This window comes from Anastrepha obliqua, chromosome 6, assembly GCF_027943255.1.
Source record: "Anastrepha obliqua isolate idAnaObli1 chromosome 6, idAnaObli1_1.0, whole genome shotgun sequence".
NCBI classification, from domain to species: domain Eukaryota; kingdom Metazoa; phylum Arthropoda; class Insecta; order Diptera; family Tephritidae; genus Anastrepha; species Anastrepha obliqua.
The window spans coordinates 20,773,949-20,834,896 of record NC_072897.1 but is presented as its reverse complement, the minus strand read 5'-3'; the positions used below and the strand labels follow the sequence as shown (position 1 = coordinate 20,834,896).

At 36.3% G+C, this 60,948-nt stretch overlaps 1 protein-coding gene across 3 annotated transcripts; it reads left to right on the top strand.

Moving 5' to 3' along the window:
* Positions 1-6,246: 6,246 nt before the first annotated feature.
* Positions 6,247-46,293, top strand: LOC129249930 (uncharacterized). Of its 3 annotated transcripts, none has more exons than XR_008582747.1 (3): positions 6,247-6,344; positions 7,177-7,278; positions 9,397-9,549. XR_008582747.1 is itself a non-coding variant. In XM_054889596.1 (3 exons), exons 2-3 carry the CDS (start codon positions 7,238-7,240, stop codon positions 46,064-46,066), a joined length of 486 nt encoding a protein of 161 aa, XP_054745571.1. In that variant the 5' UTR covers positions 6,247-6,344; positions 7,177-7,237; the 3' UTR covers positions 46,067-46,293. The 3 variants fall into 3 exon arrangements, 2 of the variants coding, with proteins under 2 accessions (XP_054745571.1, XP_054745573.1); XM_054889596.1 differs by lacking the exon at positions 9,397-9,549 and adding an exon at positions 45,622-46,293; XM_054889598.1 differs by lacking the exons at positions 7,177-7,278; positions 9,397-9,549 and adding an exon at positions 45,622-46,293.
* Positions 46,294-60,948: the final 14,655 nt, after the last annotated feature.

Below are 60,948 nucleotides of genomic sequence, written 5' to 3'. Positions count from 1 at the left end.
GTCCACGTTTTGGTCTCTATCTCGAGACCCTAGTCACGGAGCGGATGGAAATATTCTGAACTAAAGCATTCACCAACAGCTTCCATTTGATACCCATATTGTACATACACATCCGAAGGTTACCCGGGTCCACGTTTTGACCTATATCTCGAGACCCTATCTACCAATAGGTATCCAAACTATACGGAAACCATCTTCAATACCTCCTTAACAATGTGTGTAAGTTTGGTTTAATTCGGTTCAAAGACACGGCGGGTCCACGTTTTGGCATATATTTCCAGACCCTAGTCATCAATAGGTATGAAAATTACCCCGTACTAAAGCACTTATCAACAGCTTCCATTTGATACCCATATTGTACATACACAACCAAAGGTTACCCGGGTCCACGTTTTGTTCTATATCTCGAGACCCCAGTCACGGAGCGGCATGAAAAATACTCTGTACTAAAGCATTCACCAACAGCTTCAATTTGATCTGCATATTGTACAAACACATTCTAGGGTCCACGTTTTGGTCTCTATCTCGAGACCCTAGTCACGGAGCGGCATGAAAAATACTCTGGACTAAAGCATTCACCAACAGCTTCCATTTGATACCCATATTGTACATACACATCCGAAGGTTACCCGGGTCCACGTTTTGACCTATATCTCGAGCCCTATTTCCAAAATAAAATATAATCCATGTTACTCGTGGATGATGTAGCTTTCGAATGGTGAAAGAATTTTTAAAATCGGTCCAGTAGTTTTGAGCCTATTCATTACAAACAAACAAAGTTTTCCTCTTTATAATATTAATATAGTATAGACAACATATCTTATAAGGTATATGGTAAATATTAAAATACATTTTTTCCTTCATATATAATAAAAAAATTAATAATTATAACATTAAAACAACAGGTATTATTAACAAACTTGGTTTTATTTTAAATTCTTCAAGTGAATCAAATTAATAATAACACTGGATCACAAATTTCAACTTTTTTTCTGCACCAGAGACGCCGTTATGAAATTCCTATGTAAAATCACCGTCTGATTCCGAAAATCAAGGTTATTTTTTATTCTATGGTAACGTTTTTGAGATATTTACGAATTACCGTTATTTCAAAAAAACAAAAAATTGGGCCCACTTAATCATATATATCTCGAAAACGAATTGAGCGATTCCAAAACCGTTTAAAGCTTTTAAAAGGTAATAAAATTTCCTATAAATTGTGTGTAAAACACTTTTTGCTAGGCCCTGCAGATTCAAAGATAACGAACTATCATAACGGATTTTTTAAATTTTTTTAGTAAAAATATAAAAAAATTTGTACTTTGAGAGAAAGGATCTCGAAAACTTTTTACTTTTTCGTGTATTTTTTGTTTTTACTCTAAGCTCTGTTTTATTACAAAAAAAATAAACTTTGATTAAACAAAATCGATGAACTAATACAAAAGTTACAAGCATTCAAGTAAATATATCCATATAGTAAAACTTAAGTACCCTACAAATAGTAGCATATGTACATATGATTCTGTCATATGTACATATGATTCTTAAACTATCTATTTAGGCGACATATGAAATTTATTACACCAATGAAGAGGAGGGAACCAACTTGCCATTCAACGGACTGCTATATTTGTACTACAAAAGTATTTGGGGTTGGAAAGTCAAGAAAAGTAACCTATGCGAGCGTATCTACAGTGTCATTACCAGAACTAAATTCAACGGAAGCTACATTGCCAGAATCAAATTTAACTTTAGTTTCGGCTCCAGTTTCATTGTCAACAGCAGTATCTGATTACGCGGCATCATGTTGTACTGAATTGCAAACGGAAAACGAAAGAAACCCTTTGTCACAAGCACAACTCAATGATTGGATAAGGGATTTGGAATTGTCAAAAGAAAAGGCCAAACTACACGCCTCTCGTATGCAACAATTTAAATTTGTTTCATCCGGTGTTAAGGTAACATATTATATGACTCGTCACGAACAATTCTCCCAGTACTATACGAAGAAGGACAGTGTTTGTTATTGCAAAAACATTGCTGGTCTATTTAAACAGTTTGGTGAACCATATGATTCAAAAGAGTGGCGATTGTTCATAGACGGCAATTAATTAAGTTTAAAGGCCGTATTATTGCATATTGGCAACCAAAAGCCATCTATCCCGATCGCGCATGCAGTAAATGCGAAGGAAACATATGAGACAATGCAAAAATTGCTTGAATTAATTAAATACGAAGAACATGATTGAAAAATATGTACCGATCTAAAAGTCGTTGGAAAGCTATGTGGTCTACAACCTGGATACACAAAATACTGTTGCTTTCTATGCAAATGAGATAGCCGAGCACGTCAAGACCACTACATCATAAAGGATTGGCCAGAACGAATCGCGTTTCAAGTTGGGGTGGATAACATAAAATACTCATACTCCGCTCCACATCAAGATCGGCCTTATCAAAAACTTTGTCAAGGCTTTGGACAAAGAAGGCGAAGCTTTTCATTATTTGAAAACAATCTTTCCACAGATTTCAGAAGCAAAAATAAAGGAAGGGATTTTTGTGGGGCCGCAAATAAGGAAAATAATGGTCAATACCCATTTCAAAGAACTATTGTCACCAGTGGAGGCAGCGGCGTGGGACTCTTTTGAAAAGGTCGTTACTTCTTTTTTAGGCAAACACAAAAGTCCTTCGAGCTGATAGAGAACGATTTAATCAAAAACAATGCGGAAATGGGTAAATAAAAAACACATATAAGACCGTTATATATACAATATATATATATATGTATATAAGACCGTTTTCTCAGTTAACTTTAAAACTAAACAAAAAATGTTAAAGCAAATTTTTAAATTTACATGAGAATATATAGCTCTTAATCTAAATTTATTGCCCTGCTCCAAACAAACAAGAACGACCAAAATTTGTTCTGAATTGGAAGATTAACCCAGCCTAAGAAAATTATATGCTAATGTGTCACTTACGTATTTATCTAATTCCTTTTTTAATTTTCTTTCAGGAGTAAATATGTCTTTAAAAATTCATTTTATGCACTCCCATTTAAATTTTTTCCCGCAAAATCTTGGCGACGAAAGTGACGAGCATGGCGAAAGGTTTCACCAGCAAATGAAAATGATTGAAAGTCGGTATCAAGGATTCTGGGATGTCGCTATGATGGGTGACTACTGTTGGTTTCTCATAAGAGAAACCGATCCTTATATAAATAAGCGTCAAAACAAGACACATAACTTTTTCAATTATAAAATAAGATCATAGAGTTAAGACAGAATACATACAGTACATATGCTATTATTTGTAGGATACTTAAGTTTTACTATATGGATATATTTACTTGAATGCTTGTAACTTTTGTATTAGTTCATCGATTTTGTTTAATCAAAGTTTATTTTTTTTGTAATAAAACAGAGCTTAGAGTGAAAACAAAAAATACACGAAAAAGTAAAAAGTTTTCGAGATCCTTTCTCTCAAAGTACAATTTTTTTTATATTTTTACTAAAAAAATTTAAAAAATCCGTTATGATAGTTCGTTATCTTTGAATCTGCAGGGCCTAGCAAAAAGTGTTTTACACACAGTTTATAGGAAATTTTATTACCTTTTAAAAGCTTTAAACGGTTTTGGAATCGCTCAATTCGTTTTCGAGATATATATGATTAAGTGGGCCCAATTTTTTGTTTTTTTGAAATAACGGTAATTCGTAAATATCTCAAAAACGTTACCATAGAATAAAAAATAACCTTGATTTTCGGAATCAGACGGTGATTTTACATAGGAATTTCATAACGGCGTCTCTGGTGCATTTTGGCTGTAAACCAGTGTAATCAATAAGAAGGCATATGCAAATACAAATACGTGAATTTATATACAGGGTTGGCCATATTAAACTGACCCATGTGATTATTAAAAAAATATGGAAAAAGAAACATTTTTTTGTGTTTGATTGTGAAAAACATTTAATTTAGTTCAAGGAGATTCGTTTACATCACTTTTTGAATATGATATCGCGCAAGTGGTCGCCCTTAGCTCGTATAGCGTAATGTGCCCGTTTTTCGGCGTTTTCCATAGTTTTGGCCAGCGTCTCGGCCGATATGGCGGCTATTTCCCGTCGGATATTGGCCTTAAGTGCGCCTAGTGTCTTTGGCTTGTTGACGTAAACCTTAGATTTCAAATAGCCCCAAAGAAAAAAGTCCGGTGGCGTCAAATCCGGTGATCGTGGCGGCCAGTCAAAATCGCCGCTTTTTGATATCAAACGGCCAGGGAACAAAGTCTTCAATAAGTTGACGGTGGCTCGTGCTGTGTGTGGTGGTGCGCCATCTTGCTGAAACCAGAAGTGCTCCATACTATTTTCGCGAACAATCGGCATCACAAAATCGGTTATAATGGCCCGATAACGCTCTTGATTGACGGTCAATGGTTGGTGTTGACCATTTTCAAAGAAGAACGGCCCAATGACCATATCAGCGCAAATGCCACACCAGACTGTAACTTTTTGGTCGTGGAGAGGTACCTCTTCAATAATTTGAGGGTTTTCAGTGGCGTAGAAACGGCAATTTTGCTTATTTACGGTTCCGTTCAAGGAGAAATGGGCCTGATCACTCATAATGATTTGATGCCAAAAATTCTCATCAGTTTGGGCCATTCGGACGACAAAATTGGCATATTCCAAGCGACGAGGCTTGTCGGCCGGCAACAGTTGTTGATTTAGTTGTATTTTGTACGGGAATATCCCCAAATCCAAACGAATGATACGTCGTAGAGTGGTCCGAGGGATGTCCAACTGAGCAGAACGACGATTACCTGACGTTCGCGGCGATGACACGATACTGGCTCGTACGGCCGCGATATTTTCGTTAGATCGTCTTGGCCGCTTTTTATTTCGACGTCGGGTATTAGCCACAGTGCCGGAAGACAAAAATCTGTTGTGCATTTGCTTGATTGCGTTCTTTGACGGCGCACTTTTCACTTTATTTTTTTTTCTCCACGCACGTTGCGTTTTTACAATCGAGAAGGAATTTTGAATGTACAGTTGAACAATTTCAGCGCGTTCTATTGGGGTGTACTGTTTCATGGTATAAATCTCCTTCGACTGACGCTTCCAACGCGGTATGTCATTAGCTGATCTGAAATTACAGTAAAAAGTTATAGGGTTACTCAATGGGTCAGTTTAATATGGCCAACCCTGTATGTACATATGCGCATATACATACATATATACGCTCACTTAAGTAGGAGAGAGCAAGATGTCGAACGTTGCCGTTCGGTTGCTTTGTTTGCTTTGTCGTTCGTTCCGCGCTTTCGCTTGCAGTTCATGCAATGCAATGAGCAAGGTAACGACAAATGAGCAAGGTAACACTAAATAGCAAGGTAACACTAATGAGCAAGGTAACACTAAATAGCAAGATAACACTAATGAGCAAGGTAACACTAAAGAGCAAGGTAACACTAAATAGCAAGGTAACACTAATGAGCAAGGTAACACTAAAGAGCAAGGTAACTACATATGAGCAAGGTAACACTAAAGAGCAAGGTAACACTAATGAGCAAGGTAACTACATATGAGCAAGGTAACACTAAAGAGCAAGGTAACACTAATGAGCAAGGTAACGACACATTTTTTCGTGCGTGCAGCCTGTTAAATCGAATTATAAGACGTTATCACGTCAAAAATACGCCAGTATGGATGCGCTGAAAAAAGCGATTATACGAGAATGGGCCAAAATACCTCAAGATCACATTCGTGCAGCATGCAACTAAGTTTTTGACCGTTTGAAGGCTATAGTCAAGCTAAAAGGTGGTCATATTGAGCTAGAGTGAATATATGTTAAAATTGTAATCATTGAACAATTTTGTCTTTGAAATCAATAAAAACAAATTTCACACAAAAACGTTATGGTGTTTTGAATAGGTAACACTTCATATCGTTCACCCTGTATATATATGTATGGATATATGTATATATATATGTATATATAATATATATGCGAAGGGAATATATATAATTGGCGCGTACACTCTTTGTTTCACGGAGATTCGAACCTACGTTCCCCGAGTTCCGGCCGCTATACATTTAACTGCAGAGGGTTAAAAGCGACGTGTAAGCTTTTCTTCATATACCTGAATATTCACTGACATTGTTTCATTGCAATTGAAGCCGTACAATATTGAGTTATTTTCAGCCCAATATGCTTAGCTGCGACCGTTCATTGATTTAAATGTATGGAATAGTTTTTAAGTTTACTTATCTCTAAGTGTTGGTGTTTTCAAGATTGGAACCTTTATTTTACACGTAAACTCATTTCACAGTAACTTTGTGAAAATTCTCGAATACGTAAGTGGAAGATAGATTAAGGGGTTATATACCTTGTGTTTTTCAAAAAAATCAAAATAAATTGTATTTCTTTATCGTAAAGTACAATCCCTTGAGAACTTTTTTCAAAAATTTCATAGAGATCTGAGCAATAGATCGAAAGTTACAGCGTTTTAAATTGTGCGTCGTCACGTCCTGAGCGTACGGCCTCATGCGGCGCTTGAAACTTTAAACGCGATTATCTCAAAAACGTGTTTTTCCAAAAATGCTTTTGCGGTGGACGCGATTGCAAAAAAAGTATTCAACCGATTTTTATAATTTTTTTTTTAAATTGTTCGTAATTGATGTCGCCTCTTAGTGAACGATCAACTTTTTATGTATAAATTTTTATTTTGCAGATATGAATTTTTTAATGCCAATTTTAGGACTGTAGAAGTGGAGTTTTTTAAAAACATGTTCCTATTTTCACAAAAATCAAAATATTTTATATATTGATCGTTCACTAGGAAGATATAACCCTATACTAATGAAATCTTTTCGATTTTTTGATTTCAGTTGACTTGGTGGACTTGAATCGCGTCCACCGCAAGCCTCTTTCAAAAAAAGGGTCTTGGGGGAAAACGCCATAACTCCGCCATTTTTAAATATTTTTACACAAACAAAGCCTTTTTTTTCTTTAAACATTGTAATATCCAATAATAAAAACTTGTATACAATAAAATTATTGCTACATATCTTTAAAAAAAAACCCAACTTTCGCTAATTTCACCGGACCACAAGGTATATAACCCCTTAACGCATACCTTAAGCCAAAGTAAAATATTTAAACAGTGACCTACTGCATTTTTTTTAGCAATTATACATAATCGTGTGATTAGAAAGCGCAAGTTTATATATTTCTCAAGAAAGCAAGGATGCTGCTAAATGGTTTTATTACATCATTGAACAATACAAAGTAAAGTATTTCAATTTGTATGATTATTGATTTCATTTTATTTCCTTCGTATCTAGAAAATTATTAATCATTTAAAGTATTAAATGCGTTGTTTTCAGAGGTGTACGATTATATATTTAAATAAACAAAAGACGTTTTACGGAATAGATAATTTTTCAATCAGTATTTGTAGTGAATAAATAAATAATCTCATATAAATGAAGATGTATGCTCATGGCGTATGCATGGCCTAGTCAGCGGATCCAATCTTTATTCGCTGTATTATGTCTATGTCACGTAAAGCTGATATAGCTAATTTTTCCATCGTCCGCGATGTTTGCCGTCGCCAACGAGCAAAATATCTTCCACAGTCCTTCTCCCGAACATTCCAAGGTATATTGCCATCGTTCAAGCTTATACTCCATACAATAAGATGGGAATGAAGAGTGTCATAGAAATTGTGATTTTTGTTAGTCGGGAGAGAACTTAATTACTCAATTGTTTACTTAGCCCAAAGTAGCATTTGTTGTCAAGAGAGATTCTCCGTTGGATTTCAAAACTGACACTAGTATCGGTGTTAATGCTGGTTCTTAATGACATTAAATCTCTTCCTAATTCAAAATTAGAATTGTCAACAGTGGCGTGCATTTTTTTCAGAATGACGCCCGTGAAAAGAATATTCTGCAAAAAAAGAACTGTAACACAGGTTTACAGGTACACCTACACCTTATAAACTCCTCTTCACTCCCCCTGCAGAACTGCCAAAAAGGTATATCCTCAGGTAGCTGGTTGGTTCGTAGGCTACTACCTATTTTTGGAGTCATTATGAATATGTCTTACAGGCGCACAATGAATGACCTTACGACGCCTTTTTCTGCTATAATATACTTATACATATATACATATATTTTGTGCTCTTTCGACGTGTTCGGATAGGCTTTTATATATTTTCTGCATTTCTTTTGCCATAATGTTTACCGGTATTAGTCCCGCAATGACGAAGGAATGCCGTCAGGAACTGTACGGGTGCTGCAATAACAAAGCATTTAATGCAATGAGAAGGAGCAAATGTTAAATGAGCTTTTTTCGAGTACTAATTTGTAGATTCATACTAAGGTAATTTCAAACTCAACTTTGCTCACTAGTGGGGAATTGCAGATATTTACCACGCGAGTGACGCGAGTGGAGGGTTTCTATATTTACTTACCACGCTAGGACAGCAATTCAGATTTTTTCTGCGTTTACCAAACTACTGAGGAAGTTCATAAGATTTTTCGGCACACTACTAAGGAAATCGACTTATTTCATGCCCACAGCGAAGCGAATAAATTTGCGATTAAGAAGGCCGCGCGGCAGTTAATTTCTGGTGCAGAAGTTAAAGTCGACGGAATTATTCGTTTTGTTTTTTGGCACGTATTTAATTCAGGTTCAAGTCCTGAAGTCATATTTTTTTTTCCTGCACATTTTTTTTTTTACAATTCAAACCAGGAAAGTTTGGTAAAATTTTTGAGTTTATTTTAATTAAAATTTCCTTAAAATACTTTTTTTATTGTATTTCATAAATGGAAATTTCTTTTCGGTATAAAATAGTTCATACTGGATATGACCTGATTTTTATATAAATCAATCAAAACAGCAAATATGTACATATGTATATAATCCATTTCATCAAATCCAAATTATATTGATGAGAAAATATCATTCTAATATCCGTCCAGAAAGCCAAACGCGCATACACAGATAAATATGCATATAATTACGCATACAAACTTTCAACTAACGCAGAATATGTGTATATAAAACTGTGAATAGAATAAATGAGTGATTTAGAAAATTTCATTAGTAATTATAGTTTAGCGCAATCGTGAAAGACGTGTTGTATATGCAGTACATCGTTCCATATTTGACTCAGGTTCAAGTCCTGTACACAGTTTTCTTTGTTCGATATTTTTATTTAACTTTTTGTATTTGGTTTAATTAGAATTGATTTAAAATAGTGTATTCAGCTTTTCTAATACCTGTTATTTAGAAATTTATTTTCTATATAACATTATTCATACTTCTTTTGAATTGATTTATATGTAAAACAGCCATAAAGGCAATCATATGAATATGCATTCCTATATTTAATCTCTTCAGTCAAATCTGAACTACTTACATACACATATTGATGAGAAAATATTCTAATATCCATGGATGCATACAGAAAGCCAAACGCGCATACACGCATATGTATATAAATATATACAAACCTTCAACGAACGCAAAATGTATGCATATAACGGCCGGAAATGTGAGCAAACAATTCTTGGATTTTGCATGATGGTAACGCGCCATTGCACTGATCAAAGAGAATACGACGAAGGAGCTGAAGGCCATGTCGGCCGGGGGTGTTTGGAGGACTGGGTTAAACGTTGGCACATGTGTGTTGCTTCAGACGGGTCATATTTTGAAGGAGATAATATAAATTTGCCTTAAATTTAACTCTGTTTTGTTTAATTTAAACATTCCCGGTACTTTTTGATCGTAGGGTACATATATGCGGCTTTGCGAACAGAAATGTGTGATTCGCTGGATTTGTTCAAGGAATCTAATAGCCCCTGGTGACCATCCAGCATGCTTGACTGCGCTTTGTATGTGTTAGTGCAGTCGGGTGGCGTCGTGACACACGTATTTGTTGTCGGCTACACGTACGATGCTTGATGAAAATCAAAAATTTTTGATATTTTCGTTTGACGCTTACTTTTTTGATCGTGTCGGTGTCTGATGGAAAAAAGAGCAGGGTTGTATTTAGCATTGAGGTTAGTATTTAGTGTGCGGTTGCCCAATAGTATATTACTCGTAAACACCTACATATACTAAAAATAAGTACAATCCGTATGAAATATGTACATAAATAAGCAAAAAATTTAAAAATTTATATGTAAATGAAATTATTTAAAACTGATATACATAAGTAATTTAATAATAATAAAGTTATGAGCCCGAAAAACATAAGTTATAATTAAAAACATGACTTATTGAGATTTTTTAATATAACACAAAAAGTGGGTAACAAAAAAACAAATTCTCAAACAACGAATAGAATAAGTTAAAGCAGATTACCTTTAATTTTTGTAAAATACCCCGAACTCAAATTTAATTCCCTTACTTACGCTTTTCAGCCGTAGAATAATTATGTATATACAAATTTACATAAATAAAAATTCATCATCCGATGACGACATATTTACTTCTAAATACAACTGTGGATTGATCGCTTTTTGTTTTGAACGTTAGCGGGCAAACGACAAGCAGAGAACGTTAATGATATTAACGTTCTCTGCGACAAGCACCCGACACACACACATATAAATGCAATGCTTGACTGTGATCAGAGGCTAATTAGAAGTCGCATTAACTAGCGACTGTCGAACAGTTAGAAGACATATTTACATACATATAAGGGTGCGTACATACATACGGAGCCGCGGCCACTCGACATGACAAAAATTCAAGATTTATCAAATATTGGCAAATAATTCCACGCGAAATATTCCAATATTGACTATTTTCGAATGGTCGCGAAAATTGGCATATGGGCGGCTCGTTTTATGAATGAAATTGAAATATGAGCTCGAACTTATGAATTAAATTTTTTGTATTTTGTTTTTGTAGTCGCTAGGCTTAGATTTTAGCTTCGGGCGACATGCGCATGTGAGGTATGTGTTTTTGTTGTGTTCTAGAACATTTTAGAATGTGTGATGGCAAAGCGGCCATCGCGTTGCGGTTGCTGTTGCACTTGCGTCTATCAAAGTATTGTGCTTTTAAGTACAATATTAGGAATATCGACTGGTGAAAGACAAAAGTACACGGAATCAAGAAGGGAGCGCTGTGCTCGCGCATATATGTATGGATGCATGAATGTACGAACGTGCATGGATGTAGTAACATATGAATACAATTTGTGGGAAGTTTAGAAGGCAAGTAGGTATATATGTACGTATATATGCTAGGACATAAAGTGGGTATATATACATACATACATAGAGAAGAATTGTTTTTGCACTTGTTAGAAAGAAACTCGTTCACTAGTGCGTATGTGTATTTGATTTCTTGTAAGAATGTGATGTGCTGTGACATGTGTACATATGTACATAAGTCAAGGTTATTGGGTATACATGCATATGTACATATGTATGAAAGGAAGATGATGTTCTTACGGTTGTGCATTATTGTTTTTCATATACAAATGTACATACATACATACGTATGTAAATGCTGTCGAATACATAAACTATAAATTGACATACAATATAAAATAAGTGTTGATTTATCTTAAACCGTTTTATTTTCTGAATCAAAATACCTCCTATCGACATGTACATACATGCATATTATGTATATTGTCATATACCATCATTTATGTACATATAGAGTATACGTTCAATTATGAATGTATGTAATGAAAAACGTCACGAATTACTTTCAGAATTTATTAAAACTTATTCGCGTCGCGCGCATACATACATATGTATCTACGTAGACATCACAAACCTTTTGTTCACAACGCAGGCGCAGAAATAAACGCTCTGCGTATTTATCCTCCCCACGTGACTCGCCATCAATTCTCGGCGCAAATTTTTTTTTTCGTTTAAAATTTTTTTATTTTTTTAATGTAATCGTAAAAAAAATTGTAATATCATTTCAAAAGTAACAAAATGGTAAGAAAATAAGCAGTCGAAGAAATAAACGCACCGCCTATTTTTCCTCGCCACATGTTAGACTCGATTTCAATTCCCGGCGCAAACTTATTTTTATTAATTTTTTTCTTTTATTTCGTTTTTTTTTTAATGTAATTGAAAAAAAAAAATTATGTAATAAATTTTACGTATTCGCTTATTATTTCAAAAATACGAAAATAGTAAAAATTTACTTGGTTTAATGTCGAGGTGAGAAATGTGTTGTGTGTTGAGATAATAGATGTGTGGTGTTTCTAATTTTTGTGTGGACAAAAGTCTGTGAGGTGTCTATAAACTCGGTGTGCTAAATTCCCTTATTACAAATCTTTCAAATCTCACTTGTATTAAAAAAAGCTCACAGTAACATTTGCACCTTCTCATTGTATTAACATTCTCTGCTGTTAGTACTCGAAAAAAGCTCATTTAATATTTGCGCCTTCTCATCTCATTAACATTCTCTGGTATTAGGGAGTATAGAAAAAGTGCGAAAATTTCGTTTACAAAAAATACATCTGATGATAACGAAAACCTCAATTTCTTTTTTTTGTAATATATTTAATATATGTTTATGAATTATTTCATTAAAGTTATTGTTTCATAGCTCTTTATTGCATTAAATCATTTATAGGACATTCAATTTGAAAAAAGCAATATTTTCGTAGGAGATTCACACAAAATATCATATTGATATAAAATTTCCATTAATCAAGACTAAAAAAATTATCAATTAAAATGTATCAATATACAAATATTTTTTAACTCATTCAAATGCATTTCATTAAATATTTTGAAACAAGAAATATATGACTTACACCACTTTCATAATTATGGACACGTATTGTAAATTTGGAGATATGTTCTTTAAATATTTTGAAAAACCCGAGCAAAAGATTTATTCAAAATATTTATAAATTCGTAAAAGGTTGTAATAAAATATAATTTTTAAATAGGACATAATGATGACCCTATATACAGCTGTGTAATCCCAAAGAAGCAACGAGCTGTTTTGAAGAAAAGGGTCACACGTTGTACGCCTTTCCTCGAATAGGCTCGAAAGAGTTGGGCCCTGGCTTGCAACGTACAACCTGCAGACACAGATAGGCTATATGTTTGTAAGCAAGTATCTAGATTTAAAGTTTTAGATGGGGCTATTCCTTCCTTAAGATTAGAGTCAGTTAATAGAAGTCGCTCCCCCAGTACTGGCTTTTTTATAGGAGCAAACAAATTAAATTAAACAAAAGAATTGAAGACCTAGAAGCAGAAAATGAGCAACTGCAGCAAAAATATAAATACTTGTGTGTTTTGTTTTTGGTTTTTTTGTCGGAACAACTAGCAAATGCAGCCTTCAGACATTAATTAAGTCCATTGTACTCCACTTGGGTTTCCTTTAAACTTTCTTTAAATCTACCCGATCTCCGAAGGAATCTGAGTATATCTTGTGGTGCCAAGGAGCCAAGATGGTCGTTTCTTAACACATCAGTGCCAAAGACCTCAAACCTGATTCGAGCGAGGGCGGGGCAGACGCACAGGAACTGGTCCGCCGTCTCATCCTTCTCTTCACAAGCTGGGCAGAGTACACTATCTGAGATGTCCAACCTTTCCATGTGCTTCGCCCACAGAAAGTGGCCCGTCATCAGTCCAACAAGCCGTCTGCACTCCTTTCTGCTTAATGACAGAAGGGTTTGCGACAGTCGATCGGACATGACAGGTAACATCCATTTAGTCCATCTGCAGCCTCTCTCAGCCTGCCAAGCTCGCTTTTGGGCGGTAGTTACACATTTGCTAACCGTGGCCGTGATGGCCGCTGAAGGAAGTGCCGAAACGCCCATCTTACCTAAGGAGTCAGAGGTCTCGTTACCCGCGATACCCACGTGTCCCGGAACCGATGTTGGGATCAGGCTATTATATCTACCGAATAGTTCAGCCTGAATTTACAGGAATCGGCTACCCCTGATGTGGTTAGGGGCTGTCTAAGGCCATAAGAGCAGCTTGGCTGTCGTTGCAGACGCATATAGATCTGTCTTACCATTGGTTTTCCACAACAAAGTTCATCGCTTCTTGAACTGCATACACCTCCGCTTGAAACACAGATGCATGCATTCCAAGAGCAAAGTGCAGTTTTGTCCCGCTGGATTCCACGTAGACCCCAGAGCCGGAGCCATGCTCGGTCCTGGAGCCATCCGTAAAAATGCGAAAACAGTGTTTGAAAGGCTAAATATCTGAGTCTCCCCACAACTGAGCCTCTGGTAGCACTACACTGTATCTCTTTTCAAGTACGACTCTTGATGGCAGGGAGTTAAGCATCAAGCGGTGGCAAACCAATCAGAGCATCTAATGCCGGGCCTGAAGTAGTCGGAAAAGCTCCGGCGCAACAGATGGCCACAGTGCGTTGTAGTCTCGATAAGGTCCTCCTGACTCCCACGATAGAGAGTCTACTCTTCCAGACCACTGATGCATAGGTGGTAATAGGTCTTATCACAGCCGTGTAGATCCATAGGACCTTGATAGGAGAAAGACCTCACGTTTCCCAAAGACGCCTTTGCACTGCCAGAAAGCTGTCAGTGCTTTGGATGTCTTTGTTTCAACGTGTGATTTCCATAGGAGCTTACTATCGTGGACTACTCCAAGATATTTAATTTCCTTGAATAGCTGGATTGTGACTCCTTTAAGCTTAGGCAAAACGAGTCCATCAAGCTTCCTCTTTCTGGTGAAGAGGACAATACCTGTCTTGGCGGGATTTGCCGATAGCCCGTTCGCACAGCACCAAGTGTCAATCCGATCCAGAGTTTTCTGCACTTTCCTGCAGATGTTCATAAGCGAATGGCCATTAGCAAGCTGAGTCTCTCACTTTGCCGCTCCGTGCAGAAGCCATCAGATTTCCTAAGTGACCCCAGCTTTGCAGTTGGGTCCCTTGTGAGGACCCTAACCAATCTCACCGTGTCACTCAGAGATTCAATACCGCTGCAGAATCCCCTCTATGAGACTCTTTTCGATTCCCGAATAAGCCTCTTGTAGTTCTTCTGAACATCACGGTATCGCTTCCAGTCCTCAGCAAGGTTAGTCTTGAGGGCCCGATTTAGAAGCTTTCTCGACTCACGGCTCAACATTTGGAGCTCTCGATTCCACCAAGGAACGGGAGTCCGGTTAGGGAGAGGCCGTATTGGACAGGCTGACTAAAAACATTCAGTTAGGGCAGCGTTGAGTTTCTCAACCGCCACCTCAATGGCCTGTTCTTTTCGTAGTCCTAGTGGCGTGGGACCAGCTGCAGGGCAGGGAGGTGTACTGCTCTCAGCCACCGTCCTTCTCCGCTTACCTCGAGAGCGAGACAGCTTGGGAGCGTCCGTGCCTACCGAGGATTCGGTAGCTTCCGTGGGTGTCACTTCCGGTTTTTTGTTCGGAACTCCTCCCTTACCAATTTGGTTTACGGATGGCACCCTCATTCTATGCCAACTTTGAGTCCTCATACGAGTGTAGAACCCACCCCATCAGGGAAGGCCACTCAGGGCTTCCCTATCCACCACCTGGGACGCGCCAGAGGGGAGATCAGGCAACTCCACACGGGTATTATAACGTTTGTCCCCACGCAGGTGCAGCATACATTACAATGGATAGGGTAACTTTTGCCAGTAGTAGCATTCTATTCTGACTGGGCTCGCCTATGTTAGCCATTATTCGAGATAGGGCCGTATTTACCCGTGCTGCTCTCTCACAAGATTTTTCAATGTGCACTTTAAAGTCTAAGCGTGCATCAATCATGACTCCCAAGTATTTCAAGTACGGTTGGGTGTTGATGGTATGCCCGTCTATGCTTAGTGGGATGTTCCCAATTTTTTTTCTATCATACTTGTGATCAAAACTGCTTCAGTTTTTTGGCTGGCAAGCTGTAGGTTTGACGATGTAAGCCAGTTTTTTAGTTTGCAAACTGCCGCACTACATAAAGTCTTCATTTACGGAAACTCTTTTGCCACTATTGCCAACGCAATATCATCCGCGTAACCGATTAATTGGACTGCTTTTGGTATTGGGATGCGGGGGATTCCGTCGTAAAGCACATTCCACGATAGGGGGCCCAGCACGGAGCCTTGTGGTACTCCCCCCAATTACTCTATATTGCTTTACTCCTTCTTCTGTGTCATAGAGTAGTATTCTATCTGACAGGTAGCTTTTTATCAAACGCAGTAGGTATGGCGGCGTTTCCAGGCTCCCTAAAGCTTGCATAATGTGGGACCAGCATGCGGAATTAAATGCACTTTTTACCTCCAATGTTATGACGGTGTAATACTCCTTGGTACCATGTTCCTTCTTGGTTCTTGTTCCTTCAATGGAATTTTCCGCTATTGATGTAAGCTTTTTTATTGCATCAATAGTGGAGCGTCCCCTTTGGGATGCTATTGAGGGACGTCTATCGAGTACGGTCGTCAGACACCTCATAGACAAAAAAGTGCCAGCACCTCTCTTCGACTCGGGTGAAATCTGTCGAGGCTGTAGGGTTATAAAATGTGCCAATCAGTACTCGAAAGAATTTCTGGAGAAGAGCCTTGCTACGGTTAGCAACGCCTGGGAAGGGCTTTCGCTAAAGCTCATCGCTGCCTCAGAAATTCCCAGGCGACCACGAGCTAGAATCTGGTTGCCGAAAATGGAGCTGGACAGTTCGGAAATTGTCCAGTGTCTCAAGCTACAGAACCCTGAGGTTCCTATAGATGACTGGTCTGTCATCAAAGTAGAAGAACCTCAGCAGCATAGCTCAGCCGTATTACTGCTGATTAACAACGAGTGGCTGGAGGCGCTCGGAAAACAGCAGTTCAAACTTCGCTTTGGCCTCAGGTTGGCCAAAGTGAAGGTCTTCCCCGCCTCTATCGCCCTTGACGATGAGTTGGAGAAATTGGGGGATGACACTAAGAAGCGATGACGATCTGCGGTTGTCTGGGACGGACGCAGAGTCTGAACTGGGGGAGCAGTCGTAAAGGTAAGTAACACTTTTGAACAGTTTGTTAAGAGTAGCACAAATTAGCCTTCGTCATTCCAAACTAGCCACCGATAACCTACGAGTCAACCTCCGTGAGGACGACATCGATGTCTGCCTGATACAGGAGCCTTGGATCTGGCAGCAAAAAATCATGGGACTGAGGGACAGATCCTATGACCTTTTTTATGTCCAAACTGATGGTAAGCCTAGGGCCTGTATCCTAGTTAGGAACACATTTAATGCCTTTTTGCTATCTAATTTCAGTTCACCGGATGTGACTGCGGTCAGGGTGGAACCATCCAGTGGCAGTTGCTTCTGCTTGGTGTCTGCCTACATGGCCGACGACAGATCGGCGCCTTCAGAGGAGTTGCAACATTTAGTGGATACTCTCCCGCCCAAGAAAGAGAACATCCTGATCGGATGCGATGCGAATGCCAAACACACCATTTGGGGCAGCAGCGAGATCAATGAACGGGGTGAGTCTCTGTCTGATTTTATACTAAGCCGTAATTTACTTATCTGGAACAAGGGCAACTACCCAACTTTTGTCTTCCCGGCATCGGGAACATCAAGAGGTTGGGAGGAAGTTCTTGATATCTCTCTTTCGACAAACTCATCTGCTGTTAGGGTTGAAAATTGGACGGTCTCCCAGAGGAACTCTTTTTCGGACCACAGGATGATCCTCTACGAAATCGATTTCGTTCGGGAGAACTTGCTACCCCGCAGGAGCCCTAAACGACAGGGTTTTTTGCAAGAAGCTGAACAAGAGTAAGTTCTTGACTACCAATAGGGAACAATTGGACATACAAGTTAGACACTTATAGGGGTCCTATCAGACTGCCTTCAAAGTGGCCTGTCCAGTATCCTTTAGCAAGAAAGACTTTCCTCACTGGTGGAGCAAGACGCTGACCGACTTGAAAGAGAAGGTTAGGAGAGTCTTCAACAAATGTTACCAAATAAGGAACTTTCAAGATTACCGGGAAATTTTGAAAGATTATAAGAAAGCCATTAGAGATGTGAAGCGCAACTCTTGGAAAGAGTACTGCGAATCCATCGAATCAGTAAAAGACTTGGCCAGACTCAGCAGGATCCTATCCAAGGACCACTCCTGTAAAACTCTTGTCAAAAGAGAGAACGGGGAGTGAGCTGAATCTGCAGGCGAATCCTTAAAAATCCTTATTGATGCCCATTTCCCGGAAAACTCTATTGCTCCAGTCTGTAACGAAGACGCTAACAGGCAGGAGGGGTTACCTGCTATGTCCCTGACACCGGTCCTGTCCGTCAACAGAATAAACTGGGCAATCGAAAGTTTTTCCCCTTTCAAATCTCCAGGCATCGATGGTATCATGCCAGTAATGCTTCAGAAGACTAAAACCGTGGTGCTTCCCGTTCTTCGAAAGATCATCTCGGCGTGTATCTCGCTGAACCACGTTCCTGCTAGCTGGAAGAAAACCAAAGTGGTCTTCATTCCTAAGGCAGGAAGGAGGGGCCACGTCCTGGCCAAGGACTTCAGGCCTATAAGTCTCACCTCCTTTATTCTCAAGGTGTTTGAAAGAGTGATCGACTGTCACATCCGAGAGCACTGTGAAACCAGACTTTCTTCAGCCCAACACGCTTACCTGAAAGGGAAATCTACCGAGTCAGCCTTACATGAGGTAGTAGGGACTGTAGAGAAATCTCTGGAGGGGAAAAAATTCACTTGGCGGCCTTTATAGACATAGAGGGCGCCTTTAATAATATTACGGCGGAGTCAATTGTCACGGCTCTAAATAGGCTAGGGGTGGAAAGACCCATCTACCTCTGGATCTCGTCCCTGCTTGGTTGTAGGGAAATAAATGCGGTGGCAGGAGGGGCTAGAATCACCAGATTCGCACATAGGGGCACACCGCAGGGCGGCGTCCTCTCGCCTCTTCTTTGGCTAGTAGCTGTAGATGAAGCCTTAACTCGCTTAAACAGGGGTGGGGTAAAGGTGGTAGCATATGCCGATGACTTGGTCCTAATGGTCTCAGGTCCCTTCCCATCAGTAATGGCTGAAATTTTGGAAGGTGCACTGGCTACACTCAGCAGATGGGCCACCAGTAGCGGTCTCAGAGTCAACTCCGACAAAACGGAGTTGATGCTATTCACCAGAAAATTCAAGCCTCCACCTTTTAAGCTTGCTAGACTTAACAACCAGTGTTTTACACTTTCATCGGAAGTCAATTATCTTGGTGTAATACTTTACCCCAAGCTCCAATGGAAGCTGCACATAGAAAATTGAGTTAAGAAGGCCAATATAGCCTTCTGTAAATCTGTGTTCGGCAAAAAATGGGGTCTCAAGCCACGTGTCGTACATTGAAGGTACAACTTAGTGGTTCTGCCAATTTTGACATATGGTTGCCTAGTTTGGTGGGTAGCTCTTCAGAAGGGCTACAACTCCACTAAATTAGAGAGAGTGGAGAAAACTGCATGTGTGGGCATCACTGGTGCCTGTAGAACATGTTCCACCGCTGCGCTCAACGTTATTCTCCACTTAATTCCTGTGGATCTGCAGGTTAAATCCATTGCTGCTCAGATTGCTATTAGGCTGAAGGAGTTTGGCCTTTGGAGACAACTTCCTGTAGGACATAGCAACATCTGGAAGCAGATCTCCCCTTCCTTTTCTGATATTCGCACCGAGCTCTCCATCCGCAAACTGTGCTTTGAGGGTTGTGTTAGGGCTATCTTTCCGAGCAGGCAAGATTGGAAAGAGGAGAGAGTTGGTGCGGAAATAGATGCCTCTGTTTTCACTGACAGATCCAAAATGGAGTCTGGAGTGGGAGCGGGGGTCTACTCTTAATCAGCCAGCATTTCGGTCTCCTTTAAACTGCCGGAGACAAGCAGCGTCTTTCAAGCAGAGGTGTTCGCGATCCAGCAGGCATGCAAAATGCTTCGGGATCGCTGTTGAGAGGGAGACATTAATATTTTTTCCGATAGCCAAGCTGCAATCAAGGCACTGTCGTCGCCGTATTGCAGCTCTCTTCTCGTGAACTCCTGTAAGGAGGAACTTAAAGGTCTCGAACGTGCAGGAAACGTTTCCCTCATCTGGGTTCCTGGGCACAGGAATATAGAGGGAAATGAAATTGCCGATGGGCTTGCCAGGAAGGGGGCGGCAGACCCGGATCCAGCTGCCCCCCTCTCAGACATCGGTATCCCCTTGACCGTCGTTAAGGGGAAACTACACAACTTCATTCTAAGAAAAGCGCAAGACAGATGGAGGTCTGTCTCATCGTGTGCCATTTCAAAAGCACTATGGCCTCAATACGATATAAGCAGAACGCTTAAGGTGATGGGAACCCCCCGCCATTCAATTTCCAAACTCATTGCGGTGATCACTGGTCACTGGGTGATCGGCACTCATGCGGAGAAGCTTGGAATTCCGTACAACCCCCATTGCAGAAGCTGTGGGGATCCTGCAGAGAAAGAGACTGTGGAAAACTTTCCCTGCAAATGTCCGGCTCTGGCGTCTAGGCGCTTGAGATTCCTCAGCGTCCCCTTTGGGGATGATTTGATGAAATTCTCTAGCCTAGATCCCTTTTCTCTCCTCCGCTACATCAACAGCACTGGATGGCTGTAGACGGTTTTATCTCCTCCCTTAATCCTTTCACAGGTAGTGGTCCACATTATGGTATCACAACGGCACATAAGTGCTACTTGTAGTGTACCTGGGGTTCTCTGGCCATCTTACCTACCTACCTACCTTTCACACCACATTTCATCATACTCCTGTCTTCAGAATTTGTACATTTAGTTGCAGTATGTACGTATTCTAGGCATCTATAACACTTCGTGAGGTTCAATTTTTCACGAATTCTGCAGACAACCCATCCAACCTTAATCTTTTCTGCGCTCAATAAGTACCCTGCTTCTAGCGCTGGCAGGCTTATAGCGGTCGTTTGGGTATCTGCATATGCCGGTCTTAAATTTTTAATTGAGCTTTCGCAGAAGTTACTTAGTTCCTTGACTTGTGACCGGATGGCATCGACTATATCACCCTTCGAAGTTATATCGTCAAGGTCCCGTATTTCTAGTGACAGCTCATGTGTTAGCGCGTTTATTTCCGCCCAGTAACTTAGCAATCCCTTCTTTATAATCTGGGGCACGCCCTGTCTGTGCTGTTATAAGTTGCAGCAGTATCTCTCCTTTGGCTGTCTTTCTGATTCTTAACACGTTTTCACTAAGCTGCTGGAGACCATCATCTTTTTTGACCGCTTTCAATATGTTGCTATATGACATGTTGCCAGTTTTCGTGATAGCTATGGCATCAGGTCGCGGAGTGGGTTTCGTTTTCTTCTCGTTTTTCTTTTTGCTCTGCATGATTATTAGTATACATATGTATATGCATGTAAATAATATACAATTTTTTTTATATTATTGACATTTCTTTTTATTATGATAATATTGGTATGGCCAAATTACGTATGGAACAAAGTATCGGCCAAATGGCCGCCGCCTCCATCCGATGGTCCAAATTTTCGATGACGCTGATGCAACCTTTAGTTCTTGAATTTTTGCTGGCTTATCGACGTACACCTTTCCTTTCAAATAACCCCAAAGAAAGAAGTCCAACGGTGTCAAATCACATGATCTTGGCAGCCAATTGACATCGCCAAGACGTGAAATTATTCGGTCATCAAATTTTTCGCGCAAAAGAGTCATTGTTTTGTTAGCTGTGTGACAAGTGGCACCGTCATGTTGAAACCACATATCGTCCACATCCATATCTTCCAATTCGGGCCATAAAAAGTTCGTTATCATCTCATGATAGCGAACACTATTCACAGTAACTGCCTGACCGGCCTCATTTTGGAAAAAATACGACCCAATAATGCCGCCGGCCCATAAACCGCACCAAACAGTCAATCTTTGTGGGTCCATTGGTTTTTCGGTAATCACTCTTGGATTATCATTCGCCCAAATGCGGCAATTCTGCTTATTGACGAATCCACAGAGGTAAAAATGTGCCTCATCACTGAAGATGATTTTCTTCACGAAGTGCGCGATATGCATTTTGATTTGAACGCCCGTTTTCATAATAAGCCTGAATAGCTTTAACGCGTTGCTCGAGTATGTATCTTTCCATGGTTCAAATTGAATTAGTCTGAATTAAAAAATCTTAAATGAAATGCAGAAAAAACTGGACGTTAAGGTGTGGTTTACATTCAACATCGGCCTTTGAAATTTAACCACTCTTTACATATAACCGTATACGCTGGGCACTCACTTTATTCACATGCCGCTGAACAGTTTCAAAAACAAATGATAAGTTCGAGCTCATATTTCTATGAGCAAAGTACTTTTATTCAAATATTTCTCAACGATGCCAGTTTTTCTTAACGATGACAAAAATTTTCTTCTTAGATTGAAGAAATCAAATTAAAATAGCCAAACTGGAATAATAGGTATATACCTAGGTATATACAGAAATATTTGCCAATATTTGGTAAATCGTGAATTTGTATCATATCGAATGTTCGCGGCTCCGTATACATGTTTGCTCCCATACATGTAAATATGTCTTCTAAATGCTCGACAGTCGCACTTGCTGTGCGTCTAGTGCGCGCTTGAGCGTACAGTAAAATGCTGAATGCAGCAACAAGTAGCTTGTAAAAAAGTTCTGTCCAAGCCATTTCGATGCTAGAAGAAAATTTCAAAACAATTATTTAATGTCCTCTGATAGTAGGTAAATAATTAATTAGTAAGTTACTTTGCGTATGTAGTTCCCCAATTGATAAAATGTGCACAAAAACATATGCAAGTTAATACCCTACTCTGGTAAGCCGCATAACGGCAAATATATACAAAAAGTTAGAGTAAACAATACTTTTTAAAGCTAGCATAAGCACTAATTGGATGATGAAATAAGCTCATCCAATAGTGAAATATTTACTGTAAACATAAACAATTATTTGTCAAGTACTTTTTAAAGCTAGCATAAGCACAAATTAGACGATGATGAAATAAGCTCATCCAGTAGTGAAAGATTTATTGTAAACATAAACAATTATTTGTTAAGGATAGAGTAAGCAAAAATTTTGTATAAAAGAACTAAAGTAAGAATAAAATAACCACTTCAAGTTTGACTTTGGAAGCAAGCGTTTTATTTTTTTTTAACGGTCACCCGCGTTAGAACTTTAATTGGCGATCCTGCCAGGATAATCAACCGTAAGCAAATACCTCGTGCGAGAGGGCATACGGTCGGTGATAATAAAATAAGTACCCCACGAATCGGGCGAAAAAACAAATAACACAATATATTTTGAAAAAAAGTACCCCATGAATTGGGCGAAAAAAATAAATTTTCGAAACAATTTTTTTTAAAAGCAAAGTTAAAGCAGTAGAAAATTCTCGCTGTACCACGAAGCAGTAGAAAATTCTCGCAGGACCACAAAGCAGTAGAAAAATCTCGCAGGACCACAAAGCAGTAGAAAAATCTCGCAGGACCACAAAGCAGTAGAAAATTCTCACAGGACTACAAAGCAGTAAGAAAGGAAACGGCAGTGAAAAAGCTGTGAAAGAAACAGAAAACAACAATCAAAGAATCTAAGTGCCAGCAAAGGACGACACCAGAATCAGGAGTATATTAATGTAAGTTAATTTATCATAATAATAAGAAAAAAACCCGTAGAAATAAGGTAAATGGGAAATAGTTAAAGTACCCCTAAATACGTGCGTCTGTATTATTACAGTTACTGTGGCAATAATCACAAAGAGTCTAAGTGCCCATATTTAAATAAGAAGATAGTGAAAAAGTGTAATTGAGTGAAAGATTTATCAAGAGAATAAGTGCAAAAGGTGAGGAAACGACCTTGAAAAAATTTTTTATACACTGGACGATATAATAGCTAGATTTGCAAGAATGGCAGTGAATAATTTATCTGCGGAAGATATAGGTAGATTAATAGCTACTCACACCGCAAACTTACGTATTGAAATAGGTCAGTTGAATAACCAAATTAGGGCTCTGACCACAGCTTCTCAGGTAACTGAGTATCGGACTCAGACTATTGACGATGCATTAATGTGTTATGAAAGCTTGGATATAATTCGATCTTTGCCCGTGTTTTCAGGTAAATCATATGTGAGTTGGAGAGAGGCTGCAAAAAATTCTATGAGTTTGCATATTGAAGGTAGCAGAAGATACTTTGGCGCACTAACTATATTAAGAAATAAAATTGTAGGAGACAAAAAGTAAAAGAAGATAGGGGAAATAAAATAATAATTCAGAAACGCGACAGAATAATTCACAAGGATAATATTAAATCTTAATATTTACAGAATGATAAGTAAGCGTAGAAATAGTTATATCATTAATGAATTACAGAATTTAATACAAACTATAACTTTGGCAAAGGTAGGAATTTTGAATCCAGCTATTCTGCACATTGATGAGATAAGAAATATAACACGACATGAACACGGACGAATAACGATTACAGATTTAATAGATGATTCACAGTTTAAAGTAATTCAAAATAAAGAATTAATTGTAAAATATATAAAATATCCAAAGGTATTGTATGATTGTAAATTTTATGAAGTTCGGGCTATAGCGCAGAGAGATGGTAAATTGATAATTGAGGATAAAATAGCGAAGTGTGGAAATGATTATGTAAATGTAAAAGAATGTAAAGAAGAAATAAAAAATACATACTGTAAAATTGAAGAAAGGAAATCTTATTTGTCGAAAATTTTGAATAAAGCAAGAACCAAATGCAAAAAATTAAAAGAGAAAAATAAAGAAATAGAAGAAATAAAACAGGGGGCCATATTAGTTTCTGGAACGCATGTAATTGATGAACGCACATTAGATGGAGTTTATTTAATAGTTTTTAAGAATTATACTATAATTGATAATGTTACATATGAAAATATTGATGAAAAAATTTGGAATTATGTAAAAATTAATTATATTAATAACTTTGAAATAACTGAGTATGTTGAATCTACAAATGAATACTTAAAAATTTAAAAATTCGAATGTATTAAATAAAATAAAACAGGAAATTCAAGAAAAACCGATTTGGTGGTCACTTACCACAGTATTGATAGTGTCATTGTCTTTTTATACAGTTTATAAATTAATAAAAAAAATATATGTGAAAAAAGCATTAAGAAGTAAAAATATAAAAGAAATGTTAATGAGTGATATTGATTTGACGATTCAGAATATCACCGATATATATTTGAAGACGGAACGTTTCGATTTAGAGGAGGGGGAGTTAATACCCTACTCTGGTAAGCCGCATAACGGCAAATATATACAAAAAGTTAGAGTAAACAATACTTTTTAAAGCTAGCATAAGCACTAATTGGATGATGAAATAAGCTCATCCAATAGTGAAATATTTACTGTAAACATAAACAATTATTTGTCAAGTACTTTTTAAAGCTAGCATAAGCACAAATTAGAGGATGATGAAATAAGCTCATCCAGTAGTGAAATATTTACTGTAAACATAAACAATTATTAGTCAAGAACTTTTTAAAGCTAGCATAAGCACAAATTAGAGGATGATGAAATAAGCTCATCCAGTAGTGAAAGATTTATTGTAAACATAAACAATTATTTGTTAAGGATAGAGTAAGCAAAAATTTTGTATAAAAGAACTAACGTAAGAATAAAATAACCACTTTAAGTTTGACTTTGGAAACAAGCGTTTTATTTTTTTTTAACGCTCACCCGCGTTAGAACTTTAATTTGCATATATCCGCAAGGTTAGAAACTTACAATACTATGAAACAAGAGTGCGGCTTATTTGGACGTTACTTTACATACATTCAGTGAGAAGGCGCAAATGTGAAACGAGCTTTTTTTTTGAGTTGAGAATTGAAGATTCGTTGTAAGGGATTTCAGATTTTTACTTTCCACACTAGTGGAGGATTTCAGATATTTACCACGCTTGTAGAGGATTTCAGATTTTTTACTGTTTTCACAACTCTAGTAGTGGAAGGAGATTTCAGCACACTAGTAAGAGATTTCGTCGTATTTCATGCTCATAGCGAAGCGAATGAATTTGCGATTGAGAAAGGCTCGCAAGCAGTTGATTTGCGGCGCAGATGCTAAAGTCGACGGGATGATTCGAATGGTTTTTATGGCGCGAATTTTATATTTTACTCAGGCAGGAGAATTTTTAAAAAAGAATAGAATGAATAACTTTTGCCTTGAAGGGCTTCTCAACAACTGATTTATTATTTGTTCAATCATTACATTCAGACTCAAACTAATGTACCTACATATGTAATTGCTTATTTGGCATTTAATATTTAATTTTACAAAATTATTGTTAATGTCTTATTCAGCATTTCCTTTCCCACACCTTGTCAAGTAAGTAAAATTGTTGTAAAACAGGAAATGCGTTTAAAATTACTTTTATTTGTTGTTTATAATTTTAGTTACAAATTCATCAATTTCGTCTGTCTTAAAATATGAGCTTGTCTTTGGAATTGAATATGTAACTTCTCCCCCCTTTAGAGTAGAATTCTCCTGAATTCTTTTGTGTAGTTTTATCTTGATATATTTATTTTTTATGATTACGATAATTAAAGTGATAACTACAGTTATTGTTAATATAAAAATACATCCATAGGATATGTTACTATGATATTTCAATTTATCTGTTTTTATAACATTATATTTGTTTTCTTCTATGATATCGCTGAATGTTAATTTTTTTGTAAAGTTTTTTTTATTTTCATATTTAATTGTTTGAATCTTTGTTTCATCTTTCTCAATTTTATTAGAAAAATAGTAATCTTTTATTTTTAATGAGCAATTATTAAATTGAATTATATAATTTCCATTCACTATGGTTTGATTTTCATTACAGGTATGTTGGACTGTTACATTTATTGCATTCTTAATAACTATTGTTTTTATGTCTATTGATATTATTTCAAATTCTATGTTTTTTATTAGTTTACAATTTTCTTCTATTACACAGTGTGTGCTAAGCTTTAATTGTCCAAATGATTTGGTTTCTTCAAATCTATAGTTAATATTTTCATAGCTAAATATTTTTTCTATTTTGGAATAAATTTCATTATGTTCATTATTGGGTATTGGTATTATATTTCTTATATTTACATGTATAAATGATTTAGGCATTTTTATACCAAATATTAAGTATGTATTATTGAAAATTGCTGTGCCTAGTTTAATATGTTTTAACTTATTGTAGTCTATTTCATATTTTAAGATTTCTTTACTCGTTAAAATATTTAGATGAATTAATCCATATTTAGCTGAAACAATATTATCTTGAATATTTTCAATTTTACTTTTTAACAATTGTATTTTCATTAGTTGCTGTAAATACATATTTTCTTCGTGCTCTTTATCAATATATTTATTTATAGAGTTCAGGCCTTTCTCTATTTCGTTCCTATCACTCTTTACAATTAGATCTAAACGTCCTTCCTGAACGTCTTTTGGTGCACATTTAATACTTGAATGATACCTTTCGTTTTAATTTCTGATTGTTCGTTGAATTAATTGTTGGATAAGTAAATTTTTATTAGTTTGGTACAAAATCCTAAACTTTTCTGCCATCGTATTATGAAATCTTTCTATATCGGCATTTCCTGTATGGCTGTTGGGCTTAGATAAATGTAATTCGATTCCTTGTTCTGTTAGAAATTCCCTTATCCTTATTGTCTTAAATTCATTGTCTGCTATTATTTTATCTGGTTTTCCTATTTTAGTGATATGTTCTTCTAGTTTTTCTATTATAGTCATGTGATTTCTGTCATTCAGTGGATACGCTGCGCCAAATTTTGAAAATTTATCTATAGTGGTTAAAAAGGTAAATCCTTTGATTACGTATGTATCCATGTGTATGATTTGGTTTTTATCTGAAGGAGTTTCTGTGTAATGAAATTTATTTTTAATCGGATGTCGTTCATACTTTACTTGTTGGCAAATGTCACGTTGATTAATTACCACTTGGATGAGTTCCATGAGTTTTGGAAAATATATTATATTTTTGATTTTATTATAAGTTTCTTGTATGCCAGAGTGCATACTCTCTCTTACATGGTACAATGATATTTGTCTTACTGCTTCCACTTCAGTTTCAATGTTCTGTGCTCTCATGGTGCACTTAGTAAAATTAATTTGGCTATTGTATATTGTATTATAGTTGTTTTCGGATAGTTCCGAAAGTAGCCCTATTTTCCCTTTTGAAATGTATCTTCTAAAAATGTCTCCCATTAGGTTAAAGTCACTTTCTGCAATAAAAATAATTATTTTCCTATGTACTTCTTTAAATTCTTCCGTTTTATTATTTGTTCATATTATTTGGGTTTTGTACTTATTCACAGTTTCTTCTTTTATAAAAAAATGATCACCCAATTCTTCCTCGGCTGAATGTACTGTTGCCATTGTAACATCATCTTCTACATTGTTGACTGAAAAAAAATTTAAAATATTGGTATTTTCAACAATAGTATTTTCACTCCCCGCTTTTTCTGAAATAGTGTCCTCACTATTTTCTAGTCTACTTAAAAAAGCTGCCACTTTATTTTCTTTTCCTTTTAGGTATTCTATCTCAAATTGGTATTCCCCTAATTTTAATAGCCATCGCTGGTGCCTGGGTGACATGTCTTTTCCTTTGTATTTGGAATGGAGATATTTAATTGGCTGGTGATCAGTAAGGATTTTAAATTTTTTGCCATAGATGTAAGGCCTAAAATAATTTACACTCCACATTATTGCTAGGAATTCTTTATCCGTTGCAGAATAGTTTTTCTCATGGTTATTTAATGTTCTTGAAGCGTAGCACACTGGGTGACCTTCTTGCGATAGTACCGCACCAATCGCATAGTTAGATGCATCCGTTGTCAATGTGAATTGTCTATTGAAATCGGGATAACGTAAAATAGAATGTGTACTTATTAATGTTTTTAACTTTTCGAAAGCTTCAATGTATGTTGGCTCTTTTACATTAATTTTTTTACCTTTCTTTAAGTATTTTGTTATCGGTTGGGCTACTTTCGCATAATCTTTTATGAACTTGCGATAATAACCTGTTATGCCCAAAAAACTTTTTATCTGTTTTTCGGTTTTGGGTAAATCTAAATTTTGGATAATTGTAATTTTATTTGGGTTTGGTTTCATGCCATCCTTTGTTAAAATTTTCCCTAAAAATTCTGTTTCTTTTTTTAGAAAATTGCATTTGTCAACTTGTATCTTCAAATTTTTACTTTCGAGAATTTTGAAAATGTCTCTTATTGCTTTAATAATCAGTTAAAGAAGTACTAAATATTAGTATATCGTCTAAGTATACCACACAGGTTTTGTTAATATGATCTCTCAAGATTGCATTCATCAGCCGTTGGAATGTGGCTGGCGCATTTTTAAGACCAAATTCATATAGACCATGAGGAGTTACGAATGCAGTTTTTTCTCTATCTTCCTCGTTTACTAAAATCTGATGATAGCCTTTCGCTAAGTCTAATGTCGAAAAATATTGCGCTCTACCTAGTTTGTCTAGAATTGAGTCTATATATGGTAAAGGATATTTGTCGTCTAAGGTTATTTCATTAAGCTTTCTATAGTCAACAACTATTCTATATTTTTTTTCGCCTGAATTATCCGTTTTTTTGGGTACGACTATAAGTGGGCTTGCATATCTTGAATGGCTTTTTCTAATTATACCTTGATTCTATCTATATCTGTTTCTTTACTTCTGCTTCGTGTTGAGGTGGGTATCTATGTAGCTTTGAATAGATTTGCTATTGTGTAATGGTTTTTATCTCATGCTGAATTTCTGTTGTATTAGTTAATACATCGCCTTCTCTAAACAATAATTTGTTATATCGACTTAGTAATTTTATAATTTCACTACGTTCTTCATTATTTAAATGATTTAATTGAAGCCTTTCGAATTTAGGATCACCAGTTTCAAGCATGTAAATTTGATTAAATTTATATGGGTTATTAATAAAATAAGATATTTTTCCATTTAGTGTTATTTGTCCTTTTTCTATATTTATTTGGGCATTTAAAAAGTTTAATATATCGATACCTATAATGAAATCATGAGTTCTCCCTTTTAATGGGGTGATCTTCCAACGAATCCTGGCATTGTTAGGTAAATTAATTGCTCCGGGCTTTTTGTGTGTACTTCATAATTTATTGTATCTTTATTTGTTAATATACTAAATGTTATGGGATATTTTAATTTATATATAATATATCAAAATCATATATTTCCTTATTAATTAAACTAAGACTGGCACCTGTATCTATTAGTGCTACGTATTCTTTATTTACGATCTTTAATGTTATCTTTGGCAGGCATTCAGTGGCTGCCTCGTAAAAAAAATGGTATTATTAATTTTAGGTCCTTCTGGGCTTTGCCTACCCAAGTTTAAGCGATCTTGGCCAAACTTGTGATTAGGGTGTCCTGCCACTCGAGGATTGCTATAACACCTTTCAATATTGCCCACTTCCATGGGTTCCGTGCGGTTTTGTCTAGGCGGTTGCCAGCGAACTTCGTTGGAATACGGCCTAGCGTGTCCCACTTGTGGCACACGTTGGAAATGTCTTGGGGTGTTATTATTTCTTGTATCATTTTGGAATCTGTATCTTCCCGAATTATTTAAAGGATTATTAAAAGCGTTTTGCTCTTCGCGCCTATAAAAATCATTAGTCCACTTATTTGGTTCTTGAAATTGTCGGTTATTTCTTTCATCCCTATTTTGATTACTATATGTCCTATTCTGATCATTATAAGATGTTTTATTATGAAATTGTCCTTTATGTTTTTCTTCTCTTCCGAATCTCTTGTATTCGGGTCTTATGCACGTGTCTTCAAACCTTCTTTGATTCATTATAAACAAAATATCTTTTAATTGTCTTTGTTCGTAAATTTTGTCGAGTAATGTCCCTTGGGTCATCTCTTTTATAGTATTCACTAACAACCTGTCTATGTTTGTCAAGTCTATGCCAAGTTCACCACTATAATATACTATTAACTCGTCAGTTTTATACTTAATATTCTGAATTACAGTAATTAACTCGCTTACCGTATTGACTCGTAAATTGGCAACTCGCTTGTAAATTTCATGAGGCTCTGTGTCTGGTTTGTACCTCAATTTTAGTGTATCTTTAATGAGTTTCCAATTGTTCGGTTCCGGGATGTTGATGATTGCGTTTTTAGCTTCTCCTTGTATTGTTTTGTAGTATATGGTTCTCACTGCTTCTTTTTTTGTCCTTCATCTTCGGGCGTTGATATTTAGTATTCTACGCTTCTAAAAAATGAGTCTATGGTTATATCTCCGTGTCCTGTGAATGCTGGAAGGTGGTTGATGTTTTTCAATATTCTTTCTAGTCTGTTTTGATCCTGTTGCTGTCTTTGTTGTAAAACTATGTAGGCCAATCTTAATTGCTCGAGTTGCTGCTCCCTTCTTGCAAGCTGCTCTCCCAGATCTACAGGAGCAATTTCTTGCTGGGCCTGCTCCATTCTTCTCTTATCAAATTCTCTCTTCATGGCTTGCCGAATTTTAGTGTTTTTTTTTTTTGTGGCCGTTTACAAGAAATTTTTCACTTTCCTTTGTGGCTTTCACTCAGATTTTCACTTGAGTGTTTGCTGCACCTTTTCAATTCCTTATCGCTTAGTGGTTAGTACACGGATTTTCTTTTTCTGTGTATTCACTGCACTTTATCTTTTGTGGTGTTCAATTTTCTTTGTACTGAATAAATGTTCACTGCACTTTTCTGTTAAGTTATACGTTACGTATGTTAAGTTATACCCTGGAGGGTCCGGTCAACTCCTGAGTTGGCTACGGATTCGCAGGATTAGTTTTGGGTGTTATAAAATTTTTAGTTTTTTCACTGCCCGTATTTTCGTATCACTGGATCCTTTTATGTCTTAAAGGATCCTACCGACTGCGGTATTTTACTCAGGCAGGAGAATTTTTTAAAAAAGAATAGAATGAATAACTTTTGCCTTGAAGGGCTTCTCAACAACTGATTTATTATTTGTTCAATCATTACATTCAGACTTAAACTAATGTACCTACATATGTAATTGCTTATTTGGCATTTAATATTTAATTTTACAAAATTATTGTTAATGTCTTATTCAGCATTTCCTTTCCCACACCTTGTCAAGTAAGTAAAATTGTTGTAAAACAGGAAATGCGTTTCAAATTACTTTTATTTGTTGTTTATTATTTTAGTTACAAATTCATCAATTTCGTCCGTCTTAAAATATGAGCTTGTCTTTGGAATTAAATATGTAACTCGCGTATTTAATTCAGGTTGAATTTCTGAAGAGAAATATTTTTTCCTTTCAAGATTTCTGTTTTACGATTCAAACCAGCAAAGTTTGGCACATTTTTTAGTTTATTTTAATTATAATTGCTTTAAAATAGTGTTTTAGCTTTTTTTGTATTTGATATTTAGAAATTTCTTTTCGGTATAAAATAGTTCATACTGGATACTGATTTTTATATAAATCAATCAAAAAGGAAATATGTACATATAAACATGCAGATATTTGAGGTCTTTAGTCAAATCTAAGCTACATATATTGATGAGAAACTATTATTATAATATCCGTCCAGAAAGCCAAAGGCGCATACACACATACAAGCTTTCAACGAACGCAGTGAAAAGATGCGATATGTACAAACGTACATGTACATATGTATGTGCATACTCGTATACACCATATGCGGTTTTGGGCACAGAAAAATGTGATTCGCTGAAATTGCGCAAGGAATCTAAAACGCATTCAAAGGCACAGCATTGTACCAAAAATTGACACACAGCTGCGGCTGTCGCGCAGTGAGAAGACATATTTAAATACATATATGACATTACAATAACATAAATTTGAGATCTAGCAAATATTGGCAAATACTTCTACGCAGAATATCCCAATTAGAGCTGAAGCAAACTGTATGTATTCGGTACTGAGTAACGGGTGCGCTCTCTAGTACCGAGTAACAAAACGTTACCCACGAATATATTTCGTTACTCGCATTTTTTGTAGTATGAGTTCAGTTCACGTAGGTAAAAAGTTTATACCTGTATAAAAACGCGCGTATAGCGCGCGCTCATTTCTTTCAGAAGGCGAATGGCAGACACTGTCAGAAATAATAAAAATTCTGAAGCCATTCAAAGAATTCACTGAAGAAATGTCTTCAGAAAAAAAGGTGACTGAAGGGAATGGAAAAGTTTTTGATCAAGAACGAAAGATTTTTGTTGTTTAAATGTTATTGTCAAAAAATACTTTTTGACACCTATTTGTTGCTTTTTCATTATAATTTGGGAGATTCAGCCAATACTTCATTTGCAGTTCTACACTTTCTTGTGACGTCGCAACGTCATACTGTACGCGTACCATACCATACAACATATTCGATTCGTTGCGTTATGGATAAGGTATCAAAAGTAACGAGTAACGTAACGATACGATAGTAACGAGTACTCATCGTTATAGTAACGAACATATACGGGTTTGCTTTTTTTCGTTACTTTTACACCTCTAATCCCAATATTGACTATTTTCGAATGGTCGAAAATTGGCATATGGGCGGCTCGTTTTATGAATGAAAGTATTTTGGTCCTAGAAATATGACCACAAACTTATAAATGAATTTACTTTTGTTGTGATATACAGTGGCCAACAGAAGTCTACATACACCATTCCCTTCCGTTCCGATTTTAGTTGCAATTTGAATACTTAAGCATCTACAATGGCTCCTCGAAAATAAATATCAGTTCACGTTAGAAATTTAGTTATTCAGCACAGGAAAGAAAAAAATCATATGGCGAAATTTCAAAAATCTTAAACTTAATTCGTGCAACAGTCCAGACCATTGTAAAAAAACTCATATGGCGAAATTTGAAAATCTTAAACTTAATTCGTGCAACAGTTCAGACCATTGTAAAAAACTTTAAAATTAGTGGTTCCACCGAAAATAAGCGGCGCAGTGGCCGCCCGAGCAAACTATCTCGCAGAGACGTCAGCTTGATTCTAAAATAAGTGGACTAAAATCCAAAAGTTTCTGCTCCGAAATTGGCCGAGGATATAACAAGCTCATCCAACAAGTGTGTTCATCCAAGAACAATTCAAAGAGCTCTGAACAAAAACGGGTTTCATAGTAGAAAAAGCCTCTTATTTCTGAAAAAAACCCGTAAACTTCGCCTGGAGTTCGCCAAAGCACACAGGGAAAAGGGGATGGATTTTTGGCAAAACATTTTGATAGCGATGGAAGAACAAAAGTGTGGTGGCGGCAATGTAATGGTTTGGGGAGCTGTTGCTGCATCTGGAGTTAAAAGATTAGTATTTATTGCATGTCATATGGCGGCCGCCGTAGCCGAATGTGTTGGTGCATGATTACCATTCGGAATTCACAGATAGAACGTTGGTTCGAATCTCGGTGAAAGCAAAATTCATAAAAACATTTTTCTAATAGCACTCGCCCCTCGGTAGGCAATAGCAAACCTCCGAGTATATTTCTGCCATGAAAAGGCTCTTCATAAAAATATCTGCCGTTCGGAGTGGGCTTGAAACTGTAGGTCCCTCCATTTGTGGAACAACATCAACACGCATGCCACAAATAGGAGGAGGAGCTCGGCCAAACACCCAAAAAGGGTGTACGCGCCAATTATCTTAATATACATATATGGGTAAGGCTTTCTCAAGTGGGCCACAAAATTACCAAAGTGAATATTTTGCGATGAAATTCAGCCAGGACTGAGTTCTATCATCCAGAAGCACACTAAGAAAATTTTGTTGTAAAATTCTAATATAAATAGTTTTTTTTTTATTAACTATCGAAGTTTTTTGCAGCGCTTGAATAATTATCACATTTCTCCTAAAGTAAGTATCCGATTACAACGATTTTTCAACTGCAGACTGATAAAGGATGATATTTTCCAAAAACGTTATTTTTGTTCCGAAACTTGATGTTTTGTTGTTGTAAATAATTTTTTTCAATAAATAATTAAAAATTTAACTAATTTCTGCGCCTCTGGGATGAACATTTTTTAAGGATATTAACGTCTGTGCATTTATGTATGGAAAGAAATGCGTGCAATTCGAAAAGGATTAATTACAATTAATTTTTTTTTGCCAGAATGCGCGCTTCGACTTACGCGGAAACGCACGAACACACAAACGGCGACTCGCGGGCGGCTTGTGAAAAACCGTGTTTCGGACAAATGTATTCAAAGGAATGTATAAGCTGGCATGCAAGGTTTCATACATATATACTTCTTTATTACTAACGTTTATTTTTACATATCAGATCTATACATTGTAAGTTCAGACGGACACAAAAAGTGAAACAGATATAGAAAGTTATACAGATATCGCATATTCATTTGTTATTTCGAGAAAAAATGAAAATCATTTACGCTTTTTACACTTTTCATGCAGTTTGTTTTTACATAATGGGTATAATTTTAGATTGATCTTGGGCTGAAAATATTTTGCACTCGATGGAATTTTTATCTTTTGGAATAAAAGAATGGAACTGCCTCGTATTTTTCAAAGTTTGCGCTTTGGAATAGCGCTTTTTCAACTTACTAGAGTGATTTTCATGTTCTTGTTTATTACAGTAATCAAATTTAATTTTCTTAGAATTGACTTTTGCCCAATCATACAACTGTTTCGGTTCCGTAATTTTCACCGGGATTTTATCTCGCAAGCTTGCATGGTACGCATCTCTCTTTATAGCACCACCAATACCATCGCAGGCACCTTTCCCATGTGCAGAGGCAAAAAAGTGGCACTCGGCATCGATGCCAAAATCCTTTTTGTGAAATAGTAAATTTATAAAATTATACTTGTTTTTGTACTGTGAGGCCGCCCCGTCGGAAAAATAATAGATTTTCTTCACATTTCGTTTACCAAACTGTTTAATCAAATATTGAATCAATTTAGAATTGAACAACATGACTGCGGAACTGTCATGTTCCAATGCTTCAGAAATTATCATAAAATTCTTATGCTGTCCTACGCCGTTTTCTTTGTAATGTACAACGTAAGGATGTATTGTTGACTGCATTGTGTTCCAGTATTCTGATTGCACAGAATTTTGAACACGACACTAAATTTCGCATTTTGGTCACTTATTCGGACTAGATTTGTGAAAACACGACTATGGTTTTGTTTTCCGAAAGGGTTACAACAACGATTTGTATGTGGCATTATATTAGTCTATACTTAGTTTTGTACACATTAACGTACGCGGTTTACATAATATCACAGTTTTTATATTCACCGAAAAAAAAACACCACAGCAGTCGGAAGGAGACTGGACACAACTAATGACAATGTCGGCAAAACTGATCTTACGGAAGCATACCGCGTTGAGATGTGTCGGAAACACGGTTTTTCGCAAGCCGCCCGCGAGTCGCCATTTGTGTGTTCGTGCGTGTCCGCGTAAGTCGAAGCGCGCATTCTGGCGCATTTTTTTCCATACATAAATGCACAGATGTTTATTACGTTAATATCCTTAAAAAATTTTCATCCCAGAGGCGCAGAAATTAGTTAAATTTTTAATTCTTTATTAAAAAAAGTATTTACAACAACAAAACATCAAGTTTCGGAACAAAAATAACGTTTTTGGAAAATATCATCCTTTATCAGTCTGCAGTTGAAAAATCGTTGTAATCGGATACTTACTTTAGAAGAAATGTGATAATTATTCAAGCGCTGCAAAAAACTTCGATAGTTAATAAAAAAAAAACTATTTAGAATTTTACAACAAAATTTTCTGAGTGTGCTTCTGGATGATAGAACTCAGTCCTGGCTGAATTTCATCGCAAAATATTTACTTTGGTAATTTTGTGGCCCACTTGAGAAAGCCTTACCCATATAAATTACGTGTCACGTTGTTTGTCCGCGATGGACTCCTAAACTGCTAAACCGATTTTAATCAAATTTGCACACTGTTTGCAGTTTGATCTAACTTGAAAGATAGGATAGCGTTTATCTTAATTTATAGTCGCAATATTATTTTATTGCAAAATATTTGTTTATTATTTAATAGTCACAATTATCTGTTAGCTCTAAACGATTCTAACAGATGGCGGCATCTGTTGACTGGATTGAGTAAGTATTTAATTATCTGCTAGCTCTAAACGATTCTAATAGATGGCGGTATCTGCAAAAGTCACGTGTTACCCAAAATGGATGATAAAATGGAAATTTTCTTTAAAACATTTATCGAGAAAATGAAATAAAACGATGCCAGTAAAGGTAATGTCACTATTGATGCATTCGCAAAAGTCGTACCTAATTTTGACGGGGTATCTATTCCAATTCGGCAATGGATATCTAATTTTGACGAGAATGCTGAGGCTTATGAGTTGACAGCGAAACAGAAGTATGTCAATGCGCGAAATAAAATGAAGCGCACTGCAGCTTTGTTGTTGGAAACAATTACAGTCTCCAACTATAAATCGTTGTGTGAAGCGTTGATCGAGGAATTTGACAAACCACTAAGTAGCGCAGAGGTACATAAGCTATTAAGGCAACGTCGAAAACAAGCAACAGAAAACTTCCATGAATACGTGTTACAAATGCGGAAAATAGCAGCATTAGGTAAGGTTGATGACCAATCAATTATAACGTACATAGCTGATGGCGTTGAGTTGCGCAACGAACAAACGTATCTATTATATAGTGCTCGATCCTACAAAGAGTTGATCAAAGCATATGAGTTGGTGGAGCCTTTGGCAAAACACAGCGAAGCAAATAAACGTCGGCAGATAGGAAGCAGTCGTAAACAAGTAGATAAAAGTAGCAATGACGGCGAGCGTAAAAATCAACATTGCTTTAATTGCGGGTCGACACAGCACAAGAGGGCTGAATGCAAAGAAGACACGAAATGCTTTAAATGTAATGGCGCTGGCCATATGGCTAAGCAGTGCAAATGTTGTAAACGTAATATTCGACGAAAAACGCATGAAACAGCTGAAAATCAATAACAACAATGTGTCTTGTTTGGTGGACACTGGAGCAGACGTTTCGCTAATGCGTAAGAGTGTATATGCCCAAAAATGTAGCAATTGTGAACTGAGAAAAAGTTTTGCTAGACTGTATGGCTTAGGCAACGTCGCCGCCCATGTGTTAGGAGAATTTACAACACAAGTCGTTGTTGACGAGTTGAGTACACAACACACGTTTTTGGTTGTAAAAGATGGCAAAATAAATGTAGACGCAATTGTAGGGTATGATTTTTTGAAAAAATTTTTGGTAATATTAAATACCAAGGGGTATAATTTCTCACGATCACAAGATGGCACAAATGCAGGAGAAACTAGTTACAATGTTTTAAATGTTGTTCATAGCAGCAATGAGCTAGATGTGGATCCTAAATACAAAGAAGCAGTCAAACAGTTGATTGATAACTATAAGCCGAGTTTTATTCAATCAAACAGTCACATTAAATTAAATATTGTCCCGAAAAGCAACAATATTATTCTTCGCGAATCACCTAGCCGATTGTCAGTAATGGAAAGGGAGTTTGTACGTAAGCAAGTAGCTGAATGGCTGCAAAAAGGCATTATCCGTGAATCATGCTCAGAAATCGCTAGCAAGGTTGTGCTGGCAAAGAAAAAAGATGGAAGCTACAGATTGTGCGTGGACTTTCGTAAATTAAATTCCGTGGTTATGAAAGACAGGTTTCCAGTACCGATTGTCGAAGAGGTTCTTGAGAAAATGCAGGGTGCTAAATATTTTACCGTGATGGACCTTGCAAATGGATTTTTCCACGTCGAAGTCGAGGAGCAATGAAAAAAATACACTGCGTTTGTCACAAAAGAAGGTCTTTATGAATTTAACAGGGCTCCATTTGGCTTTTGTAATTCGCCCGCTGTTTTCATAAGATAGCAGAAGAACAATGCTTAGACAATATGCAAATGGTATTGAACCAAGCCCAGCAGTATGGTTTAGAAATTAAGTGGTCGAAATGCCAATTTTTGAAAAAGAGAGTCGCGTTTTTGGCACACGAAGTTGAGAATGAGCGTATCTGTCCGGGGAAAAGCAAAGTCAAAGCCGTCAAAAACTTTCCGATACCAAAAAACATTCGAGGCGTACAGGCTTTTTTGGGCTTAACCGGATATTTTCGCAAGTTTATCCGTAATTATGCTGGTATAGCTAGGCCCTTGACACAACTGTTAAGAAAAAACGAAGTATTTCAGATAAAAGAAGAAGAAATAAAGGTAATTGATGATTTGAAGTCGGCACTCATTGCAGAACCTGTACTGCAAATATATAAGCAGAACGCTGAGACACAGCTACACGTCGATGCGTCGAAACATGGGTTCGGGGCAACGCTGATACAGCTCCAGAACGGAGAATGGCATCCGGTTTTCTACTGGAGTAAAAAGACTTCTCCCCAAGAAGAAAAATTACACAGATATTTTCTTGAGGTAAAAGCAGCATACTTAGCCACAAAAAAGTTGCGTCACTACCTGATGGGTATACAGTTTACACTAGTCACAGATTGCGCGGCTTTCAAGCAGACAAATGCGAAAAAAGATATACCACGTGAAGTGGTTCAATGGTTGATGTACCTGCAAGATTTTGCATACAATATAGAGCACCGATCTGGCAGCAGAATGAAGCATGTGGATAGCTTAAGTCGATTTCCCGTAATGACAGTGACCTCAGAAGTTCAGGCCCAGATCGCAAGAGCTCAGAAGCACGACTCATATTTGACAGCTGTAGCAGAGATTCTTAAAGAAAAACCATATGAAAACTTTAAATTGAAAAATCAATTAGTTTATAAGCAAGTCGATGGGCAGGATGTATTGGCTATACCAAAGAGCATGGAGAACGAAATAATTAAAGAGACGCATAGATTTGGGCACATGGCTGGCCAAAAGACAATGCATGCTATACGACAGAGTTACTATTGTAAAGCAATGGCACGACAGTCGGTGGTTGAACGCGAAGCTGAGCGGTTGAAAGTAACAGGCTCTCATCCAATCGAATAATATACATACAAATAAATTCAAGATAATTACTTTGTGTAATAAAATATTACTATTAAAATAATAAAATGTTTCATTGTCAATATTATATAATAATAATATAATCTTAATCGGTCCACTAACTTGACAAATCAGAAGTGGGATGAACGACTACGCCTACAAAAAAAAACGAAAAATAAAATCATCGTACAACGCACAGGCAAAGTTTGTGAGTGTATGAGTACATTTTAAAACACACAACGGAGGGGAAAAGACAAACTTACAAAGCGCAACGTGCAAAGAAAAGCAGCACGCCGTGGTAAATTCCAGAATTCTCTCGAACGTTCTACGCAATCGAAGAAGGGAGACACATACATACGAATTGTGTTTGTGAACTCAACGTTAACGAATTCAGCGAAAGTACAACGCAAAACCTGCACGTAATTGCAAAACGGCGTAGTACTCCGACGATATAGATACACACATATTGCGCATCAACGGAAAATAATTTCCAAGGCCAACGCGCAATTGCAAAACGGCGTAGTACTCCGACGATATAGATACACACATATTGCGCATCAACGGAAAATAAATTTCAAAGGCCAACGAGCAACGAAGGCAAACGCGCAACGAAGGCAAACGTGCAACGAAGGCAAACGCGCAACGAAGGCAGACGCGCAGCGAAGGCAAACGTGCAACGAAGGTAAACGCGCAACGAAGGAAAACGCGCAACGAAGGCAGACGCGCAACGAAGGCTAACGCGCAACATTGCAGAACTGAGCAGTCAGCAGCGACAACAGCAACGAAGCAACGAAAATAAAGAGCTGCGCAGTTTGAGGGGAGAAAAATCGAGGCAGAGCAAAGATTTTCCAAGCAACGAAGAAGAAATACGGTAGTTGAATTTCACAACTAAACGCGTACGGATGGAAAAAAACTGGAGATAGCATCAAATAAATAAAATGATTAAATTATCAACATAAAGGGTCAGCCAGCTGAACCAGCTCCTACGAAACAACAACGCAACGGTGATAGGCACGAAAGCATGCAAGATAGCGAAGTTGCAGGAAATTTTGGACAGCGACGAAATTGATCCAGCAGAGTTGGAAGACGAAAATGATTTGCAAACACAAATCAATGGATTGAAGGAGGCGATGTCTACGTTAACTCTAGCCATTAGCACAATAAATTCAACACGAACCATCGATACCACCATCCAAACGCAACAGAATAATGAAAACACACGACCAACGCCACCAGTATTGAATTGTAGTAATGCGCAAAGTTCAACGACACATGGGATAATGTCAATACAGGATATGGTAGGGATTATGCCTGATTTTGATCCCATAAAAGATCTTACATCAGCGCAACAATTCATTATCAGAATCGAGCAGTTACGTGGTGCATACACTTGGCGTGAGGATTTAGTTCTCGTAGCAATTCAACACAAATTAAAGGGTATAGCAAAGCGATGTTTGGATTCCCAAGTTGTATTTTATAGTTGGGAACAATTCGTTAGTGCGTTTGAAAGGGATTTCCCGGTCAAATGCAATGCAGCTGAAACGCACAAAACACTAATAAAACGAAAGCGTAAAAATGGAGAGGACTACGTTGAATACTTTTACGCGATGCTAACAATGGGTCAGCAAGGTAGACTCGATGACAACTCGATCAATTCACACATCATAAGCGGTATCAACGACGTGGCACTAACCAGAAGTTTGGCAGCGATGAATTTTTCGACATGTAGTGAACTACTAATGGCACTGAAGAATTTGACAGCTATTACTGGAACTACAGCGGCAGCTCCACTTTATAATAATCCAGTGGTAAAAACGGAAGGTCAAAGTAACAGCAAGGCAATGGGACCGAAGTGCTTTAACTGCAACGAGTACGGGCACATTGCAAAGAAATGTCCACGACCACAACGCAAGCAGCGGTGCACGATCTGCTCCAAGGTTGGACATGAAGCAAAATTTTGTGCGAATAAGCCCACTGTAGTAAAAATTGTGTAACCAAACGACAACGTTGAAGCACCTCCTATAACAAAAACAGTGGTATTGAATGGAACGAATTTTGAGGCGTTCGTAGATACAGGCAGTGTTAGTTCATTGATTACGGCTAAGGCAGCAGAGGGTATGACAAGTTGCGAAGCAAGTAAACGATTCATCGGATTCGGAGGGTCAGAAGTTCAGGTTACGCGTAATGTGAAAGTAAATGCTCTGATAGACGACAAGCCCGTTCCAATTACGCTATATATTGTTAACGACTGCATGTTACCTTCGGACATATTACTAGGTCGTGATGTTTTGCAGAACAGCGAGTATCGTATGGTAATTAATAGCGGCGTTTTGCACATAGACGAAGTCAGTAGCGAAGCTTTCAACATACCCAACAGTTTAAATAGGGAGAGACGCGAAAAGTTACTGAATCTTTTAGATACTTTCCGTTGAAATTTGCTGAAGACATAGGTGAAATCGGGAAATGTAACAACGCTAAGATGAGTATTGAAGTGACGACTACGAAGCCAATCATTGGTAAACGATATCAGGTACCATTTTCTCAACGACCGATATTATCAGAAATTTTAAAGATATTACTGGATAACGACATTATCCGACCAAGCGAGTCCCCTCATGCGGTATCACTGTTATTGGTCAAAAAGGCAAACGGAGAGAATCGAATGTGCGTCAACTACCGCGCACTCAACGAGTTTACCATAAAGAAAAACTACATAATGCCTATAGTCGAGGAACAACTGTCGCGCTTGGCCGGAAATCGTTACTTTACAACGCTGGACGTGACGTCGGGGTATTACCAGATCCCGCTGGAGGAAAAATCGAAACCGTACACTGCATTCCTCACGCATGAAGGTTTGTACGAGCACAACGTAATGCCATTTGGGTTGGTGAATGCCCCAATGGTATTCCAAGAAACAAATGTCAATATAATTAAACGACTTCGAAACCGAAACAAGATTATTAATTACGTAGACAAGGTTATCATCGCTACAAAAGAGGAGCTGGAAGGATGCGATGTACTTCAAGAGTTCCTGGAGGCCATAAAACAAGTAAATTTAACACTCCGACCATCAAAGTGTACATTTTTGTCGAAAGTCGTCAACTTTTTGGGGCATACTATTGATAGTGAAGGCATACGACCAGGACCAGAGAAAACGAAATGCATCACCGAGTTTCCAACACCTAATTCAACGACAATGGTTCGACAGTTCCTGGGTCTTACTGGATTCTTCCGGAAGTTTGTGCCCAAGTACAGTGAGATTGCTCTTCCTCTGTCAGCATTGTTAAAGAAGAACGCAACATTCGTATGGGAAGCTCCGCAGGCATTGGCATTTCGGCGATTGAAGGAAATGGTAACCACAAAGCCAGTATTAACGTTGTTCGATCCTGGGAAGAATCATGAAGTTCACACCGATGCAAGCTCAATGGGTCTGGCTGGTGTGATGTTACAGGACGAGCCAGATAGGTTAAAAGCAGTATTTTACTTTAGACGAAAATGCAGCGAAGCCGAACAAAAATATGCGAGCTATGAATTGGAAGTGCTGCCAATCGTGGAGGCATTGCAAAGATTTCGTACTTATTTGTTGGGTCGAGTATTCAAGGTTGTCACCGACTGCAATGCTGTTGCAACAACGAAGGCTACAACACCATTGCCACCACGTATCTCCCGATGGTGGTTGAAGCTGCAGGAGTTCGATTTTACAACTCATCATCGAGCAGGGACAAAGATGGCACATGTAGACGGAATGAGTCGAGCACCAGTACTTCACCCAGGTAAAGTTAATACAGTCGCAGATCTTGTCTTGCAGGTATTCGAAAAGGGAAATCAAAGAAATCATCTGCAGCTTACGTGATGAGGATAAGATGAAGCGCGACGAGTATAAAGACTACACGCTACAAAAAGGGCGATTGTACCGAGACGTAGATGGGCGGAAGCAGTTGGTGGTACCAAAGGCAGTAAGATGGCGCATAACCAAATCCTACCATGACGATGCAGGACACTTCGCGCTAGAAAAGACGATAAAACGAATTCAAGAACATTTTTGGTTTCCACGCTTACGACGCTATGTAAAATCTCACATCGATGCTTGCCCTGAGTGTTGCCTTAACAAAGTCAAAGGAGGCAAACCAGAGGGTCAACTACACGTATTAGACGAGGTGATGCCGATTCCATTCAGATCTTTGCATTTGGACCATCTAGGGCCATTCCCCAAAAGAAGAAGAGTGATAACAGACAGAGGTACAGCTTTCACGTCTGCTGAGTTTACACGTTTCATTTCAGAAGAAGGCATTCAGCAGGTGAAAGTGGCGGTTCGAACTCCACGGGCAAATGAGCAGGCGGAACGTATCAATAAAACAGTTCTTGCCTCACTAAAATGTACAACAACGAATGACCGCGAGTGGGACATAGCATTACCTACTCTGCAGTGGAACATAAATTCGCAAAACAACGCAACCACCGGGTTCAGTCCAAATCAGTTGGTCTTCAACTTTAGTCCTCGTGAGGTATCCACCAATAGATTGATCCAAGCCAGCGAAGATGAGAATAGCAGCCCTAGTGATGTAGAGTACCGGCGACAAGAGGCGCATAAAGCGATGCAGAAAGCAAAGAAAGCATGGAAAGAGCGGTATGATAAGCGACACCAATCTCCAAGGCGCTATGAAGTAGGCGATCTAGTGGTAACAGAATATGTACCAACGACAAATGAGGTAACAATCGGCGTCCCAAGGGGAAACGGTCAGATCGAGAGAGTGAACCGCGTAATTATTTCTATTCTAGCAAAGATGTCAGCAAAAGAGCCGGATAAATGGTACAAATATACGTCACAAGTGCAACGCGCAATCAATTCTGACGTTCACTCTTCTACAAAGTTTACACCGTTTGAAGTGATGTTCGGTGAATGGATACGAAACGAAGCCGATATAGAGCTGCTAAGAGTACTCCAAGAAGAACTGCTGGTAGTCGCACAAAATGAGCGAAACCAAACCCGTCAGGAAGCCAGAAAACAAATACTTAAAGCGCAAGAAGTGTACAAATCCAACTAGGATCGAAAACGAAAAGGAGAGCATGGATATCAAATATCCGATTTAGTAGCCATCAAAGTCACACAGTTCGTAACAGGTAAAAAACTGGCCAGTAAATACATCGGCCCATACCAAGTAAGCAAAGTTAAGAGACATGGCAGATACGATGTGAAAAAAGTTGGGGACTTTCGAGGCCCAAGTCAAACATCAACTAGCGCAGATAATATGAAGCTATGGCGGTATTATGAGCACAATGAAGACGATCACGACGAAGAGTCATCTGAGGCATATGACAATCAGGATGACCGAGTGTAAGATGGCAGCCCTGAATCATGTTTAACACCCCTGTACGAAGAAGAAAAGAGTCAGTTGTCAGCATAACCTCAGCAGTAACAGTAGACATTTGGTACCTTCATTTTCAAATTAACTTTGTGATAAGTTTTCTTAATATTTGGTTACTATTTAGCAATAATAAAGACTATTCAAGCTTACATATATATGAAAAATTCGTACAAAGCTCCTCAAACTTTTTCAATAATTTTATTTTTTATTGTTTTTATTCAACCTCTATTGAAAATTATTTTACACTCCTCATTTCAATGTGCTATAATAGCACGCTTTTTAGTTTTTTCTCTTTTGATATTTCAATATTTTAATTATTATTTGCAGTCTAATAATGCCACCTAAAAAATCTAACCTCAACAACGCGCTGAGCAGAGAAGCACGACGCAAACGTGCTGAAAGAGCTCATCAATCGGCAGAACAAATCGCAACAAGAAATGCAGCTCAAAGTAGCAGGACAGCAGAGGGTCGTGCACAAGAATCTCAAGAACAGCATGACAAACGTCTGCGACACACTATTACAAGAACAAGAGCGGCACGAGAACGAAACATAGCTACAGCACGAGTACAAGCACGACAGAGACAGCGGACCAGCCGCTCATTAACACGTGCATCATTTGTTCGTCTTGCTTTCGAATATGCACCAGATATTAACTACTCTGCGCATTCAAAAATTGCTATCGGTGCAATGGATAAAGTATGTCAATATTGTCAGGCAATGAAATTTAAGAATGAATCACCCGGCATGTGCTATTCTATTTGTGTTAGCTAAAGACAGGTTAACCGAAAATATTGTACACCGATTAGTGCTAAATTAAATTGAATTCAAAGTATTTATAATTCAAAATAATAACAATTATTGATAAAGATTTAAAACTATCTGCCCTACCTACCTCATTTATAAGTTTAAGTATTACGTGTTACTTACTAACAACTTTGTAATATAGGTACTTATTTGTTACTAACTTGAATACAAAAAATAAAAAAAAAATTTAATTATTTCTTTTGTATTGATTTTTGCTCAATATCAACCGTGGTAGAAAATCAATCATGGGGGTTGCCATGTTTTTTTACAAATGGCATCTGTGTAAAAAAGCATGGTGGTCCCCATGATTGGTGTTCTCCTACCGTTTGCCTTGAATAGTTTACTACTATGTAATATAACAAAAACATTAGCCACTGCAACGCGTGGCTGGGTCTGCTAGTATATATATATAATATGGATCGTTATAAATACAAATCACTATTGGAAGTCAATCTGAAATTTTCGATGGATGATTTGGAGCTTAGTCCAGATTGGGTCTTCCAACAGGATAACGATCCAAAGCACACAGTATACATTGTGAACGATTGGCTGTTTTAACATGCTCTAAGGCAATTAAATACACCACCGCAAATCCCAGATTTGAATATTATTGAACATGGCTGGCTAATTTTAGATCGAAAAATTAGAAAAAAAGAGGTTGTCTGTAAAGTTGGTGTACTAATGATAGTTTAACGTGACAACGTCATAAGAAAATACTAATGGAATGGATATAAAGAAGGAGGAAAATTGAATCGCAATGGAATTGATCAAGTTAAATTTACACAAACGTGAAAAATTACGAAGCATTTATAAAATTCATGAAAGATATGTTCAATTTCGATTGTGCATCAGACGTTAATAAGTCAACAACACTAAGAGGCTCCATCATCGATTTGACTTTTTGAAGGCACATTACATTTGAAACACTACCTTCCATTTCCTACTTTTCCTATCATAGTCCTATTCTATCCTATAAATTAATAACAAAAACATTAAAACAACAGGTATTATTAAGAACTAGTCGTCACTAATTATAAATTTGGTAAGGATGTTGATGATACAATTGGTTTTATTTTAAATTTTTCAAGTAATTCAATTTAATAATCCTCATAGAGAAATGGTTCATTACCATGCACGCAGGAAGAAGGCATATGCAAATACAAATATGTGAATTTATATACATATGCGCATATACATATATATACATATATGCTGACTCAAGTAGGAGAGAGCCAGATGTCGAACGTTGCCGAACGCGTGGGTCTCTTTGTCGTTCGTTAGGCGCTCTCGCTTGCAGTTCAAGCAAGGTAACGCCGCATGAGCAAGATAACGCCGCATTTTTTGATGCGTGCAACCGGCTACATCGGATTATAAGACGTTCTCACGTCAAAATCCGATTTCAAGTGCTTCAGTACTCAAAGAACGACTAATAGAAGCTTGAAACAATATAACTTCTGCAGAGTTAACAAATTTAGTCACCTCAATGCCACGACGGCTTCAAGCTGTAATTGATGCTAATGGTGGACCAACTAAACACTAAGAAGCAATATTACTTAGAGTTAAGTGAAGTTTTTCACACTGGCGTAAGATATTTGTGTACTGTATGTAGACTTTTGTCAACGTTGCTTTCAGGTGTTTTTGCCATAGCTTTGCTATTTTATGTTAATGTATAAATTTTTTAAGTTTATAATGATTAGAAAAAGCTTTCAAATAAAACTGTGTAAACACATTTTTCAGTAAAGTTTTTGAAATTTCAATCCAGTGGAAATCGGGGGTGTATGTAGACTTTTGTCGGTCACTGTACAATATTTGACACTGCTCAGCACGTCGCGACTAAAAGTATCTTGGCCGCCGTGACTGCGTATACGAATGTATTTAACATTTTAGTTTTGGGCCACATACGTATGTTGAGGCATGAATTCGAAATTTTTTCGAAATTCAATATTTCAAAAAGTGTATTTTTTTTTTAACTTTTTCCAAATTAACAGGACACCTCAAACTTCAATTGAGCTGAATGCCCAGTAGCTAAAATGAGTTGGTTTTGAGTAATGAATTTTTGATTAAAACACCTGTTTCGCACTTTTTGTTTTTTGAAAAATAAAAAATTTTGAACTCCTTGTTTGCAATTGTTTCTACATGAAGTCGCCCGTGTCAGTAATTTTTGACTAAGTTATGAGCAATTAAAAAAAAAATTTTCTATAATATTTGCTTTCCATTTCAATTCAACCGGGCTATTTTCTTGTTCGCCCGAAAAAATTTTTTTTCACGATTTATCGGCAATTTTGTTTTTCGGCTCAAAATCGATTTTTTTAATTATATAAGAAAAATACGTGTCTCATTATTTTGACCAGAGAGCAATAGCCCCGTTGAATTGAAATGGAAAGCATCATACAAGCATACGTGTATGTATTTGCAGTCACAAATAAAATAAAGGTTTAAAATAAACAAACACTTATTTTATGTTGTATTTCAATTTATAGTTTGTATATTCGACGGCTTATTACGTATGTATGTATATACAGTTTGACAAGAATATCTTTGCATAGTGAAGAAAAATTTAAAATTTTAGCTTTGATCGAGAATTCCAACAACAATTAAAAAAGCAAACAAAAAATGTATACACACATTCCATTACTGTACTTGTCTACGACTATTAGGCGCCAACAGTTTTAAATAAACACACAAATTACAAAAACAACAACAAAAAAAGATGTTTACTCTATTTAAAAAGTGTCACAAAAATCTTAGCATAACTGATGAAAACAACAAAAAATGCGGGTTATGGGGTTAAATGGGGTTAATATTTTGTATGCCCTCCTTGGGCACCAATTACCGCTTGAAGACGATTTCGTATTGATTTAATTAGTTTCGGAATATAATATTCCAATGGTATTTCTCCCCACTCTTCTCTGATGAATCTTATTAATTCAGTTTTATTAGTTGGTGATCTTTTTCCTACTTTTTTTTTAAATGAACCCACAAATTTTCGGTTGGGTTAATGTCGGGACTTTGGGCGGGAGTATCAATAACTTTGGTGCAGTTGTAGAGTAACCAGGACCTGCATAAATAATATTTATGTTTGGGATCATTATTTCGATAGTGTATGTATTTAAATTGGTTCGAATTTTCCGGGTCAACAAAGCCGAATTTTCTAATACTGGAAGTCAATTCGTTTTTTAAAATATCAAGATATACTTCCTTGGCCATTATTTTGTCCAAAATTTTGTTTTCACCCACTCTTTTTGTTGATATACAGCCCCAAACCATTACTGACAGTTTTCCAAACTTTACGGTAGGGATAATATTTTTGTTTTGTAGTGCTGTGAGAGGCTTACGCCAAGCTCTCTGTGGCCCATCATGGTAGTAGAGCATCATTTTCCTCTCATCTGAGAAAATAACGTCATCCCAGAACTCTTTGGGAAGCGATATGTGCTCGGTAGCAAATTGCAATCTTTAATCAGCATTTTGTACTGATAAAAGGGGTTTTTTCATAACAAATCTTGAAAAATATTTGTGTTTTTGCAACACTTTTCGAACAGTTTCATGAGAAACTCTTAGCCCGTAGTCTTTTTCCACTTGAAGAGCTAATCCTCTTGTACTGCTTTGCGGGCTATTATAAATAGTTTTAAAAATTTTACGTTCAATTCGCTGCGTCACTTTTTTTGGTCTGCCTGTAGATCCTTTCAACTCAAGTCTTTCTTCATTTTCAGCACGGTTTACTATAGTATATACAGTTCTTATTCTGAGAGATAAGTTCGGCGATTTCTCTGGCTGATTTACCTTTGTATGTAGTGACACTAATTGAATCTCGATTTCCTGGCATTTTTTTTATTCAAATCTGAGATCAGTCGAAGCACTGAAGATAATCACTTTATAACTAAATAATTTCTTACCCCTTTCATATTCCATACCATTTGCCAAAAAAACCCAAATGAATGAAATTCGCAGAAAATAACTGAATTTTTTGTTGTTTTGATCAGTTATGCTAAGATTTTTTTGACACTTTTTAAATAGAATAAACATCTTTTTTGTTGTTGTTTTTGTATTGTGTGTGTTTATTTAATAACTGTTGGCGCCTAATAGTCGTAGACAAGTACAGTAATGGAATGTGTGTATAAATTTTTTGTTTGCTTTTTTATTTGTTGTTGGAATTCTCGATCAAAGCTAAAATTTTAAATTTTTCTTCACTATGCAAAGATATTCTTGACAAACTGTATGTATAGTGGTCACACAATTTATTCGTACATCCTGCGTAGTACGTAAACAAATTTAGCTTTGCGCAAAACATTTGCTGTGACAATATACATATTTCTTTTGGGTCACTGTAAGAATGTTACATTCGTTATGAATTGCCGGAAACAACATTCCCATTATTTAAACTCATACCGAATAGTTCCAAAGAAAGCAGGCAGACGTAGCAAAATGCTGCAAAACATTTATTCCTACACTTTCAGCTCATGATATTGTTGCTGCAAAAGTAACAGCAAAAATCGTTTGTGTTTTTACTAATATTGCTGAAAACGAAATAAGATTGGTTTTTCTTAGTTTTTATGGCCCTCCAAAAATTTGGCAAAAAGATATTACAGAACTGAATGAAAAAATCTTATTCCTAGCGTTAAGCATGGAGGAGGAAATGCAATGGCTTTGGGGAGCACAGCTGCATTTTGAGTAGGAAAGACATATGTAAAGGGTGGCGCAAAATTAACCATTCAACTTTTTACTAAAAAAAAAATTATTTTGAATGACGGAAATCTTTATTTTGACCCTTACGTGCTCCATTGCTTGTCTGTTTGTATGCTGCAGCTGTCTAGCTCACAAGTGTCAAATATGATTGCCGTAGGACGATATTTGCAAATATTATAAATCTTTCCATAATTGATTAATTTTGCGACACCTTTTACATATCGCTCATTTACTTCAATAGTGTCATAACTCAAAAAACAAAATTACTCAGGAGAGTAATTTATAGATTTCAGCTTTCTTTTGTGGGTTAAATAAAAGCTAAAGTCGCAGATTTTCTATGCAAACTAGTGATATGGCATATGTAGTATACATTATAGAAGAAAATTCGACCGAAATGAGCGATTTGCTACTTTTTCTTGAACAAAAACTTTTCTGCTTTGAATTATGTCATTCTTTCTGAAAAAATATAGAAATTTCTCCGTCATAAAGTAAATGTGTCATTATTGTTGAGAAATAAAATACAATATTTTTACATTTAGACATTTTATTTTCGAAGTTTTTTAACTAAAACATAAATAAATTAAATAAGGTTTTGAAAAGCACAGAGTTGGGTGACTCTCGTTGAACCTTCAAGATTTTCACTTCAGAGAGTTTAATTTCTCCCATATTCAATGGACCCATGTCATTAGAGAGTAATTTGATGTCAAAGAAGTCTCAATAAGACATTTCTTGCACTAAGAATGGGTGGCCTGTTTTCTTTGCTGATCGAATTATACTAATGAATGAGTCAGTGGTGTATACTGGACCACTTTTAAGGATTCGTTTAGTTGCTCTCTCAATACGGGAATGTGCTGAGTCACCTTCGTTTTGGGTATGGCCTTTGATGAGGTACTTGTGCGTGATGGACTTTATACCCAAGTAGCGAACGGCGTATAAATACAAGGCAACCATGAACTTGTTTTTCTGTTGTCCAGCACAATTATCGGAATAAGGAATTGTCACTATCTTCTGACAACGATGATGAAGAAAATGCGCAATTATTTTTGGATAACTACATTTCCATGTAAGCTAAAAAAAGTCGAAATTCGTCATTTATTACACTGTGTGACAAAAAAAAAAAATTAAATATACTTTTATGGAAACCTAGCACAACTTATGGCTATAGAAAAACTAAACAAAATGGTATAGCAGAAATTTCCAATACACCCCCAAAATCTCATTTTATGGTCATAAAACCGTTTTTCAGTAGGTTGATGTGAAGAATCACTCTTAACTTCGCCAATTTCCATCCGATTTCGAATTTGGTTTTTTAGTTCGAAAGAACAAAAACAAGCCTTTTTGACAGTGTGTTGACAATTTTTCTGAAATTCTGAAACTGACGAGACTGTAGACGGAAGTATTTGGAATTTTTTTATTTTTTCTCTATTTTTTCAACTTTGACATAATTTTTACGATATTATCCGATATTGAGGATTTTTTTTAGTACACTACTGTTATAGTAAATTTAATTTTGCGTCGAATGAGCTATATTTGACTGTAATTTTTTTTTTTTTTTTTTTTTTTTAAAAACACCTATTGGTGTATTTATTATATAGCAATCTAGCACAAATACTAATAAGCTATTTGAATTTGACTTAATTTGATACGGTTAAAATTACAAAGTACTTATCCTATGATATATGCACTTTTTGTTTCTGTAAATGTTTTGGTCACTACTTTTGTTTGTGACTGGTTTATTTATTATGTATTGTTTATAGATAGTTCACTATTTTTTACACAAGTTCAAATGGTTTCACTCGTTTTAATCTTCTGGTTAAGTCATCGTTTTCGAGGAGCTGGAGGGCCTCAATGTTGACATGTTGTTGAAGTCGTTGTTCATGACTTTGCGCAAACTTTTTGATAACGTTGTCGACAATTTGAACATCCAAATCCTTATGTAAATTGTCATTTCTGATGTACCACGGAGCATTAACAACAGCACGGAGCACTTTATTTTGAAATCGTTGAATGATCATTCTGTTGCTTTGACTGGTACATCCCCAGAGCTGAATACCATAAGTCCAGATTGGCTTAAGGACTTGCTGATACAAGAGCAGCTTGTTGTATGTTGACAAGGCAGAATGTTTACCCAATAGCCAGTACATCTTTCTGTACTTCATTTTCAACTCTTCTTGTTTTTTCTTGACATGCGGTTTCCACCTGAGTTTTGCGTCAAGGGTCATGCCAAGATATTTCGCTGAATTCTCGTACGGAATGATTTGTTGATTGATGTATACTGGTTTATGGTCGATTCTTTTATTAGTGAAGTCGACGTGCACAGATTTGAGTTGAGTTTTATACGCCATTTGACTGTCCAGCGCTATATCTCAGTAATGGCTGTTTGTAATTTTTCTGTTGATTCAATGTTGTTTTCACCAGTGGCCATTATTGCAGTGTCATCAGCAAACGTAGCAACGGTATTATTTGTAAATGTAGGGATATCACTAGTGTATAGGAGATATAGGATTGGTCCTAGTACACTTCCTTGTGGTACTCCCGCTTGAATTTTTTTCAGGTCAGAATAGGTGTCTTCTTATTTTATTCTGAAGTAACGTTCTGTTATGTATGATTTTAAAATTTTTGAGTATTGAGCAGGAAGAAGTATTTGTAATTTATGATTTAATCCTTCATGCCAAACCTTGTCAAAAGCTTGTGCAACATCCAGAAATATTGTCGAACAAACTTTTTTTTCTTCTATCGCCTTTTCAATTATGTCGGTGATTCGGTGTACCTGATCAATTGTAGAGTGCTGATTTCGGAAACCAAACTGATGATCAGGAATGAGGTGTTTCTCTTCGATGATTGGTTTTAACCTTTTCAAGAGAAGTTTCTCGAACAACTTTGACATAATCGGCAGCAATGATATTGGTCGATATGAGGTTGTTTCATGTGGCGGCTTCCCTGGCTTTGGTATCATTATAACTTCGGCAACTTTCCAAAGTTGTGGAACATATTGTAACCGAAGTGATGCATTAATTATGTTGGTTATTTTCATTAATGTTTTTTTTGGAAGTTCTTTTAGTATTTGGCCAGTGATAAGATCAAAGCCAGGTGCTTTCTTAGGGTTGATATTACTCTTGATCTCTTTTTTGACTTCAGCCGGAGTGACGAATGGTATTATCCCGTCCATTTGTTCTGCAATGTATGGTAAGGGATTAATGTCATTAGCTGCATTTGGTTGAAATATGTTTTCAAGATGATTTGCAAATATTGTTGCTTTTTGCTCATTATTTCTGGCCCAGCTTCCATCCACATTTTTAATTGGAGGTGTTTGTATGATTGGTCTCTTTAGATTTTTTGTAGTCTTCCAAAGCGAATATTCAGTACTGGAGTCGTTAGTAAGCTCACGAAGAAAGTCACTAATAGAGTCATTTTTTAACTGTCTAATTTCATTTGTTAATTGTGATGTTAAATTATTCAGTATTGTTTTATCCCGCGGGTTTCTGGTTTGATGCCATTTTTTTCTCGCTTTTCTTTTTTCTGAAATAAGCTCTACTATTTCTTTAGGATAGCAATTGCCTTTCAGTTTTCTTTTGACTTCAGGTGTATTTTCCCATGCTGAATACTGTATATCGTTGACTAGTTTTTCCACCTCAAGGTCCAGTTGTTCTTCGGTTTGTAGTGGAACCGCTAGTTCAATTCTATTTTCCAATGTTATTCTAAAGCTTTCCCAGTCCGTTTTTTTGTTGACTAAAGTTGGATTTGTTGGCTTAGAAATTATAGTTTCGCTTAGTGTTAATACTATTGTCGAATGGTCTGAGTTTAACTCTAAGATTTCATCTATTTGCATATAATTACTTCCTAGGTTTTTGGTGACGAAAAAGTCTATTAGATCTGGAACTTTGTCAGGATCAGTGGGCCAGTAGGTGGGCTTTCCTGTAGAAATTACGTCACACTTGTATGTTTGTATTGCATTTAGCAATTCTTTTCCTTTTGTTGTTGTGAGTCTCGATCCCCAATGTGTGTGTTTAGCGTTATAATCACCACCTATGATGAATCGATTTCCAACAGCTCTGAATAGTTCAAAGTAACATTCTTGTTTGATATTGTGTTTTGGGGGACTATATAAGCTAGCTATGGTAATATTTTGATTTTTAGTTTTAATACTTAACATAGTTGCTTGTATATCTTCTGCTTGAAATTTGTTTTCTTCGTGATTATATATATTTTCTTTTATAATTATTGCACTTCCACCCTTTGCAGTATTTTCTGGGTGAATTGTGTGATATGTTTTATAACCTCGAAATTTAATGTACGATTGATTAGTTAGATGTGTTTCTGATATTAGGCACACATCTACTTTATTTATGTCTAGGATTGCTTGTAACTCAGCTTGACGTTTAAGCAGTCCATTTGCATTCCATGACATAATTTTAATTGTATTGGCCATTATCTCCTTTTAGGTTTGGAAGTAGTTTTTTTGTTACTACTTTCCAATTTGATCACTCTCTCATTCATGTTTGAAAATGATTTTTCAAGTATAGTCATTTTGTTCAGAATGAGTTGTAGACTTTGGCTGATATTATAGTTTTGATTGTCAGTCACATTTTTTTCTGCTGTATTCATCTTAGTGACAGCAGCATATGACAATTTATTTTGTGTGCCCTTAATTTTATTTTCAGTTTGCATAACTGGGGCTTGCTTAAGGATAATTTTATTGGCTTTATTATTACTATTAGTTTTAGGTTTTTGGATCTTGCTGTTTCTCACTTTTTGCAACTCTTTTGCTACAATACATCCTCTGTAGTTGGCCGGATGATCTCCTCCGCAGTGAACACATTTTGGCGCTTGTTCTTTTGTTTTGTTGCATTCTTGTGTATGATGTCGACCAGCACATTTAACGCATCTAGCTGGTTTGCTGCAATATTTATTGGTATGCCCATATGTTTGGCAATTTTTGCATTGCGGGACAAGTTTAGTTCCCTTAATCGGCACAATTTCTACTTGACAGCCTAGTATATTTGTGATTTTGTATATTCTCTCAATATCTTCATTATTTTCAAAAAACAACATGAACATATTAAGAGGAGTTTTTTTCTTCCATGCTAGCTTATTTACTGCTGCCTTTATTTTATATCCTTTGCATATCAGATCTTTCATTATATTTTCTGGGTTGCAAGTGTGATGCAAATTTTTTGCCATAACTCTAATCACACTAGTTTGTTTATTTTCATAAGAGTGGAATGAGTTTCCATTTCTGTTTAATGTTCCAACTACTATTCTGTATGCTTCAGAATCTATGAAATTGATTTTTACAGTTGTATCATTAATAATTTTTGTTTGAAATGCATCTGCATTTATTGTGGATATTAATTGATTGTAGAGAACTTCATATGATGTGATATCCTCCAGTATAATAGGTGGTGGCATCGGTTCTTTTTTATTTTCTTTGATATTAGTTTGGCTGTTTTTGTTTTTATTTTTATTTTTGGGAGTGGCTGGAGAGGGTGTTGTATTCATTTTCCTTTTTTTGGTTTTATGCTTAACCCTTATCCACTCAGTTTCTTTAGCCAGCTCATCCTCATCTGTATGATACTCAATATTTTCGCCATTAACATGGGTTGGTGTACTTGGTCTTGATGAAGCAGGGGTTGCTGATCTTGTAGCAATCAAAAAGGGAGTACCTGGTCTCCCTTTTAATAGATTTGCCTTCAGTTCATCTATTTCTATTTTGTTTTTGTAAATCCGATGTGAAAGCATTCAATCGGATGATTTCATTGTTTGCAATTTGCCATCCATTGGTAGCATATTGCCATTGATTGTATAGTTGTTGTTCATTTTGGCTGCGCTGATAATTCTCTTGAAACAGCGCTTGGTGAAAAGTGTTGCAATTGTAATTGAATTAAAATTAAAAGAGTTGTGTGAGTTTTAAGATTTTATTTTTTTTTTGTACTAATTTGGTATGTAGGTATAACTTACGCTAAATGGGAATAAGGGCGCGTTTCGAAGCATGAAAATGATAACAAGTGTCATTATAAACACATAATATTTATTGGAGTATTGTGCAGTGGAGCACTGTACGGTATGGTACGGTGCGGTACGGTGCAGTACACAACGGAACTGGTTCCAAACTTAAAAATGCATTGGAAACGGCCCCTTGGAGTTTAGTATGGTACGGTACATTTGTCATTCTCTTCATCAGTTTTGAATACTTCTCTGTAAGAAATTCGATCATCATCATTCATCTCAAGTCGTCATCAACTAAATTCCATTGTTTAAATCGAGAAGCGAGCGTTTCAGATTGTCTTCCCGATAGAAGTAAATCACGAGAAAAATCCTGAAAATCTGAATTTGATACAATGTGTCGTTCTGAAGACTTAGAACCAGACGGAAAGTACTCTTCATCATCAGGTTTATTGTTATCAGTTTGATCATCATCAGCAATGAGTTGAACTTCCTTCAGTTCCTGCAGTTGAGTCAATCATGTCGTCCAAGACTACGGGGTTCTTAACAGTTGCAACATCAGCATACTTTATGTGCTTTCGAGCTTTATAATGATGACCGTTTACGTCCGTTTTATAAAAGTAACAATCATCTAGTTTATGATAAGGCTGATGATGCCACATCATCGGAGAATATTGAGAAATTCGACTTTTCTGGCAACGTTTTGATTTATATCTCTTGAATTTCAATGAAACAAATAATAAAACTTTGACGTTTTAATAAGGTTAAATTATAATAACAAACTTCTTTTGTAAATCAATGTACAGTGTGAACTTTGGTACACTTGGGAGCTTTTCCATATTTCTACTAAAAAAAATGTGCTATAATATGTCAGATATTTTCGTAAGTTCTAACCAGTTCTGTTGTATGCAATACAATGTACTCTTATGTATACATATATACTCCAATAAATATTACGTGTCTATAATAACGCATCAAAACACGTCCTTATTCCCATTTAGCGTATGTTATACCTACATTCCAAATTAGTAAAAAAAAAACAAATAAAATCTTAAAACTCACACAACTCTTTTAATTTTAATTCAATTACAGTCAAATATAGCTCATTCGACGCAAAATTAAATTTACTATAACAGTAGTGTACTAAAAAAAATCCTCAATATCGGATAATATCGTAAAAATTATGTCAAAGTTGAAAAAATAGAGAAAAAATAAAAAAATTCCAAATACTTCCGTCTACAGTCTCGTCAGTTGTCATTTCAGAAAAATTGTCAACACACTGTCAAAAAGGCTTGTTTTTGTTCTTTCGAACTAAAAAAACAAATTCGAAATCGGATGGAAATTGGCGAAGTTAGGAGTGATTCTTCACATCAACCTACTGAAAATCGGTTTTATGGCCATAAAACGAGATTTTGGGGGTGTATTGGAAATTTCTCCTATACCATTTTTCTTAGTTTTACTATACCTACAAAATGTACTAGGTCTCCATAAAAGTATAAAATCACTGTCGCACAGTGTTATCAGCAATAGCCTATCATTTTGCGTTATTAAAAGGTGTTTTACATTAAAGCGGATACAATTTTCGTAAATAATGACATATTTTTTATTAAAACAAAATCGCTATTTCTACAGAGCCCATTTTTTCACGAAAAAAACGTCACAAAACAAAATATCTAATTACGCAATTAATTTGTTTTCAACAACAACGTCACATATTGTATTCCGCAAATTATGAGGAACTAACATTTTTCAGAAGTACAGTCACAACGCGAAATAATATAGTTTACATGAAAATTAGCAACACGAAAAATATAACTACCTTTTCAGATAAATCGCTGTAATTCAAAATATATCGTTTTTTCGGAAAAATAATAATGTGTCGATGCCGAATAACGCGTCAACGATATTCCGAATATTGTACTTACAAAAATATTACTTACAAATACCTTCATAGCCGGAAAAGCAGTAGCATTCGCAGCGCGATGGCCGTTTTGCCACACGAATTCTAAAATGTTCTAAAACAAAAGAAAAGCACAGGGCACTCACTTCATGCCTCAACATCCCTATGACATCTAAAGCTCAAATTTTAAAATACAAAAACCAAACACATTAGTAGATGTAGTCACAGCGGCCATGATTCTTCTAGTCGCGACGTTCTGAACAGTATCAAATTTGCTTATCACAACAAAAGCAAATTCATTAATAAGTTCAAGCTCTAAGAGCAAAGAATTTGCATTCGTAAAACGAACGCACTGGACCCGCTTGAGCCGCCCATATGCCAATTTTTCTCAACGATGACACAAATTTGCATCTAAAATTGAAGTAATCAAATCAAAATAGTCAATACTGGAATATTTCTTACAGAAATATTTGTCAATATTTGGTGAATATTGAATTTTTGTAATGTTGAATGGCCGCGGTTCCGTATATATGTATGTACCCTTATATGTATGTAAACTAAAGTTATAACGCGGGTGAGCGTTAAAAAAATAAAACGCTTGCTTCCAAAGTATAACTTGAAGTGATTCTTTTAATCTTACGTTATTTCTTTTATACCAAATTTTTGCTTACTCTATACTTAACAAATAATTGTTTATGTTTACACTAAATCTTTCACTACTGGATGAGCTTATTTCATCATCCTCTAATTTGTGCTTATGCTAGCTTTAAAAGTACTTGACAAATAATTGTTTATGTTTATAAATTTGTGCTTATGCTAGCTTTAAAAAGTACTTGACAAATAATTGTTTATATTTATAAATTTGTGCTTATGCTAGCTTTAAAAAGTATTGCTTATTGTAATTCTATCCTTAACAAATAATTGTTTATATTTACAGTAAATATTTCACTATTGGATGAGTTTATTTCATCATCCAATTAGTGCTTATGCTAGCTTTAAGAAGTATTGCTTACTCTAACTTTTTGTATATATTTGCCGTTATGCGGCTTACCAGAGTAGGGTATTAACTCCCCCTCCTCTAAATCGAAACGTCCCGTCTTCGAATATATATCGGTGATATTCCGAATCGTCAAATCAATATCACTCATTAACATTTCTTTTATATTTTTACTTCTTAATGCTTTTTTGACATATATTTTCTTTATTAATTTATAAACTGTATAAAAAGACAATGACACTATCAATACTGTGGTAAGTGACCACCAAATCGGTTTTTCTTGAATTTCCTGTTTTATTTTATTTAATACATTCGAATTTTCAAATTTTAAGTATTCATTTGTAGATTCAACATACTCAGTTATTTCAAAGTTATTAATATAATTAATTTTTACATAATTCCAAATTTTTTCATCAATATTTTCATATGTAACATTATCAATTATAGTATAATTCTTAAAAACTATTAAATAAACTCCATCTAATGTGCGTTCATCAATTACATGCGTTCCAGAAAACTGTTTTATTTCTTCTATTTCTTTATTTTTCTCTTTTAATTTTTTGCATTTGGTTCTTGCTTTATTCAAAATTTTCGACAAACAAGATTTCCTTTCTTCAATTTTACAGTATGTATTTTTTATTTCTTCTTTACATTCTTTTACATTTACATAATCATTTCCACACTTCGCTATTTTATCCTCAATTATCAATTTACCATCTCTCTGCGCTATAGCCCGAACTTCATAAAATTTACAATCATACAATACCTTTGGATATTTTATATATATTACAATTAATTCTTTATTTTGAATTACTTTAAACTGTGAATCATCTATTAAATCTGTAATCGTTATTCGTATGTGTTCATGTCGTGTTATATTTCTTATCTCATCAATGTGCAGAATAGCTGGATTCAAAATTCCTACCTTTGCCAAAGTTATAGTTTGTATTAAATTCTGTAATTCATTAATGCTATAACTATTTCTACGCTTACTCATCATTCTGTAAATATTAAGATTTAATATTATCCTTGTGAATTATTCTGTCGCGTTTCTGAATTATTATTTTATTTCCCCTATCTTCTTTTACTTTTTGTCTCCTATATTTCGGTTTTAATTTATTCCTTTCACCTATAACTTTCTCATATACTGTCTGACATGGAGTATAATTTTTTTCTTTTCGTCTTTTATTATGTACCTTCAACATAACTTCCTGTGCCGATTTTAATTTATCTTTTATATTTTCATGTGGTTTTTTATTGTAAAGCACCTCATACGGTTTTTCTTTAATTGTCGAATGAATAGTTTTATTGTATTGCTGAGCTGCT

Excerpts from the sequence above, each read along its gene's own strand:
- LOC129249930 (XM_054889596.1), top strand. The coding sequence starts at position 7,238 with ATGCTGCTAAATGGTTTTATTACATCATTGAACAATACAAA. Across the intron at positions 7,279-45,621 it reads ACATCATTGAACAATACAAA|TCTAATAATGCCACCTAAAA; the intron begins GTAAAGTATTTC and ends TATTATTTGCAG.